This window comes from Cetorhinus maximus, unplaced genomic scaffold, assembly GCF_964194155.1.
Source record: "Cetorhinus maximus unplaced genomic scaffold, sCetMax3.hap1.1 HAP1_SCAFFOLD_860, whole genome shotgun sequence".
Taxonomy (NCBI): domain Eukaryota; kingdom Metazoa; phylum Chordata; class Chondrichthyes; order Lamniformes; family Cetorhinidae; genus Cetorhinus; species Cetorhinus maximus.
Genome location: NW_027596802.1, coordinates 21522 through 93610, shown reverse-complemented (window position 1 = coordinate 93610; position 72089 = coordinate 21522). Strand labels below are relative to the sequence as shown.

The 72089-nt window shown below is 46.2% G+C and overlaps 1 protein-coding gene across 1 annotated transcript; it reads right to left on the bottom strand.

Moving 5' to 3' along the window:
• Window positions 1–14184: 14184 nt before the first annotated feature.
• LOC144674910 (phospholipase A2 inhibitor and Ly6/PLAUR domain-containing protein-like) lies at window positions 14185–28940 on the bottom strand. Its single transcript, XM_078536038.1, has 6 exons — window positions 28762–28940; window positions 27527–27637; window positions 25080–25217; window positions 21840–21983; window positions 16293–16442; window positions 14185–14408 (listed from the first exon to the last, which is right to left on the bottom strand). The coding sequence occupies exons 1-6, from the start codon at window positions 28808–28810 to the stop codon at window positions 14248–14250; spliced, it is 753 nt and encodes a 250-aa protein (XP_078392164.1). The 5' UTR covers window positions 28811–28940; the 3' UTR covers window positions 14185–14247.
• Between the last annotated feature and the right edge of the window lie 43149 nt (window positions 28941–72089).

The following is a 72089-nucleotide window of genomic DNA, read 5'->3' as shown; positions in this document are numbered from 1 at the left end:
TCCTTCGAGAAGTGTAAAACTCCCGGAAGCGACGGCTTGCCGGCGGAGTTGTATTCGGCTCTGTGGGACTTGATCAGCCCAGACCTGCTAGGAGTGTACGAGAGTATGCTCCTGGCCGGTAGTATGTCAGAATCCATGAGGAAAGGCATTATCACCCTCATCTACAAGCACAAGGGAGGAAGGGAGGAAATTAGAAATTGGCGACCCATTTCACTGTTGAATGTGGACTATAAGATTCTGTCCAAGGTCATCGCCATTTGGGTCAAATCTGCTCTGGAATTGGTGATCTACCCTGACCAGACCTGCACTGTGCCAGGCAGGAAGATCTCTGACAGCCTCGCACTGCTCAGGGATACGATTGCCTATGTGCAGGACAGGGGTGTGGATACCTGCCTCATCAGCCTGGATCAGGAGAAGGCCTTTGACAGAATATTGCACACCTACATGGTGGATGTGCTCTCCAAAATGGGGTTTGGGGAGGGAATTTGCAATTGGATCCAACTGCTCTACACTAACATCAGAAGCGCAGTTTCAATCAATGGATGGGAATCAGATAGCTTTCCTATTAAATCTGGAGTCAGGCAGGGCTGCCCTCTCTCGCCTGTTCTTTTCATGTGTTGCATAAAACCCTTTGCTGAGTCCATCAGGAAGCGTCCGGCCATAAGAGGAGTGACGATCCCAGGCAGTGGAGGCACTCAGGTAAAAGCCTCCCTGTACATGGACGATGTCGTCGTCTTCTGCTTGGATCCGCTGTCGGTGCGCAGACTGATCCACATCAGCGACCAGTTTGAACTGGCCTCGGGAGCCAAGGTAAATCATGGGAAGAGCGAGGCCATGTTCTTCGGGAACTGGGCTGACTGATCCTTTGTCCCCTTCATCGTCAGGGCTGACAGCCTGAAGGTGCTGGGGATATGGTTCGGAGGGACCGGGGCATGCGTTAGAAGCTGGAAGGAGCGAGTGTCTATGGTGAAAAGGAAACTGGGCATGTGGGAGCGACGCTCCCTCTCCATTGCGGGTAAGAACCTGGTCATCAGGTGTGAGGCACTCTCGCTGTTGCTGTAAGTGGCGCAGGTCTGGCCCATTCCAGACTCCTGCGCGATGGTGATCACCCGAGCCATCTTTCGCTTTATCTGGAGGTCGAAAATGGATCGTGTCCACAGGGATGCGATGTACAAGCCTCTAGATAAAGGGGGAAAAAACGTGCCCAACATCGCCCTCATACTGATGGCCACCTTTGTGTGTGGCTGCATCAAGCTGTGTGTAGACCCTCAGTACGCAAACACCAAGTGTCACTACGTGCTGAGGTTCTACCTGTCCCCGGTGTTGTGAAGGATGGGTCTGGCCACGCTGCCGCGGAACGCTCCAAGTAGTTGGACCGTGCCGTACCACCTGTCCCTGGTGGAAAAATTTATGCAGAGAAACACCTTTGACCACAAGTCCATCAGGCAGCGTTCAGCACGTAACGTCTTAGAGGCCCTGAGGGAAAAGGAGAGGGTGGACCCTGTGGGATGGTTCCCTGAGCAGACTGTCAAAGTCATTTGGCAGAATGCCTCATCGCCAGAACTTTCCAACAAGCACCAAGATGTAGCTTGGCTGGTGGTGAGAAAGGCCCTCCCCGTCAGATCCTTCCAACACGCCAGGAGTCTCACCCCCTCAGCACATTGCCCTCGAGGTGGCTGTGGTGGGGAAGAGACCGTTGTTCACCTCCTTGTGGATTGTGCCTTTGCAAAGAAGGTCTGGAAAGAGATGCAGTGGTTTCTGTCGAGGTTCATCCCAAGCAGTTCTGTGACACAGGACTCTGTGCTCTACAGGCTGTTCCCAGGGACACACACCGAGACAAACATCAACTGCAGCTGGAGGATCATCAACTTGGTGAAAGACGCTCTTTGGTCTGCCCGAAACTTGTTGGTCTTCCAGTGCAAAGAGTTTCCCCCGACCGAGTGTTGTAGACTGGCACATTCCAAAGTCCAGGACTACGTGCTGAGGGATGCACTAAAGCTTGGGGCAGCCGCCGCAAAGGCGCAATGAGGAAGGTTCGCTGTCTAAGACCTTTCTGCCACAGTGCACCGAGGGACTGGGAACTGTGTACAGCCCCTCGGGCTGTACAGCTATAAATGAATGTCTGAAAATGATTGTAATATTCATTGTTTGTACTGATGCACCTCGTGATACATGTTGTAAAAGTTGAACCTGATTGTACCTTTGTGATGGTCATTTTGAAATGGTTTGGAATGTTCTTGAAGATATTTTATGAATAAAGTATATTTTTGCGAAAAAAAAGTGTGTGATTATGACAGTGTCCAACAGAGGGTAGATTGCTAAAGGTGTGTGTATGTGTGTGTGTGATCATGACATGTCCAACAGAGGGTAGATTGCTAAAGGTGTGTGTGTGTGTGACTATGACAGTGTCCACCAGAGGGTAGATTGCCAAAGGTGTGTGCCTGTGTGTGTTTGTGTGTGTGTGTGAGAGATTATGACAGTGTCCAGCAGAGGGCAGATTGCTAAATGTGTGTGTGTGTGTGTGTGTGTGTGTGATTATGACAGTGTCCACCAGAGGGTAGATTGCTAAAGGTGTGTGTGTGTGCGCGTGTGTGTGTGTGTGTAAGGTTATGACAGTGTCCAGCAGAGGGCAGATTGCTAAAGGTGTGTGTGTGTGTGTGTGTGTGTGATTATGACAGTGTCCAGCAGAGAGTAGATTGCTAAAGGTGTGTGTGTGTGTGTGTGTGTGTGATTATGACAGTGTCCACCAGAGGGTATATTGCTAAAGGTGTGTGTGTGTGTGTGTGTGTGTGAGATTATGACAGTGTCCAGCAGAGGGTAGGTTGCTAAAGGTGTGTGTGTGTGTGAGAGATTATGACAGTGTCCAGCAGAGGGCAGATTGCTAAAGGTGTGCGTGTGTGTGTGTGTGTGTGTGTGTGATTATGACAGTGTCCAGCAGAGGGTAGATTGCTAAAGGTGTGTGTTTGTGTGCGTGATTATGACAGTGTCCAACAGAGGGTAGATTGCTAAATGTGTGTGTGTGTGTGTGTGTGTGTGTGATTATGACAGTGTCCAGTAGAGGGTAGATTGCTAAAGGTGTGTGTGTGTGTAATTATGACAGTGCCCAGCAGAGAGTAGATTGCTAAAGGTTTGTGTGTGTGTGTGTGTGTGTGTGATTATGACAGTGTCCAGTAGAGGGTAGATTGCTAAAGGTGTGTGTGTGTGTGTGTGTGTGTGTGTGTGTGTGTGATTATGACAGTGTCCAGCAGAGGGTAGATTGCTAAAGGTGTGTGTATGTGTGTGTGTGTGATTATGACAGTGCCCAGCAGAGGGTAGATTGCTAAAGGTTTGTGTGTGTGTGTGTGATTATGACAGTGTCCAGTAGAGGGTAGATTGCTAAAGGTGTGTGTGTGTGTGTGTGTGTGTGTGTGTGATTATGACAGTGCCCAGCAGAGGGTAGATTTCTAAAGATGTGTGTGTGTGTCTCTCCATCTCGCCCCATCTCTGTCAATCCTTTTCTAACTCTGTCTCTCCCGTGGAATAGAATTTTACATTCCTTCTGTGCTTGATGTTGGAGTCATCTTCATTTGAGGTGTGCAGTGTTTTGTAGACATTTTCATCCTTAGTAAGCTAGTCAGAAAGTGCAAGATGTTGAGAGAGCACGGGATCATGAGTTAGTGAGAGAAGGCTATACAGTGAGAGAGCATAAGAAGAGGGGGTCGTGAGAGAATATGTGAGGGTGAGACAGTGAGAGAGCACAAAAGGGTGAATTAGTGAGTATGAGCGAGAGGGTCAGTTGGTGGGACAGTGCGAGAGGGTGAGTTAGTGAGAGAGCACAAGAGGGTGAGGTAGTGAGAGAGAGTGAGAGGGTGCGAGAGGGCCAGATAGTGAGGGAGAGTGAGATAGAGAGCACGATGAGGAAGATAGCGAAAGAGCACAAGAGGGAGAGATGGTGAGAGAACACGAGAGGGTGAAGTAGTAAGAAAGTGCAAGATAATGAGAGAGCGCATAAGGGTGAGATAGTGAGAGAGGGTGAGATAGTGAGAGAGGGTTAGATAGTGAGAGAGGACAAGATAGTGAGAGAGGGCCAGATAGTGAGACAAGGCGAAATAGTGAGAGAGTGCATAAGGGTGAGACAGTAAGAGAGGGCAGGATAGTGAGAGAGCGCGAGTGGATGAGATAGTGAGAGAGCAGGTGAGGGCTACAAAGTGAGAGAACACAAGAGGGAGAGATAATGAGAGAACACAAGAGGAGGAAATAGTGGGAGCATGCGAGAGGGTGGAATAGAGAAATAGTGTGAGAGGGTGAGAGACAGTGAGAGAGCACAAGAGGCTGAGATAGTGAGTGTGAGCGAGAGGGTGAGATAGTGAGAAAGTGAGAGAGGGTGAGACAGTGACAGGGTGTGGGTGGGTGAAGTAGTGAGAGAGGCCTAGATAATGAGAGGGTGTGAGGGGGGGAGATAATGAGAGAATGCGAGAGGGTGAGGAGAATGCGAGAGGGTGAGATAGTGAGAGAGCTTAAGAAGACTAGATGGTGAGAGGGCGAGATAGTGAGAGGGTGAGAGAGGGCCAGATAGTGAGGGAGGGTGAGATAGAGAGTGTGCTGAATGAGATAGTGAAAGAGCACAAGAGGGTGAGATGGTTTGAGAGCATGAGATGGTGAGATAGTGAGAGAGGGCTAGATAGGGAGAGAGTGTCAAACTGTGAGAGAGGGCGAGATAGTGAGAGAGGGTGAGGTAGTCAGAGAGGGCGAGATAGTGAGAGAGGGCAAGATAGTGAGGGAAGGCGAGATAGTGAATAAGTGCAAGAGGGTGAGATAGTGAGAGAGCACAAGGAGGTGAGCCAGTAAGAGAGGGGAGGATAGTGAGAGAGGGCGAGATCATGAGAGAGCAGGAGAGGGCTAGATAATGAGAGAGCACAAGAGAAGGAGATAATGAGAGCATGTGAGAGGGTGGAATAGCGAAATAGTGTGAAAGGGTAAGATAGTGAGTGTGAACGAGAGGGTGAGATAGTGAGGGAGGGTGAGACAGTGAGAGAGGGTCAGATAGTGAGAGAGCATGAGAGGGTGAGATAGTGAGAGAGGGTGAGAGGGCAAGATAGTGAGAGGGTGCAAGAGGGCCAGATAGTGAAGGAGAGTGAGAGAGAGTGCGCTGAGTGAGATAATGAAAGAGAACAAGAGGGTGAGATGCTGTGAGGGTATGAGAGTGTGAAGTAGTCAGAAGGTGCAAGATGGTGAGAGAGCACGAGAGGGTGGGATTGCGAGAGAGGGCGAGGTAGTGGGAGAGCGTGAGAGGGTGAGATAGCGAAAGAGGCCTAGATTGCGAGAGAGCATGTGAGGGTGAAATAGTGAGATAGTGAGAGAGTGCAAGACAGTAAGAAAGCATGAGAGGGTGAGATAGAGACAGAGGGCTAGATAGTGAGAGAGGGCGAGACAGTGAGAGAGTGTCAAATGTTGAGAGAGGGCGAGATAGTGAGAGACGGCGAGATAGTGAGAGAGTGTGAAATGTTGAGAGAGGGTGAGATAGTGAGAGAGGGCGAGATAGTGAGAGAGGGCGAGATAGTGAAAGAGTGTGAAATGTTGAGAGAGGGCAAGATAGTGAGAGACGGCAAGATAGTGAGAGAGTGTGAAATGTTGAGAGAGGGTGAGATAGTGAGAGAGGGCGAGATAGTGAGAGAGGGCGAGATAGTGAGAGAGTGTGAAATGTTGAGAGAGGGTGAGATAGTGAGAGAGGGCGAGATAGTGAGAGAGGGCGAGATAGTGAGAGAAGGCAGATAGTGACAGAGTGCAAGAGGATGAGATACTGAGAGAGCATGAGAGAGTGCAAGAGAGAGAGATAGTGAGAGAGCACAAATAGGTGAGACAGTAAGAGAGGGTAGGATAGAGAGAGACCGTGAGAGGGCGAGATAGTGAGAAAGTGCGAGAGGGCGAGATAGTAAGAGGGTGCAAGGTGGTGAGAGAGCATGAGAGGGTGAGAGAGTGAAAGAGCGCTAGATAGTGAGAGAGTGATAGGAAGATATAATGTTAAAGTGAGTGGATAAGATGGTGAGAGAGCAGCATAATGAAAGGGCTAGATAGTGAACAGGCAAGAAGGTGAGATAGTGAGAAAGTGAGATAGTGAAAGGGCAAGATAGTGAGAGCTAGAGGGTGAGATTGCAAGAAAGAGTGAGAAGGTGAAATGAGGGGTGAGATAGCGAGAGGGCAAGACAGTGTGACCGATAGGGCTGAGAGGGTGAGATAGTGAGCGAGAGAGAGGGTGAGATAGTGAGTGAGAGAGAGAGAGAGGGTGAGATAGTGAGTGAGAGAGAGAGGGTGAGATAGTGAGCGAGAGGGAGACAGAGGTTGAGATGGCAAAGGAGCGAGAGGGTGAGATAGCAAGAGAGCATGAGAGGGAGGAGTACTGAGAGTGAGAGAAAGCAAAATGGTAAGAACAAGAGATAGTGAGAGAGAAAGAGAGCACGAGAGGATGAGATAGCAAGAGAGGTGAGAGAGTGAGACACCATGAGATGATGAGTTAGCAAGAGGGTGAGAAAGTGAGATAACGAGAAGTTGGGGGAGAGAGATGGTGAAATAGCAAGAGATCAAGGTAGAGAGAGGGCAAAATAATGGGGGTGGGATAGCAAGGGATCGTGAGGTAGCAAGAGGGCAAGAGAGGGCGAGGTAGCAGGATAATGACATAGCAAGGAGAGATATAGAGATCACAGGAGGGCAAGACGGTGAGATATTAAGAGGGTATGATAGCGAGAGGGTGAGACAGTGAGAGGGTGCGAGAGAGAGAGGGCAAGATAGCAAGATAGTGAGAGGGAGAGTTAGTGAGAAAGCGTGATAGCAAGAGGGCAAGATAGCAAGAGGGTGAGTTAGCAAGATAGTGAGAGGCCGAGATCATGAGAGGGTGAAGTAGGGAGAGGCCAAGATAGGGAGAGGGTGAGATAGGGAGAGGGCGAGGCAGTAAGGGGGCACAAGGGTGACATAGAGAGAGGGCGAGGTGGTGAGATAACGAGATAGTGAGAAGGCGAGAAGTAAGAGAGAGTGAGAGGGTGAGATAAGGAGAGGGCAAGATAGTGACAGGATGAAATAGCAAGATGTTGAGAGAGAGCAAGAGGGTGGAGAGAGAGGGCATGATAGCAAGAGGGCAAGTATGTGAGAGAGAATGAGAGGGTGAGATACTGACATGGTGAGATAGCGCAAGGGCACAAGAGGGTGAGAGAGAGCAAGAGAGACCTAGAGGGTGAGGTAGTGAGATGATGAGATAGTGAGAGGGTGAGATAGGGAGAGGGAAAGGCATCAAGGGGGCACAAGGGTGAGATAGTGAGATGGTGAGATAACAAGATAGTGAGAAGGCGAGAAGGTAAGAGAGAGTGAGAGGGTGAGATAAGGAGAGGGCACGAGATGGCAAGATAGTGACAGGGTGAGAGGGTGGGTTAGCAAGAGGGCAGAGAAAGAGAGAAGGCGAGAGAGTGAAAGGGCATGATAGCAAGAGGGCAACAGTGTATGAGAGGGCGAGATAGGCAGAGGGCAAGATTGTGAGATAGTGTGATGGCCAGATAGTGAGAGTGAGAGAGAATGACAATGCGAGAGGGTGAGAAAGCAAGAGATGGCAAGAGGGTGAGAAAGAAAAAGAGAGCAAGATAGTGAGAGGGTGAGATAGTGAGTTAACGACATCATGAGAGGGTATGAGAGTGAGAGAGAGAGTGACAAAGCGAAATAGCGAGGGGCAAGAGAGAGCAAGAGGGCAAGATAGCAAGATGGAGGAAGGGCAAAATAGCAAGAGAGTGAGGTAGTGAGAGGGCGACATAGTAGGAGAGTGAGATACCAAGAGGGCGAAATAACGAGAGGGTATGAGAGCAAGAGTGATTGATAGCAAGAGAGAGCAAGACGGTGAGATAGTGAGAGGGTGAGATAGTGAGAGAGCAAGATTGAGAGAGAGTGAGAGGGCAAAAGACTGAGAGTGAGAGATAGCAAGAGGCCAAGGTAGCGAGACAGTGTGATAGCGAGAAGGTGAGATAACAAGAGGGCGAGATAGTGAGAAGGCACAAGAGGGAGAGAGAGAGAGTGAGAAGGCAAGATAGCAAGGGGGCGAGAGAGAGAGTGTGCAAGAGGGCGAGATAGCGAGAGGTTGAGATTGTGACAGGGAGAGATTGTGAGAGGTTGAGACAGAGAGAGCGAGAGGAGGGCAAGAGGGGGAGATAGTGAGAGGGTGAGACATAGAGAGAGGGTAGTAGGTGAGATAGCGAGAAGAAGAGATAGTGAGAGTGCATGAGAGACAGAGAGAGGGTGAGATTGTGAGTGGATGAGATAGTGAGAGCGAATGAGAGAGTCAGATAGCAGAGCATGAGGGCAACATAATAAGAGGGCGAGATAATGGAAGGGTGAAATAGTGAAAGATGAGAGGGCAGGATAGTGAGAGGGCAGGATAGTGGGAGGGCAGGATAGTGAGAGGGTGAGATAGTGAGAGGGCGAGATAGTGAGAGGGCAGGATAGTAATAGAGTAATTTAGTGAGAGGGCGAGATAGCGAGTGGGTGAGATAGCATGAGATGGTGCGATAGTGAGAGTAAGATAGCGAGAGAGAACAAAAGGGTGAGGGCGCGAGAGGGTGAGATAACAGGAGGTCAAGAGATAGCGAGAAGGCACGATAGCAAGGGGACGAGAGAGAGAGCGCAAGAGGGTGACAGAGTGCGAGAGGGTGAGATGGCGAGATAGCGGCATAGCAATAAGGGGAGACAGTGAGAGAGCAAGATACTGAGATAGGGAGAGGGGAAGATAGTGAGATAGCAAGAGGGAAAGTTAGCGAGAGGGCGTGATAGCAAGAGATCACGAGATAGCGAAAGGCTGAGAGAGCATGAGAGGGTGAGATAGTGGGAGAGCAAGATTGCATGAGAGGGCGGGATAGCAAGAAGGCCAGATCGCGAGAGGTTGAGAGAGCATGAGTGTGAGATAGCGAGAGAGCGAGATAGCGAGAGACTACAATGGGACGAGATAACAAGAGCATGAGAGGGTGAGGGTGCGAAGGGGCAAAATAGTGAGGGATCACACATTAGCAACAGGGTGAGATAGTGAGATACCGAGATAGCGAGAGGGGAAGATAGTGAGAAGTTGAGATAGCATGAGGGCAAGTTAGCGAGAGGGTGAGATAGTGAGAAAGCAAGATCGCGAGAGGTTGAGAGACCGTGAGTGTGAGATAACAGGAGACTGAGATAGTGAGTGACAACAGTGGGGCGAAATAGCGAGAGCATGAGATGATAAGGGTGCAAAGGGGCGAAATAGTGAGAGATCACGCATTAGGAACAGGGTGAGATAGTGAGAGTGAGATACCGAGATAGCGAGAGGGGAAGATAGCGAGAGATTGAGATAGCATGAGCGCAAAATAGCAAGAGGGTGAGATGGTGAATGCACAAATAGTGAGAAGGCAAGTAAACAAGTGGGCAAGACAGTAAGAGGGCAAGATCATGAGGTAACGAGAGGGGGAGATAGCAAATTGGTGTGATAGCGAGAGGATGAGATAGTAAGTGAGAGAGCGAGATAGCAAGAGGGTGAGATGGCGAGATAGTGAGAGGCTGAGATGGTGAGAGGGTGAGAGAGCAAGATGGTGAGATAGTGGGGGGGCAAGAGAGAGTAACAAGGTGAGAAGGCAAGAGAAAACAAGAGGGTAAGATAGCTAGAGGGCAAAATAGTGAGAAAATGAGATGGAGAGAGGGAGAGAGTGAGATAGTGAGATAGTGAGGGGGCAAGGTGGTGAGATGGCATGATAGCAAGAGGGTGAGGTGGCAAAAAGGCAAAAGGGCGAGATAATAAGGTGGCCAGATAGTGAGAAGGTGAGAGGACAAAACAGTTAGAGGATGAGACAGCGAGAGGGTGAGAAAGCGAGAGAGAGCAAGAGGGCTAGAGAAAGAGAAGGCAAGATAGTGAGGGGGGCGAGATAGCAAGATGGTGAGAGAAGACAGAGGGAGCGCGTTATATTGAGAGAGGATGAGAGCTTCAGTGAGTTTCAAGGGGAGGCAGTGGCGTGCTGGTGTTAGTAATTCAGAAACCCAGGAAATACTCTGGGGGTCCCAGGTTCAAATCCCACGTCAGCAGATGGTGAAATTTTAATTAAATAAAAAACCTGGAATTGTGGTCTAATGGTGACCATGAAACCATTGCCAATTGTCATAAAAACCCTGGTTCACGATTGCCCTTTGAGGAAGGAAACCTGCCGTAATTACCTGGTCTGGCCTACAAGCGACTCCACTTCCACAGCAATGAGGTTGACTCTGAACTACCCTCTGAAATGGCCTAGCAAGCCTCTCAGTTATATTAAGCCACTATGAAGTCTAAAAGGAGTGACACTCGATGGACCAACCGTGATCAACCTAGACACCGGAAACGACAATGGCAAACCCAGCCCTGTCGACCCTGCAAAGTTCTCCTTACTAACATGTACGGGCTTGTAACAAAGTTGGGAGAGCTGTCGTATTCAGGGAATCATACCTTATAGACAATATCTCCGGGATCGCCATCCCTGGGTATGTCCTGTCCCACCAGCAGGCCAGACCCAGCAGTGGTGGCGGCACTGTGGCATGCAGCCGAGAGGAAGTTGCCCTGGGACTCCTCAACATCGACTCTGGAACCCAAGAGGTCACATGGCATCAGGTCAAACATGGGCAAGGAAACATTCTGCTGATTATCACATACTGTGCCCCTCAGCTGTAGAATCAGTGCTCCTCCTAGTTGAACATCGCTTGGAGGAAGCATTGAGGGTGGCAAGAATGTACTCTTGGTGGGATACCTCAATGTCAATCACCAAGAGTGGCTCGGAAGCACAACCACAGACCGGGCTGGCCGGGTCCTAAATAGCACAGCTGTTAGACTGGGTCTGCAGCAGGCGGTGAGGGAACCAACAAGAACGATAAACATACTTGACTTCATCCTCACAAACCTGTGTACCACAAATGTATCAGTCCATGACAGTGTCGGTATAAGTGAACACCGCACAGTTCTTGAGGAGACGAAGTCCCTCCTTCACATTGAGGATACCCTCCATCGTGTTGTGTGGCACTACCACCATGCTAATTGCGATAAATTTCATACAGATCTAGTAACTGAAGGCTGGGTAACTGTGAGGCGCTGTGGGCCATCAGCAGTAGCAGAATTGTACTCAACCACAACCTGTAGCCTCGTGGCCCGATATAATCCCCCACCCTACCATTACCACCAAGCCAGGGGATCAATGCTGGTTCAATGAAGAGTACAGGAGGGCATGCCAGGAGCAGCACCAGGCATATTAACAAAATGAGGTGTTAATCTGGTGAAGCTACAACACAGGACTACTTGTGTACCAAACAGCATGAGCAGTAAGTGATAAGACAGAGCTAAGCGATTCCACAAACAACGGATCAGATGTAAGCTCTGCAGTGAATGGTGGTGAAAAATTAAACAATTCATTGCAGAAGGAGGCTTCACAAACATCCCCATCCTCAATGATGGAGGAGCCCAGCACATCAGTGCAAAAACCTTTAGCCAGAAGTGCCGAGTAGATAATCCATCTCAGCCTCCTCCAAAGGTCCTCAGCATCACAGATGCCAGCATTCAGCCAATTCGGTTCACTCCATGTGATATCAAGAAACGGCTGAAGGCACTGGATACTGCAAAGGCTATGGGCCCTGACTAGAAAGCGGCAATAGTATTAAAGACTTGTGCTCCAGAATTTTTCGCGACCCTAGCCAATCTTTCCCAGTACAGCTACAACACTGGCATCTACCCAGCAATGTGAAAAATTGCCCAGGTATGTCCTGTACGGTAAAAACCAGGACAAATCCAACCCGGGAAATTACCATTCCATCAGTCTATTCTCGATCATCAGTAAAGTGTTCAAAGGGGTAATCAACAGTGCTATCAAGTGACACTTACTCAGCAATAACCTGTTCATTGATGCTCAGTTTGTGTTCCATCAGGCCACTCAGTTCCTGACTTAATTACAGTCTTTGTTCAAACATGGACAAAAGAGCTGAACTCCAGTGGTGAGGTGGGAGTGACTGCCCTTGACATCAAGGCAGCATTTAACAGAGTGTGGGATCAAGGAGCCCGAGCAAAACTGGAGTCAATGGGAATCAGGGGGAAAATTCTCTCGGGTTGGAGTCATACCTAGCTCAAAGGAAGATGGTTGTGGTGGTTGGAGGTCAATCATCTCTGGTCCAGGACATCACTGCAGGAGTTCCTCAGGGTAATGTCCTAGGCCCAACCATTCTCAGCTGCTTCATTAATGCCCTTCTTTCCATCATAAGGTCAGAAGTGGGGATGTTCGCTGAGGATTGCATAATGTTCAGCATCATGCAAGACTCCTCAGATACTGAAGCAGTCCATGTCCACTATAGCAAGACCTGGACAACATGCAGGCTTGGCTAACAAGTAGCAAGTAACATTCGCAACACACAAGTGCCAGGCAATGACCATCTCCAACAAGAGGGAATCTAACCATCGCCCTTTGACATTTAATACCATTACTGAATCCCCCACTATCAAAATCCTGGAGGTTACCATTGGCCAGAAACTGAACTGGACTAGCCATGGTGTGGCTACAAGAGCATGTCACAGGTTCGGAATCCTGCAACAATTAACTCACCTCCTGACTCCCCAAAGCCTGTCCACCATCTACAAGGCATGAGTCAGGAGTGTGATGCGATACTCTTCACTTGCCTGGATGAGTGCAATTCCAACACTCAAGGAACTTGACACATCCAAGGCAAAGCAGCCTGCCTGATTGGCACCACATCCACAAACATTTACTCCTCCCCCACTACAAATGCACAGTGATAGCAGTGTGTACCATCTACAAGATGCACTGCAGGAATTCACCAAGGCTCCTTAGGCGGTACATTCCAAACTCATCGAGAAGGACAAGGGCAGCAGATAGATGGGAACACCACCACCTGGAAGTTCCCCTCCAAGCCACTCACTATCCTGACGTGGAAATATATCAGCCGTTCCTTCATTGTCGCTGGGTCAAAACCCTGGAACTCCCTCCCTAACAGCACTGTGGGTGTATTCGGACTCGAAACGTTAACTGTGCTCCTCTCTACAGATGCTGCCAGACCTGCTGAGTTTTTCCAGGCATTTTTTGTTTTTGTTTTGTATTTCCAGCATCCGCAGTTTTTTGCTTTTATCTTAGCTTCCCAGCAGCGTCTGTCCAGATTTCTGATGATTTTGAAAACGCCACACCCCCCTCACCCCGCCCCCAACCACCCCACCAAAAAAAAACCTCCTCTTCATCCTCCCCTCTCCAACACCAGGGGCTGCAAGCCTTGGCTGGATAAACCAACCAAACTCCAGCATCACTGGGCATTGAGAGTCCAAACAGGAAAATTGGAGCTCATGGTAACCCCTCTGAGTGAATGTGAGGATGTAACCCTCTGAATTGCAACAGAATACCACGTGACGATAAAATTCCATTTTGGGACAACTTTATTCAGATAAAGCCAGGAAGAAAGAAAATAAAAAAATACACACTTAGACACGTCCAGGCAGCTGTTCACAGAAACATGCCAGCTATATACTTTCCATGTGGAATTTCGATGGCAGACAGCACTCTTTTTCTCGTAGTTTTCGATTTGATTGCCCAGTCTACAGCTTCCTTTCTCTTATACCTTGCTCCACTGTCTTCCTTGATTGGTTGTGCTCTGCTGCCCCTAAAAAAAAACACACTCGAAGGTGCCTCTACTATGCTGAGCTGTGCCTCAGTTCATAGCACCCTCGCCTTTGAATCAGAAGGTTGTGGGTTCATGTCCCACTCCCGGAAAACCAAGAACTATGAATGTACTCGAAAGAGTTACATGCGATCTGTTGATAACTCGAAAGAGTTACTATGCTGACAAGCCTCCTGCTGGGGCTCCCCTGAAGTGACCAAGTAGAACTGCCTATGCACGGTTCAGTGCACAGTCATGGGGCTCTTGCACAATCATAGGTGTATTCACCTGAACAGCCTGCCCAAGAGCAGAGAGATATCATCCAGCTCCTGCCGCTCCACTTAGCTCCCAACTCTAAACTGGACCGAGCCTGTTTTTAAAGTTCTGGTTAATGTTCCTGCAGATTGGACGATCTAGATAAATACGCGAGAACCTCACCCCTTTATTCATATACAGACAAAGAAAGAACAGAATTCCTGCATTCAGCCGGTGACAGGCTTCACGCGAAAGAGCCAGGACCGGGTACACCTCAGCAAATTGGTCACACCGTCTGCCCAACCTCAGCAAGTGCCTGGAGCTGGGACAGACTGGACTCGGCGTCAGTCGACCCTTTCAATCTGAACTCCCCCCGCTGTTGCTAGACGCATCGTTGCTCTCCCCGCTCCCTGGTGTCGTGGTGGTGGTGGTCGGGGTGGTGGTCGGAGCATTGGAGCTCATTGCGGTTGTAGGGAGAGTTTGACCTTGAGTCGACGTCATACCCACGGTGCTGGTACCTAATTCGCCAATTTCAGAAGTGGGAGGGGAATAAACAAAACAATTTTGATGAAGAATGTCATTGAGATCCCGAACGCAAGCCTGCTCTTTTATTTAAATTCGATACTGGTTCATACAGGGACGTACAAGTAAAGTCGATCCACTTTACTCTCAAAGCCAAGTCACAGTATACAGGTCGAAAACAAAACGGTGCAAATCGACCTCTCGTTTCAATTCCCTCTTTTTTTTTTGTTTCATTATTTGGAGAACTCACTTGGCGTTAAAACATGCTGCATGAGAATTTGGGAGCTTTCCACCAAGGGCAGTGGATATGGGACTAGGAATTAAGGATATTGCAAATACACTGGAAAGGGGACAAAATGCATTTACATGATCAAGTAAAATGAAAATAAAAGTTGTTTTTTTTTATTTCGGCCAGGGAATTTTAAGCCCTCTAACTAAATTGTTTAGCTGATAGAATTCGAAGAAATATAATGCAAAAGTAAACTAGCCAGGAATATAAAAATCATTTTAAGAGTTTTTATAAGTGCCTAAACACGTTGCTACCTTAGGAGCAGAGACAGGACACATCGGAGAATGTAGAAATGGCAGCGATGTGGGCGTTTGAAGACAGTGAACATTTTTTTTGTTGTTGAACGTTTGTAAGACCAGCATTCGCTGTCCATCCCTAACGGAGCGTGAACGTGAAATTTATTTGGTGAATCCAAATTCCACTAGCTGCCATACTGGGATTTGAACCCATGTTCTGCTCAGAAGATTAGCCTGGGCCTCTGGATTACAAATCCAATGCCATTGGCGCTACATCAATATCTCCCCCCTAAATAATTTAAATAGCAGCAGAGATATGCCCCGTCCTATAAGGATCTAACAAGGTGTAGCTGAAGAGGTGGCGGACGCACGCGTTGTGAATTTCCAAAATTCGCTAGATTCTGGACTTGGTTTGGATGATAGCGTGTGTAAGAACACCAATGAAGTAAAGGTGGAGACCGGAAACAGGGAATTGGAGGCCAGTTGAACCGACATAAATCGTCGGAAAAAGGCTAGAATCCTTTATGAAGGAAATGTTAACGGCGAACTTTAGGATTTCATGACATGTTCGGGGAGCGAGAGAGAAAGGGGGAGGGGTGGTGTGGGGTGAGCGAGCCAGCGTGGTTTTCCAAATTTGACAATTTGACAAATTTAGTAGAGCGCTTTTGTGATATTAACAGCAGGTTAGACGATGGGAGCCAATAGATGGTGTACCTTTTAGATTTCCCAGAGGTATTCGGTAAGATGCCGCATAAAAAAGTGACTGCACAAGACAAGGGCTCATAGGGTTGGTAATAGCACATTGGCACAGATGGAGCACTCGTTACCAAACAGAAATCAGAGAGTATTGGAAAATGGAACGTCAAGTCTCTCTCAACAAAGGCATTTGGACGTTTCACTCCTTTTAAATCTATTCCGCTTTGCTATCCTTGCTGCCAAAGTAAATAACCTCACTCTTCCCAACTTTACACGTCATCTTCCATCTCGTTCACCACTTGATTAAGATGGTTATATCTCCTTGCACCATCTTTATGTCTTCCCCACATTTTCCATTTGACTAGTGTAGTGCTGCAAACATCAGTACTGGGGCCTCAGATATTTAAATAAAATTAATCACGTAGACAATGAGACCAAGAGTAATGTATCCAGGTTTGCTGATGATGCAAAGCTAAGTGTGAATGTGAGAGAGACTTTATCCTACGCGCATAAAGAACACAGAATGTTCAGTCTGCAGGACTTCCCGACTTTGCTGAGAATGGAGTTCAGCAACTCCAAGGCACAGCCTGCCCTCAAGGTTTCTTATGATACACAGGACCTGGCACTGGCACTCTCTACTGCAGTTATCTCACAATTACCTGTAGCATTTCCGACGTTATTGCACAGGTTGTCGGTGCAGCACAGAGGCATTGAATCCAGTCGTATTAAAAATTCTTCAAAATTGATTGAGTGATTACAGACATTCTCAGTAACACATCCCTTGGTGAAAAAAGCCATTCCTGACGGTGCTGTAGACAGACAGAAAGTAGTTTACATTCAATAGAATGGACGGCCATGAGAAATCATTTCATTATTCAGATGCAGACTAAATGGCATGTGTGAGTTAATTGACCTTTTTATGCCCATCCAAAGGTTGAATGAATACTTTTTGTTTTAGTCCAACTTTATATTCTTCCCATTCATTCTGAGCGAAATAAAACACTCAGCCTTTCTCCCTGATCCGCAAGTAACCCTGGCCTTGTTTATTCCGCGAGTTCTTTGAATTTGCCAGTAGCTTAACCACTATAACGCCATACCCATCGCTGCATAAAGGGGCGCACGGAGAGGAGATTACGCCGGAGTGGGACGTAGGCAGATGTGCAGTTGCGAATTTGCTGAAGAAGACAGATTTTTGTTGAAGCCTTTCGCCCTGCACTCATCAGGACAGTTCGCAAGAATACCAATGTAACGGAAAACAACAAATTTATACTGTATGAGAAGAGAATGCTGAATGTTTGGCAAGTAGACTCTGATTGGCGTTGCCATTGGAGAAGGCATTGTGGCAGCGCCTCTACCGATCAGACTCAGCTTGCCAACCAATCGGCACTCTCTTCTCATATACTATAAATGAGTTGTTTTCCTCTACGTTTGCAATCTTGCGAATTGTCCTGATGAGTGCAAGATGAAATGCTTCAACAAAATGTCTCTTTTTCAGGCAGTGTTCAAGGTGCGAATTTGGTTCACGTATTAAGTTGTGGTGAGTTTTTATTTAGTTCCCTGAAGCTTATGCTTAGGTTAAAAGTCAGGGTCTGACATAGAGCTTTCAACCTTCAAGTGAGTTAGGTGGCCTTGTTAAACAGGGAGCTGTCCAGTAGTGGCAGTTTTCTGACAAGTAGTCGAAAGTGCTTGGTTAAATGGGCGTTAACTATTGTAGGACGACACCAAGCTAACTCGTGACTCATCAGGGGCTCTATATAAGCAGGCATGTTTTTCAAAGAACACGGAATGAGGGGACGGATGGAGAGGAGACTACATTGGAGTGAGACATATGCAGGGTGCACGGTTGAGAAATTAGTTCACATGCGAACTCGGTGCAGAGAGGGAAAGAGGTGCTCCTTGGTCTACATTTTTTCAGCCTCCAATGGTTGGTGAGTTTTCTTCCCTTTTCTCCAAACTCGGTGAGAGAAACTTTCCATTGATTTACCTGTTTTAATGATTTGCTAATTTATTAATTAAATAACTAAGGTTGGACCTAAATGCCATGGCTGGTGGTGTAACGTCAGCACAGCATATGGGAATCTGTAGACTGCACTGCAATCCCAGACAACGATATCTGCAGCGAGTGTCTGCAGTTTAGGCAACTTCAGTTCAGAGTTGTTGTTTTGGAGTCTGAATTGCCGATATTGTATGGCAAGCAGGGAAGGGGAGAGTTGCCTGGACACTTTGTGCCCGGAGACAGTCATACCTCTTAGGTCAGGCAGAACTTTAGTGTTGGTCAATAGGCAAGGTCAGGAGGGTGTGACTGCATGTCAAGCAGGTATGGGAACCAGCATACAGTGATGGAAGAGTCTCAGCCCCTGACTTTGTCTAATAGGTATGAGGTATTTGCTACCTGTGTTGATGAGAAGAAGGACTACAGGATGGATGAGTGGACTGGCCACTTATGGTTACAATGGCGAAATATGACACTCAAGTGGGAGAATGAAAAGGAATGTGGTCGTGAGAAGCGACAGTACATTCAGAAGGATAGATACAACTCTCTGCAGCTGTAACCGGGAGCTCCGATTGTTCTGTTCCCTGGGAGAGTAGCAGAGGGAGGATCCAGTAGTCCTGGGCCACGTGGGAACCAACGAATTCGGTAAAACTAGGAATGGTGCTCGGCTGACAGGATTTCAGGAGTTAGGGTTCAAGCTAAAATGCAGTTCATGAAAGTTAATCATGTCTGGATCGTTACCTGAGCCATGCACCAACCGGAACTGGGTCTAGAGCATTGGAGAATGTGTAGTGTGGAAACAAGGTTGGGGCGGCAGGGTTGGGGACAGCGGCGGGTGTGTGGGGCAGGGTAGTGTTCGGCTGAGAGGAGGTTTATGAATCCAAAGAGTGGGTTAGTCCAGTTTAGTGATATGGGTAAAGACAGGAAGAATGAGGCAGGGAGGGGCAGAGAATAGGATTACTGCTGGGATTGGAAGTAAAATAATAAGACACACATTTTTTATATATATATATATATATATACATATATATATATATATATATCTGAATGCAGGAAGCATCTGCAGTAAGATAGATGAACAAATAGAAGTAAATGATTTAAATATGATTGACATTACCAGACATGGTTACAACGTGTCAAAGTTTGGAAATGAATATTCCGGGATACCCAATAATTTGGAAAAACAGAAAGAATGGCAAAGAAGGAGGAGTAGCCGTGATAGTAAAGGATGATGCCAGGTCATGGGTGAGAAAGGATCTGGGCCCAGAAGATAATGAAATAGAATCAATATGGGTGCATATTATGAATCACCAGAGTCAGAAACATTGCTGGGAGTCGTTTATAGGTTGTCTAAATGTTTTATACCATTAGCTTGATCATTCAACAAGAAATGATTGCAGCTTGTAACATATGAGATCTAATAATACTGGGAGGACTTCAATATTCACAAAGACTGGGGCATTACAATTGGCAAGAGTGGTCTAAAAGATGAGTTTGTAGAATGCTTTTTGTGCATGCTTCATGGAGCAATACGTTGTGGAACCGACTAGAGTTAAAGCTAACTTGGATCTAGTATTGTGTCATGAAACATTGTTAATTAGTAACCTCGTAGTAAAGGTTCCATTGGAAAATAGTGATCATAATATCTTTGAAACCCATGCCAAGTTTGGAGTTCACATGCTCCATTCACAAAGAAGAACCTTAAACTTAACCGAAGTCAATTTCATAGGTATGAGGGGAAATTGGCTAAGGTTATTTGGATAAATAGACTAAACGGCATGAAGTTAAATGAACGGTGGGGCAAAATAAAGAAACAAAATGTTCAACAAAAATACATTACATTGGAAAACAAAAGCTCAGTAGGAAATACCGATCCGTGCCTCACTCAGGGAGTTAAACATAGCATTACGTTAATTACAATGTTGGGGGTAAAATGAAAACTTTAGCAAACCTGAAGATTAGGTGTGTCTAAGAAACCAGCAAAGTGCCAGCAAAAAGTTGATAAAATGGGGAAAAATATATAATGCGAGAGTAAAAAAGCCAGAAGTGTCAATGCAGATTGTAAGAGTGTTCATGAGTATACAAAAAAGGAAGAGAGCGACTAAAGTAAATGTTGGTCTCTTAGAAGCAGAGACAGGAAAAACTATCATGGGGAGTGAAGAAATGGCAGAGGCATTGAACAAACATTTGCTGTCTGTCTTCACAGAGAAGACACAAGTTTAAGTTCTTTAAGTTCTTAGCAAGTTCTTAGGTGCTAAAAAGAGCGAGAACATTAAAGAATCTAATATCAGCAGAGAAACAAGTATTGGAGAAACTTAAGGTATTAACAACTGACCAATCCCCGGGACCTGATAGCCTATATCCTAGGGTTCTAAAACGAGATTGCTGCAGAGATAGTGGATGTGTTGTCTATGATTTTCCAGAGCTCCTTAGATCCGGAAAAGGCCCCATTTTGTTCGAAGCTGGCAAATGTTAAACTGCTTTTCAAGAAAGTAGGGAGAGGAAAAGCAGTGAACTACATGCCAATTGGCCTAACATTGATTATTGGGGTAATGGTGGAATCGAAGGAAGTCTTAGCCATGCACTTAGAAAAGCATAGTATGGTTAGAACAAGTCAACATGATTTTAATAAAGGTTAAACCTGTCTGACAAATTGATTATCGTTTTTGAGAATGTAACTAGAAGCATAGACAAAGGAGAACCAGTAGATTTAAATACATGGATTTCCAGAAGGCATTTGATAAAGTACTGCTGTAAAGGTTAATTCGGCAAGATAAGAGCTCATGCATCTGGGAGTAATGTATTAGCATTGGATAAAGGATTGGTTAATGGATAGAATGTCGAGAGTGGGCTTCATCTGGTCTTTTTCAAGTGGCAGGCATTGAATGGTGGAGTGCTGCAAAGATCAGTGTTGGATCCGCAGCTGCTTACCATCTATATTAACGAAATAGATGAAGTGACAGAGAGTAATGCATCTAAGTTTAGCTGATGGTGCCAAGCTAGTTGGAAATGTAGGCTCAGGCAGGGCACAGAGAAGCTGCAAAGACATATAGGCAGGTTAAGCGAGTGGGAAACAAGATGGTGGATGAAATGTAATGTAAGGAAGTGTGAAGTTATTCACTTCGGTCGTAAGAATAGAAAAGCAGAATATGTTTTAACAGTTGTGGAACTTGCAAATGTTGATGTTGAAAGAGACTTAGGTATTCGTGTACAAGGAATGCAACAATTTAGCATGCAGGTGCAGCCAGCAATTTGGAAGTTAAATAGCATGCTGGCCTTTATTGCAAGAGAATTGGAGTACAGGAATAAACCTGTTTAGCAACAATTATCCAGGATTTTGGTGCCACCTCATCTGGAATACAGTTTTGATCCCCATATTTAGTAAAGGAAAACCTTGCATTGGAGCCCGTACAGCAAAGGTTCGGTAGATTTGTCCTTGGGATGAAGGGGTTGTGCTATGATGAGAGGTTGAGTGAATTAGGCTTATATTCTCTGGAGTTTAGTAAACTTAGAAGTGATCTCAGTGAAACCTCCAAAACCTTGAAAGGGCTTGATAGGGTACCCAATGTGAGATTGATTCCACTGATTGGAACATGAAACAAGGGGGCACAGTTTCAGGATAAGGGACTGAGATAAGGAAAAAATTACATCACCCAAACGGTGGATCTTTGGAATTCTCTAAGCCAGAGGGTTGTGGATGTTCCACCATTGAAAACGTTTAAGGCTGGGATAGACAGAGTTTTGGTGTCTCCAGGGAATTAATGGATATGGGGAGCGGGCAGGAAAATGGAGTTGTACCCCAAGATCAGCCATTAATGGTGGAACAGTCTCGATGGGCCGCATGGTCTACCCCTGCTTTCTGTTTCTTGCGTTCTTAAGTGCTAGCCCATCAGGATGTCGAGGGCCGTTGCAAGGACCTACCCTTCTCACGCAGGGGAGGCTTTCAGGGAAAGGGGAGTCCGCAACAGACAGGGGAAAAGTAAGATAGATCGAATGGACACTTCCAGAGCTGTTTCATTCTGTGGTCCTCTGCACCTGAACAGAACTCTGTTCAATTTGACAGTGGAACAGAGAAATTGCCTGATTCATGTTGATTTTTTGTTGTTTTAGTTCCACAAAAGATGAAGAGGTGTGGGGGGGCGAGGGGCAGACCACAGTTTAGAAGAAGGCAAAAATCGAGCATCAGGCAATAGAATGGAAAAGTTGAACGTACAGATGTTCTGTGTGCCTGTTGCATTGATGCACCGATTCTGTTGGCCCACGCACTTCACTCTCTGTTGACCGCTAATGCAGGATTGAGCGTCAGTGCCCACACATCCGAAGCACTCCAACCCATTCTCAGTCACGTTGGTCATGTCTGAAATGAGAAGCAGAAGAAAGTTCCCATTGGCTGAAACTTGGCTTCAATTTCCTCGCCCTATCTCCGGACTCGGTCCTCCTCGGGGTGCTGGACAGTGGCGGGATTCCCGAGGCCCTTCCATCCAGTGAAGCAGCATCGGAGAGACTCCCCTGTTTCCCTTTCATGCGGCACTAGCTCACGGGTAGGTGGGATAAGTCGGGGAGGTAGGGGTATGCGGGGGGCGGGGTGGGGGGTGTTGGAGGTATGTGGGGAGGTGGGGGTATTTGGGGAGGTGGGGGTATGCGGGAAAGTGGGGGTAATCGGAGAGGTGGGGATATGTGGGGAAGTGAGGGTATGCGGGGAGGTGGGGGTATGTGGGGAGGTGTGGGTATGCGGGGAGGTGGGGACAGTCGGGGAGGTGGGGGTATTTGGGGAGGTGGGGGTATGTGGGGAGGTGGGGGTCTGCGGGGAGGTGGGGGTAATCGGGGAGGTGGGGGTATGTGGGGAGTTGGGGGTCTGCGGGGAGGTGGGGGTATGTGGGGAAGTGGGGGTATGCGGGGAGGTGGGAGGAATGGGGAGGTGAGGGTATGTGGGGAGGTTGGGGTAGGCAGGGGGTGGGGGTATGCGGAGAGGTGGGGGAAATCGGGCTGGGTGGGGTTAGTCAGGAGGTGGGTGTATGCGGGGAGGTGTGAGTATTGGGGAGGTGGGGGTATGTGGGGAGGTGGGGGTAATCGGGCAGGTGGGGGTAGTCAGGAGGTGGGTGTATGCGTGGAGGTGTGAGTAATGGGGAGGTAGGAGTATGTGGGCAGGTGGGGGTATTTGGGGAGGTGGGAGTAATGGGGAGGTGGGGGGTATGCAGGAAGGTGGGGGTATGCAGAGAGATGGGAGTAATCGGGGAGGTGGGGCTATGCGGGCAGGTGGGTGTATGCGGGGATGTGGGGGTAATCGGGCAGGTGGGGGTAGTCGGGGAGGTGGGGGTATGCAGCAGGTGGGAGTATGCGGGGAGCTGGGGGTGTGCGGAGGGGGGTGGGGGTAGTCAGGGAGGTGGGTGTATGCGGGGAGGTGGGGGTATGCGGGGAGGTGGGGGTAATCGGGGAGGTGTGGGTAATGGGGGAGGTTGGGGTAATCGTGGAGGTAGGAGTATGCAGGGATGTGGGGGTTGTCGGGGAGGGGGGTATGCGGGGAGGTGGGGGTATACGGGGAGTTGGGTGTATGCGGGGAGGTGGGAGTATGCGGGGAGGTGGGGGTATGTGGGGAGGTGGGGGTAATCGGGGAGGTGGGGGTAATTGGGGAGGTGGGGGTATGCGGCGGGTGGGAGTATGCGGGGAGCTGGGGGTGTGCGGGGGGGAGGGGGTATGTGGCAGGTAGTAGTATGCGGGGAGCTGAAGGTGTGCGGGCAGGGTGGGAGTAGTCGGGGAGGTGGGGGTTGTTGGGGGGAGTGGGAGTATGTGGGGAGCTGGGGGTATGGGGGGAGATGGAGGTATGCGGGGGTTGGGAGTATGCGGGGAGGTGGGGGTATGTGGGGAGGTATGGTTATGTGGGGAGGTGGGGGTAAGTGGGGGGTGGGGGTAGTCGGGGAGGTGGGGGTAGTCAGGGGGGTGGGGGTATGCGGGGATGTGGGGTATGCGGGGAGGTGGGGGTAGTCGGGGAGGTGGGGGAATGTGGGGGGTGGGGCTATGCGGGGGTTTGGGGTATAGTCGGGAAAGTGGGGGTCTGCGGGAGGTGGGGGTCTGTGGGGGGTGGGGGTATGCGGGGATGTGGGGTATGCGGGGAGGTGGGGGTAGTCGGGGAGGTGGGGGAATGTGGGGGGTGGGGGTATGCGGGGGTTTGGGGTATAGTCGGGAAAGTGGGGGTCTGCGGGAGGTGGGGGTCTGTGGGGGGTGGGGGTATGCAGGGAGGTGGGGTATGCAGGGTGTTGGGGTTATGCGGGGAGGTGGGGGTCTGCGGGGAGGTGTCGGTATACAGGAGGTGGAGGTAAGCGGGGAGTTGGGGGTATGCGGGTAGGTGGGGGTATGCGGGGAGGTGGGGGTATGCAGGAGGTGGGTTTATGCGTGGGGGTGGGGGTAATCGGGGAGGTTGGGGTCAGCTGGAGGTCGGTTGGTTAGCCGGGATGTCCGAAGGGTAGTTGGGGTGAAGTCGGGAGTGTTAGTCGGGGAGTGTGGACGAGAACGGAAGTTGGGATGGTAGCCGGGAGTGGGTAGTGTGGGAGGTCTGGGGTAATTGGGTGGAGGGGGAGTTGGGGGGGCGGGGTTTGGTGGTCAGTGGTGTGGTCGTCAGGTCAGTGGAAGGGGAGGGGGTGAGGTGCCATTGGCGAGGGTGGGGGCTGGTGGGGGGGAGCTGGGTGGTAAGATGCGGTGGGGGGGTGGTTGTTGGGGGTGGGGAAATGTTGGGTGGTCAGCCATGAGAGGCGTCACGAGGCCATGAGAGCAGCTGGGGGTAGGTGCTGGGTGGAGTTAGTTGGCGAGTTGGGGAGCGTAGCTGGTGGGTTGGAGCGCATTCAGGGGCAGGGGTGTAGTCACGGGGTCTGGTGGGGGTAATGTAGGGTCCTGGGTGTTGTCCATTAGCGGCGGGAGGTGGGTCGAGGGGGGTCAGGAGTGTAGTTACCCAAGGGTTAGCAAGTGAGTTTAATTCTTTTAGCTTTTCCTGAGTGACCACTCTGGTACTGAGCTCAGAAACATCAGAGCATCGGATGGTTCCCACTACATGGTGACTGCCCATCGGAAGCTTGAATTTCCCATTCAATTCCCGTCCAGTCCTTGCGTGTGGGGAGTTCCGGAGGGGCGGGAGGGGGTGGTCTCCCAGCACATCCGAGGGGGCGCCTCCCGGTTAGAACCCACCCCTCCCCAAGGGATCGGAAGACATGGACAAATATCTCCCAAAGAGTTCCACAATTGGCTATTCGGACAGGCCGGCCACAGACTTGAGCCGGGAAGTAGGTTTCAAGGGGGTGAGGTTCGGGAGGGGAGGCGGGGGCCGGGCCTTTGTAGCGGGTGGGAGAGGCTGGAACCAGCCCCTAAAGGCGCAGCGACGAAAAGCGGGTGTGCGCGGGACGCCCACCCATTCAGCACATTTATCGGGCGCCCCACTGGTGATATCAGAGCACTGAAACGTTACCTGCAGTGGTCTGTGTGTTACAACGGTCAGTTCCGCAGAATTTGTTGTCCCTGGAGAAAAAAATGATTCCATTGCTGAAAGAAAATGCTGGGCTGTTCCGCTCACATCCTTGCGTGATCTGCGAGATGGTAAAGAGGCCTAGAAAGGAACGAGAGGTTGGAGTTCAAACTGGATAAACTTTTCGTCCCTCTTTGGTCTCCCTGTCGACGTGATGGTGTCGAGAAAGCATCTTGGGGCTCAGGATCAAAAGGAACCAGGAGGCCTCCCTGCCTGGCTCATTCCCACCTCCTCTCCCCCAGCGTTCCCCAAAACCCCCTCCACCCGCACCAGGACATCAGGGGTCAGACTTCAGCTCAATGACAGGCTACTGTTTACGATGGTCAAAAAGCAAAACGCCTCAAAACGCCTATGGAAATTCTTGAAACTGTCTCAAACTTTCGAAAACTTTTTCACATTTGTACAAGTTTTGAAAGGTCCGCCATTAAGTTTGAAAGGGGCAGAGTCCAATCCCAAACAAAAATCTTAAACAGAACTAATCACACAGGCATGAGCGAGAGCTGGCTAAGTTTGAATCGGCAACTCAACTAAAAGCTTTAGTGATAAAAATGAATAGCAATAACCATTTCAAAATGTTCAGCAAGGACTCATTTTATTTAGTAGCAAAACCCAAAAGAAAAATTCCTATGTGGCTTATCAAGGCAGTTAAGGATAGTGTTTAATTAACAAGCAAGGCCGCTAATATTGCAAGGAATAAGGATAGGCCCGGAAAAACTTAGCAGGTCTGGCAGCATCAGCGGAGAAGAGCACAGTTGATGTTTCGAGTCCTCGTGACCCTTCAACAGTTCTGTTTGAAGGGTCATGAGGACTCGAAACTTCAACTGTGCTCTTCTCCGCCGATGCTGCCAGACCTGCTGAGTTTTTCCAGGTATTTCTGTTTCTGTTTTTGTTTTGGATTTCCAGCATCCGCAGTTTTTTGTTTTTATTTTTGTTTTTATATTTATAGGAATAGGCCCACTGATTTAGAGTGGCTTAGAAACCAAAAAGGGTGACCAATAGATTGGTAAATATTAAAAAACAAGGTATGAGAGTAAATTGGCAGCGAATATAACAACAGATTCTGAGGGCTTTTTCAGATAAGAAAAAAAGGGGGAGAGTAGCTAAAGTCAACATAGGTCTTTCAGGGGCAGAGACAGGAGATATTATTATAGATACATAGAAAGTAGAAGCAGGAGTAGGCCATTCGGCCCATCGACTCTGCTCCGCCATTCAATCATGGCTGATAAGTTTCTCAACCCCATTCTCCTGCCTTCTCTCCGTAACCTTTGATCCCTTTACCAATCAAGAACCTATTTATCTTGGTCTTAAATACGCTCAATGACCTGGCCTCCACAGCCTTCAGTGGCAATGAATTCCATAGATTCACCACTCTCTGGCTAAAGAAGTTTCTCCTCATCTCTGTTCTAAAAGGTCTTCCCTTTACTCTGAGGATGTGCCCTCGGGTCCTAGTCTCTCCTACTAATGGAAGCATCTTCCCCACGTCCACTCTTTCCAGGCCTTTCAGTGTTCCGTAAGTTTCAATCAGATCCCCCCTCATCCCTCTAAACTCCATCGAGTATAGACCCAGAGTCCTCAAACGTTCCTCATATGTTAAGCCTTTCATTCCTGGGATCATTCTCGTGAACCTCCTCTGGACCCTCTCCAGGGCCAGCACATCCTTCCTGAGCTACGGGGCCCAAAATTGCTCACAATATTCTAAATGTGGTCCGACCAGAGCCTTATAAAGCCTCAGCAGCACATCCCGGCTTTTATATTCTCGTCCTCTAGAAGTCCAGTTCACACTTGGAGCAGACCAAGTTTGTTTTCCCTATAGTGCTACCAGGCACCAAGCAGGCAGCGGTGCGCAGCTGCTGCATAAGCTGTGCAGGGAATTGGAGAACTCATAACTACAGACTTTGCTCCCAGGTCCCACGGCTTCCTTGTCATTCGTTAGCTTCAGGAAACCCAAGATCTTTGGGTCAATGTACAGACCGGAGGCCTCCAAAAACGTACCGCCCACTGTCTATAACGCCCCCCCCCAAAAAAACCTTTCATTGTTCTCCGCGATGGCTGCCAGTAACGGGTTATGTTGGGCATCGTACAGTGCTGAAATGCTGCAGCACCGAAATAGGTCACTCAGCCTATTGCATCTGTGCCAACTCGTTGAAGGAATTACTCAATGAGATCCACTGGCACTAACACCCTGCCCCACCTCTCCCCGCCCCCAACACACACAAACACACACACACACACACACACAGCATCTCCCCTTTCAATTATTTAGCCAATTCCCTTTTGAAACTTATTATTTCATCACTTTCTTTCTGACCCCAGCAACAACTCTCCCTCCAATCACAATTTCCATACAATATTCCACTGTTTTTTTTTCTGTTTCTGAAAAGTAGCATTACCGATCGATCGTCTGATCGAAGCTGTCTGGCATCTGGTGACCGAAGGCAGACAATTTGTCGGTGCGGGGTTGCAGGTGGCTCCAAAGCACAGGTTGCAGATCAGGGATCGTGCTGTGGGAAAACAAAAAGGTGTGGGGACACTTCAGTGACCTCCCGACTTCCAATCTGCGAAGCTAAGTTCATGGCTGTTAACCTTACTGGCCGGTTCTTTCCTTTTAACCGCGTTGGTCTTAAGCTTTCGTCACACAGGCTCACGTCAGCTATTGAATATAGTCGATCAATATGTTATTCATTAATCTCAATTGATAGAGAAAGATGATATAGAATTAGCAATGGATCGGTTTGATCCATATTGTTTTGACTGATGGTCGAATACCATTCAAAAATAAAGAAAAATTAAAAAGCAGGTGTATGTTATATAATCGCAGGTATAGAATTGCACACAGTGTATGGCAAAGAAACAAGACTATTCAGCTCCCTGTTCCCGGGCGGCTCCATTTACCTACAGGAACCTTCTATCACCAGCCAACCCTATCAGTAGATCTTTCTATTGATTTCTCCCTCATAGGATTTTTTTTATTTTTTAAATCTAGCTTCCCCCTTAAGCACAGATGAGATGAAGTTTTGAGAAGGTTTGAATTTTGAGCAGGTTTGAGTTTGAGGCCCAAACGCCAGCGTAGATCAGTCGTGCCGAATCCACTGCTTTCGCGCCGTGAGGAGTTCCTGGCAGAGAACATAAACTCTCGGTGCTCCGGCTGGCATCGCTGACGTCTACTCTCTACTCTCTCCAGCCAACCCTCTGCGCCCCCACCCCTCCCCCCACCCTCAGAAACCAGAGGCTGAAATATCATTCTGCTGGTGCTGCTGCCAGAATGAATATGGGACTGCACACTGCCGGATTCGACTTAAAGACCGAACAGTTGACCCTGAATAGAATACTGCGCCATTTCCCGCCCTGGGCAGGGAGGTGTCAGCTGTGGCTCAGTTCATAGCACCCTCGCCTTTGAATCAAAGAGTTGTGGGTTCATGTCCCACTCCTGGAAAACCAAGAACTGTGATTGTACTCGAAAGAAGTTGCAATCTGTGACTGTTGGTAACTCGAAAGAGTTTCCCGCCCTGGGCGATGTTTAGGTATATGGTAGGCCCCTATAATACATTAAAGATAACTATGGTTTCGTCCATCAGTCTCAGCATCATACACATGCGGAGAACTGATTGAAAAAGAACAGTCTCACCTTGAGTGATACAGGTGCAGAGGATGGCGACAACATACAACAGCTTCATTTTCCTGCCTTGATGCACTTTGCACAGACTATTCACTGCTCTCTGGATGCAAGCTGCCTTCTTCCCCTGGCTGAGATCAGGACTTTGAAACCACCGTCGAAGCGAACAGAATTAGCCCGTCACGCAGTACTGCCAATGTTACTCCGGTATATACTTGTAGGCTGGAGTGACATGTGGGGTGGCGCAAACCTCAAAACTCCCTGAACACACCTATCAAATTAGGGGTTAAGGCAAACCACCTGAGTCACAGTCATTTAAATTCCTTGACATTTTTGGGATGTAGGTGGTACTGGTAAGGCTGCAGTAACTCTTTCGAGTTATCAACAGTCACAGGTTGTAACTCTTTCGAGTATATTCACAGTTCTTAGTTTCCGGGAGTGGGACATGAACCCACAACCTTCTGATTCAAAGGCGAGGGTGCTATGAACTGATCCATGGGGATGAAATGATGGCCTGTGCAAGTGTAAAGCAATATCCAAGCTGATAGCGCAAAACTAACAAAAACAAAAGAAAAAAAATGTATTTAAAAAAAAATAATAATAAAACGGCGGCTTGTTCCACACACTGTCAGGTATTCCTTTCCATTCGTTACATCCAGGTGGACTATTAAAGGATGTGGGGCTGATCAGGAGAGAGGGGCTGGACCTAATTGTATGCGGGGCGATCAGGGGAGTGGGTTGCAACTGGATGGAATATTAGGGGGAGGTGAGATTGAGGCACGCGGGGAAGGATTAGACGAAATGGAATGTAACTGGTAACCCAGTGGACACTCGAATGCCGGGAGATCTTATTTGGGTTCCGCAGTTTGAATGATCATGTGCTTTTACGAGTTCTCCATTTTAGGATTCGTTATTATTTTGTATTTTAAGTAACTGTCGATGTTCTGATTCTCTACTTTTCGACTCATGGGTGCCCGATATTTCATCAGCAAGGTCTTCCCTGTTTAATCCCTCGCTAGTTCGTGTCTATTGCCCTATTTCTCCCCCTCCTTATCATATTACGGTAATACTAAAGAGAGCAGCGTTTGAACAGGACTTGGAGTGAAGGCTAGTGGGGTACTAAATGGAACGGGACGTGAGGGGCAGTGATGGGTTGAAGTGTGGAGCAGTAAAGTGTATTGGCAACAGGGATGGGATTAAACTGTGTACTGCATGGGTAGTCAGCAGAAGGGTGGGATCATATTGAGTGGGATAGTGAAAGGGAGGACGATTAATCATGAGAGTGGGATTAGACGTGGGTGGATGCTAAAACGTGTAAGGCGAGTGCAGGAGGGTGAGATGAGAAGGAAGGTGGGGGGATTGAACAGGAGAGTGGGATTGGGTTTAGGTGCTGAGGCAGCACCTTCCAAACCCACGACCGCTACCATCTAGAAGGACAAGGGCTACCATCTAGAAGGACAAGGGCAGCAGCAGACACATGGGAATGCCATCACCTAGAAGTTCCCCTCCAAGACAGTCTCTGTCCTGACGTGGAAATATATCACCGTTCCTTCACTGTCGCTGGGTCAAAATCCTGAAACTCCCTCCCTAACTGCACCGTGGGTGTACCTACAACACAGGGACTGCAGCGGTTCAAGAAGGCAGCTCACCACCACCTTCTCAAGGGCAACTAGGAATGGGCAATAAATGCTGGCCCAGCCAGTGAAACCCACATCCCATGAAAAGATAACAAAAATGACTGACTGTAATATTGAAGAATCTGGCGCGATGAGTTTAAGTTCGATGAGACAAATTGGAGCGAGGAATCATATAGTTAGTTAGCAGGTGTGTGGGAGCAGAAGGCACCGTGTACTAAATGGCCTGGGAGTGATTAGACTGGGCGGAAGATTCAATCGCACGGGGAGTGAACTGGGCAGTTTGATAATACTGCCTGGTCTATTCCAAGTTCAAGGGGGTAGTTCAACGTTGGGTGGGATATAAAATTGTCTCGGAATAACCAGGATATTGGGCTTAAGGTGAGTAGGCTATGAGGGTTAACGGGGTGTGTGGATAGTGGTAACACACTGAATGGGGTATTAAATGGAAAGGGGGCAGATTAGAAGGGCGAGAAAGGCTGGATTTCTCAAAGAAAAAAGGAACACAGTCCTTTTGATTCAATCATTCTGTGTTTGTGTACGTCTGCCTGTGCGTTTGTCCGTGAGTGTGTTAGTTGAGAAGAGGAAATGTTCACCTCCTTCGTTGTTAGGTTCGTTCTGGTTCCAGCTGGCTTTACCCTGAGAGTTAGCAGCTACGTAACATTTAAAAGAACGACGTGAGTTTGAACCCTCAGTATGGGAATCTGCAACCTCCAGCAACAACATCAATTCGTTTTCAGTTTATCATCCCTACCTTGCTCAAGAACACTCTAAAGTCCCGAGATCAGATTTTGGATCCCGCAGAGTATGATTCAGAATTGCATGACTTTTAATTGTCGTGTTCTCTATTTGGATAGCAATCATTAAGTCATATTTTAAATAATAGTGGAGGGTTTGATTCCCCTCCTTTTCATTCATCGATGCCTTATATTTAATTATCGCTGTCTTCGCCGATTGATTCATCGCTATTTCATATTGATGGGTCAGCTTCCTCAATCCTTAATATTCCACAGTATCTAAATCATAATTCCATCATTGTTAATAGTCTAACTGCTGGTATATCCCCGTGGCAAACGTTCAATGTACGTGTAGATAAAAGCAAAATGCTGCGGATGTTGGAAATCTGAAACAAAAACAAAAATAAAAATAGCTGGTAAAACTCAGCAGGTCTGACAGCATCTGTGGAGAGGGATACAGTTAACGTTTCGAGTCCATATGACTCTTCATCAGAAGATGAAGACTGATAAAGAGTCATACGGACTCGAAACGTTAACTGTATCCCTCTCCGCAGATGCTGTCAGACCTGCCGAGTTTTCCCGGCTATTTTTTATTTTTGTTTTTGTTTCAATGTGCGTGTGTATTTTTTTATTGATTGGGAAATCCTAAATTTACACAGGGAAGCGTTTACGTGTTTGTATCTATGTATCTAAGCTTGTGAATGTGTATCTATCTGTCTCTGACTGGGCTTCTCTCTCTCTCTCTGTATGTGTGTCTTTGCATGTTTCTGTGCGTGTTTTCCTGGACATGCACATGTCAGCCGGGTTGCCTTTATTTACCTGTGTTTGTGTTTGCCTGTCGGTTTCAGTATTTCTCTGTGTTTGTCTGTTCAATGCTGGATTTGAGGAGAAGATATGGAAGAACACACTCTAATCGGTTAATAAAGATCTTTCGCCTTAAAGAACTCAGATGAATCTAGATCAATATCCTCCACAATACATCAATCAGTCCTATCTTGATATTTGTGAGGGCGAAGAGCCTGGGTTCAAAAAAACTGCTCGCGTTTGGTTATTGCAAAGGGATTGAACTACACGAGTAAGGAAACCTTGCTGTAGTTATACATGCCCTTGGTTAGAAAAGGGATACCGAGAAGAAACGTAAAACGGCTGCCTTGTGTATGTAAAGTGTCAGTGACGCCCTGAGTGAAAAATGAGAAAAAACAGAGAGACAGACACACACATGGAGTGGTCATGTGGAAGAGAGTGGCAGAACGATCTTTAGAATTCTAAAAGACAGTTGCTAACGTGAATATACATATTCAAACGTTGACTGATGATTTAGCATCAGTAGGAATTTGGTGAATATAGTCCCAAATTCTACCACCTTTAACGTGTAGAAATGTTTCCTAACTTCACTCCTGCAGATCTGCCTCTAATCTGTAGACTGTTCTCCCGACAGCCTTCGAACAAGCCATGAATTCACGTCTAAGGTTTGATAAGCCTCCCCTTGTTCCTAAGTTCTGATACAAAGATTTTGAATAACATAGATGCAAGACAGGTTAAAGCTTTCTGCGTGTTATATAAAGGGAAATGGTAGAAGGGTGTGCTTAAGGTTAATGGGAATAACATTGGAGATACCCAAGAAGCTAGAATTAGAGGAACGCAAATATCTCGGGAGGTGGTGTGTTTGGCATAGATTTCAGAGATAGGGAGCGATGAGACTGTGACGAACTTGAAGGGAGGGTGAGCACTCGAACAATTGACGCGGTTCTTAAATCAGTGGATCAGTGAACACAGGGGTAATGGATTTACACGACTTGGATGTGAGCAGCAGAGTTTTGAATGGTATTCACTCTACGGAGGGTAGAATGTGGGAGGCTTGCCATGTTTAAGTTGGAATAGTCAAACCTAGAGGTATGAAAGACTAAGATGAGGGTCTCAGTAGTAGATAAGTTGGGACCGGAAGGGAGTCCAGTGATGTTACGGGGGTGGACACATGTGATCCTGGTGATGGCGCCAAAATTAGGTTATAAGTTCAGCTCGGGGTCCAATGTGGTGCTAAGTTTGCGAAGAGCCTGGTTCAGCCTTAGGCAGTTACCATGGAGCGGGATAGCGTCGGTGCCTCATGAACAGAGTTTATCACGGGGACCGAAGACAATGGCTTTGATCTACCGAATATTTAATTGGAGGAAATTTCTGCTCATCCAGTACTCGCTGTCATGCAGACAAAAAAAGGAGATTAGGGAGAGAATGGGAGGGTCGAGGGAGCTGATGGTGAGGTCGAGATGGATGTCATCTGTGCCCACGTGGAAACGGATGCTGTTTTCAGAAGATGTCGACAAGGAGAAGTTTGCAGATGTGAAATAGGAGGGCTTGGGGGCAAGGATAATTCCTTGGGGGGTCAGCGGAGGTGACAGGACAGGCACAGGAAGAGAAGCTGTTACAGGTGATCTTCTGAATGCGATCGGATAGATAAGAATGGGACCAGCCTCCTGCAGTTCGGCCAAGCTGGGTGAGGATGGAGAAGCGTTGGAAGAGGATGGTGTGTTTGGGTTTCATAGCAGCAGACAGAAATTAATTATCCCATCTGGGCGGGAGGGTGGAGGGCTCTTTAATTACATACCTATTCTTTGTTATTGTTTTTAGAAATCTCAGAACTCAAATTTCACGGCATGGGATTTCAAATTTTGTTTATTTTTGTATCATTAGCTCAGGCCTTCAGGTTATAACAGGCAGAGAGGGTTCGTCTTCCTAATGCTGTTGCCTGACTGTCTCGGGTTTTGTGTATTGTTCCCTTTGCCTGCGATATTTTGTCTAAAGAATTTGAAGTTAGTAAGATATTGGTAAAACATGTCATTCGCTCAGGAAATGAAACTCTAAACAACTACAATTCTGTCAATCTGCAAGTGACCTATAGAATTCTCACCTTAATCAACACAGTCCTGAACTTTCATTCATCTAGGCCATTGCCTATATCAGAAAGGGTAACAGTATTTCAGAATGCGGTGGTGTATGAATGGAAGCAGCTTTTGATTCATTTCGCATAACAATTGTTAACAAATGTCAGGATGGGATGTACCTGACAGATTCCAAACTCACAAATGAATCTTTAATATATAATAAACTGGCGCAGAAATGTGATTTGTTCTTTGAAACACTCAGGGTGAAACATTTCAACGTAGTATCCAATCTTATTAGACAGAAATCAGAATAGAAAAACGAGAGAGGGAGAGAGAGAGGGAATGTTCGCTCCTGTATGTTGCACGGTGCCCACATTGACACTGGGCCATTTCCTTAATTCCGCCTACTGAAACTTCATTCCAAAACGTCCTTCGTATTAACGTAAATCTGTGATGTGTGTGTGTGTGTGTGTGTGTCAATTTCATCAGTCATCCTAAACCCCCCTGAAATCCGCTGTTCATCACGTGACTCTTTCTGCCTTTGAAGTCATATCGTGTAAACCCAAGCCGAAGCAATTCATCATCAGTAAGCATGATGTTGTAGATTTCAATTTAAGTTTTTGGGCCTCTGGGTGACGTGGAAGTGCAGAGGAAATTGGGGGTAAAAACAACAGTTCCGGCGGAAATGTGCATAAATGGTTACAGGAGCCTTGAAGTTAATGGCAAGATATCTATAATTTTAAAAATAGAGATGTGATGAAGACTATAAAAGTCATCATAGTTAGTCCAAAGTTGGATGAGGAACATGTTTCCTAATCAGAGTAATTGTGCATCGATTGATATGGGCTATTACATATTTACACATGGTATCCATGGAGAGGTTGTAAACTGAATTCGAAATTGGCTGTGTGGGAGAAGACAGAGAGTGGTAGTGGATGATTGCTTCTCAGACTGGAGGCCTGTGACTAGTGGTGTACCTCAGGGAACTGTGCTGGGACCATTGTTGTTTGTTGTCTATATCAATGATCTGGATGATAATGTGGTAAATTGGATCAGCAAGTTTGCTGATGACACTAAGATTGGAGGCGTTGTGGACAGCGAGGAAGGCTTTCAAAGCTTGCAGAGGGATCTGGACCAACTGGAAAAATGGGACAGAAAATGGCAGATGGAATTTAATGCAGAAAAGTGTGAGGTGTTGCATTTTGGAAAGACAAACCAAGGTAGGGCATACACAGTAAATGGTAGGGCACTGAGGAGTGTGGAGGATCAAAGGGATCTGGGAGTTCAGATACATAATTCCCTGAAAGTGGCGTCACAGGTAGACAGTGTTGTAAAGAAAGCTTTTGGCATACTGGCCTTCATAAATCAAAGTATTGAGTATAGGAGTTGGGATGTTATGGTGAGGTTGTATAAGACATTGGTGAGGCCAACTTTGGAGTATTGTGTGCAGTTCTGGTCGCCTAACTACAGGAAGGATATCAGTAAGATTGGAAGAGTGCAGAGAAGATTTAATAGGATGTTGCCGGGTCTTTAGGAGTTGAGTTACAGGGAAAGATTAAACAGGTTAGGACTTTATTCCTTGGAGCGTAGAAGAATGAGGGGAGATTTGATAGAAGTTTACAAAATTGTAAGGGGTATAGACAGAGTAAATGCGAGTAGGCTCTTTCCACTTAGATTAGGAGGGATAAACACGAGAGGACATGGCTTTAGGGTGAAAGGGGAAAGGTTTAGGGGGAACATTAGGGGGAACTTCTTCACTCAGAGAGAGTGGTGAGAGTGTGGAACGAGCTACCATCTGACGTGGTAAATGCGGGCTCACTCTGAAGTTTTAAAAATAAATTGGATAGATACATGGATTGGAGAGGTCTGGAGGGTTATGGACGAGGTGCAGGTCAATGGGACTAGCGGAATAATATTTCGGCACAGACTAGAAGGGCCGAATGGCCTGTTTTTCTGTGCTGTAGTGTTCTATGGTTCTATGGTATGGTTCTATGAAGAAGTGCAAATAGCAAAAAAAGAAACCTTCAGATTGAGAAAGGTCTTATTGGCGCATGCAATGTGTTGAAATTATTTGGACAAAAAAAAATGTTGCAACTCATGACACAATGGGACAAAGGTGAAGAATCGGACGGAGGTTAAATTTGAACTTTACAGCCGGCTGAAAGCCGAGACAACCTATCAGTCCACATTCTAACAATTGCCAGTATTTCATTCCCTTTGTTCATTCCTTTCATTGGTTCTTGCTTTTTAAAGGTCTGTATGGATATATTGAACGATATGGGAAGGAGGGTTGCCAGGGGAGTCCTTATTTTAACAATATCCCACTGAGTTGGCTCCATTGGGCTACACTATCAAACACGCACCGGACCACAAAGCACTGGCACTGAAAATTTCGGGGAAAAATAATATCGGGGGAAAAAAAAAACAGCAGTCAAAATACATTGCTGCATCGTTAATTTGTTAATGACAATTGATCGTTTACCATCATCATAATTTAAGTACCAGAAGTGGGCTTTGCACAAACAAGTGAAATACTAATTAAATACCAATCATATGGCCTATTGGAATGTTCATTGTAATATCTATTTGAAAGGAGTTCTACGGAGCAGCAAGTTACACACTTCGACGCATCGAAATACCGAATATAATTCCATTAAAATTCAAGCAAATGCCCAACAAAAATAAATTTAAACATGCATTAAATATTAATTAAAATGCACGTGAATCTCCATTGATTCTTCTTTGAATCAGTCGAGAGATTCTTGTGCAACTAAATGCGCATTAAAACCCTCATTAAATGTCATCTGTAACGCCCAACATATAAATAGTGTTCGAACAGGAAATAGAACGCGTTAATTATTCTAGAAATTCCTATCTCATTAGCATTACCAAATGCCACCAAAACCCATGCCTTGTAGGGATTATTTTGTTCTCGCTGGAAGGTACAAATCACATTTTGTAGCTAGCGGTTAACATAAAATCGAAATTTACTCTCTGACATTGTCTTGAGGGCAGTAGACACGCAGCTTCTCGTGGTTCGAACCTATTCCTGATTTCACTGTCAAAAATCATCTATGTCCCAATAAAGATCACACCGCTTTCTCCATTTTTCACATTTTAGCATCTTGAATTTCAGTGTTCGTCACATCAGGCTAACGGAGAGGTGAGGCATGCCGTGCCAATGGATGTTTTCGAAATTTGATTACTTATTTAGCACGGTCGCGGCTATATGTTGCTAACATATCTTACAGTTGCGCTTAATATAGTCAACTGTAACTGAACATTATGCTATTGCGTTACCAACACCAGCCAAGAACTCTCTCTTTCTCCCTCTCTCTTAGAAACGTACGCCGTACAATTGTGTTTGAGGAAAATGTTTGGGATCTTTGGCAGTGCTACCCCTGTCCACACAAAAGCTAAACACGGCATATGTTGGAAATCTGAAATTTTAAAAAAAACCAGAAAATGCTGAAAATACACAGCGAGTCGCTGAGACCTGAGACGTTCACCCTGCTATTCGGCGTCAAGTGGATGTCTCACGATGCGATGCGCCGGCTGCAAATGGATATTGACTGAAACAACGCTGGCGCATTTGAATTCTTTCTACATGTTGACGGGATGTGTGCTTGGTCCAAGGACTCATCTGATTTCATATTTCCGAGTGAAATGCACACGCCCTCTGCCTCTGGCCCACGAAGAGTATGGCCATTGCCTCAATCTTTCTTTTCTCCTCCTTTCAAAAATTGTAAGTTTATGAAGCGCCCATTTCTGACAGCCGCTGGTCTACTTTCACTCACGCTCATTCCCTGGAATTCCATTCCTACGACCCCCGCTACAAATAATGCTTTCATCTTAGTTCCCTACTCCATTTTGAAGCTCTTATTTGTCATAGCTCTCCATTTACTGCACCATGCAGACATATCTATCTCCTGAAATGGTCGCCGTTCCCTTCCCCAAAGTATAGAATAGCAGTGCTGAGGTCTCTCGGCTGCATGTGGAAGCATATGGACTCGTAATGTGTTCCAATCAGGAAAGTGGCCCGGCGCAATGTTCCCTCTAAAGTGAATGCACGTACAGCCGAGCAGCAATCCTGACGGCAACACTCAGCCCATTGAGACCTGTCTCCTTTAATCACAGAATCACACGGAGCAGAAAAGGCCCTTCGGCCCATCGAGTCTGCCCCGACACGTGAGAAACACCTGACCTACCTACCTAACCCCATTTACCAGCACTTGGCCCATAGCCTTGAGTTTTATGACAAGTGTCATGTGCTCATCCAGGTACTTTTTAACGGGTGTGAGGCAGCCCGTCTCCACCACCCTCCCAGGCAGCGCATTCCAGACCTCTGGGTAAACCAGATTTTTCCTCACATCCCCCCTAAACCTGCTGCCCCCTCACTTTGAACTTATGCCCCCTTGTGACTGACCCTTCAACTAAGGGGAACAGCTGCTCCCTATCCGCCCTGTCCATGCCCCTCATAATCTTGTACACCTCGATCAGGTCGCCCCTCAGTCTTCTCTGCTCCAACGAAAACAACCCAAGTCTATCCCACCTCTCTTCATAACTTAAATGTTTCATCCCAGGTAACATCCTGGTGAATCTCCTCTGCACCCCCTCCAGTGAAACCACATCCTTCCTATAATGTGGCGACCAGAACTGCACACAGTACTCCAGCTGTGGCCTCACCAAGGTTCTATACAACTCCAACATGACCTCCCTACTTTTGTAATCTATGCCTCGATTGATAAAGTAAAGTGGCCCATATGCCTTTTTCACCACCCCACTAACATGCCCCTCCGCCCTCAGAGATCTATGGACACACATGCCAAGGTCCCTTTGTTCCTCAGAACTTCCTAGTGTCATGCCGTTCATTGAATACTTCCTTGTCAAATTATTCCTTCCAAAGTGTATCACCTCACACTTTTCAGGGTTAAATTCCATCTGTCACTTATCTGCCCATTTAACCATCCCGTCTATATCTTCCTGTAGCCCAAGACACTCAACCTCACTGTTAACCACCCGGCCAATCTTTGTGTCATCCGCAAACTTACTAAACCTACCCCCTACATAATCATCTATGTCGTTTAGATAAATAATTGGTGACCGAGCACAGATCCCTGTGGTATGCCACTGGACACTGGCTTCCAATCACTAAAGCATCCTTCTGTCATCACCCTCTGTCTCCTACAACGAAGCCAATTTTGAATCCACATTATCAAATTACCCTGTATCCCATGTGCATTTGCCTTCTTTATAAGTCTCCCATGTGGGACATTGTCAAAGGCTTTGCTGAAATCCATATAAACTACATCAACTGCACTACCCTCATCTACACACCTGGTCACCTCCTCAAAAAATTCAATCAAATTTGTTAGGCATGACCTCCCTCTGACAAAGCCATGCTGACTATCCCTGATCAAACCTTGCCTCTCCAAATGGAGATAGATTCTCTCCTTCAGAATTTTCTCCAATAGTTTCTCGACCACTGACGTGAGACTCATTGGTCTGCAGTTCCCTGGCTTATCTCTACAACCCTTCTTAAATAGCGGAACCACATTTGCTGTTCTCCAGTCCTCTGGCACCTCCCTCTTGGCCAGAGAGGAATTAAAAATTTGGGTCAGAGCCCCTGCGATCTGCTCCCATGCCTCCCTCAGTAGTCTGGAACACAAATCATCTGGATCTGGAGATTTGTCCGCTTTTAAACCTGCCAACACCTCCAATACCTTGTCACTCCTGATATCAATTTGCTCAAGAACCTCACAGTCTCTCTCCCTGAGTTCGATACCTTCATCGTCATTCTCTTGGGTGAAGACGGATGTGAAGTATTCATTCAACACTCTCGCGATGTCCTCTGGCTCCACCCATAGATTGCCCCCTTGGTCCCTTATGGACCCTACTCTTTCCCTGGTTACCCTCTTCCCATTGATATACTTATAGAATATCTTGGGATTTTCCCTACTTATACCTGCCAGAACTTTCTCATATCGGCTCTTTGCTCTCCTAATTGCTTTCTTAAGCTCCACCCTGCACTGTCTGGACTCCACTTATGCATCTGCTGATTTGCTTCCCTTGTACCTGCTAAAAGCCTCTCTTTTCCTTCTCATCGTAACCTGAATATCTCTGGTCATCCATGGTTCTCTGGGCTTGTTACTCCTTCCTATCACCCTAGAGGGAACATGTTGAGCCTGTACCCTCCCCATTTCCTTTTGGAACTCCCCCCACTGCTCCTCTAATATATTGCGTGAATGCAGCCTTCCATAAAACTGACCTCCCTGAGGCACACCCCATATCTTCCAGCATTTTCTCCCTGGTGAACAGCTATCTGTTTATTTACGGCCCCTCCCCCATCAAACGAATGCTCCCTCTACCCCAGGTGGTATCCCCCCTCCCCTCCCCCACATATATATCTCCTTCCATGTACCAGTCGATGTATATCTTGCCCCTTGTGTCAGTCACTTTCCTGGGTCTGAGTATGTCTAGTCAAAATCTTTAATTGACTTTAATTTCTCTCCCGATAAGCTGCTGTAATTCGGTAAAATGGCTCCTCCTACACCAAACGCCAACTGGTTCTATATCCCCTTCACCTTTAACTCATGTTCAGCCAAATATAGGGATGAACATACAGCAGATGGTGACTGAAATTCTGACCCTTCACATACAGGGTGATCCAAGTCCCAGACAATTCCCTCACTGCAGGAAGGTATTTCACTGTCCGGCCTATCAGTAAACAGGAAACAAAACCTGAGCTTAGTGACACTTTCCCTGAACAGAGAACAACCAATTACAAATATCTGTTGGTGGAGGAAGACGAAAAGGCAAATCGCCCCTTCGAGCCTATCCCGCCCAGGTTAGAACATGGCTGATCTGCCCGTCGATTTCACTTACCCACAGGACAGAGGCAGCGACAGTCATGGAGCAGGTGTGTCAAAAGGGAAAGAAACACTGGGCTAGGTTTTGACTTGTTGCCATAATGCAAAGCGAGTGCGTGCCAATCGGCCACCAGTTTCACACCTCTCCCCTGCTTTCACCCCAACTGATTTAAAACTCGCCAGAGATGGCAATTAGGAAGACCCTAGTTCATTGTCACCCGTAGAACACCATGACAAGGAGCCCAATTCTCTAAAGGGAGGTAGAAGGACAGAAACCAGCGATTTCCAGCCATCTTCGATAACTAAGTGAGCGATAAAGAAACAGCGAGGAGAGGGGAAACAACAGAAGCAGGTAGAGTGGGCCAGGAACCAGTGGAAGAAACTGACAGCAGAGATACATAGAGAGTAGGACAGATGGAGAGAAATAAATGCAGGGAAAAAAATGTCGAGTAAAAGAGAGAATCCTGCGGTGATGCAGATATAAAGAATGATCCAGTGAGGGGGGTAGTTGTGCAGAGGCAGAAAGATGTCGAGTGGTCAGAAATACCAAGTGAAGTGTGGATACAGAAATGAATAGAGTGGCGTAAACGGGCTACAGAGATAAAGTTGCAGGGAGAGAGTGAGAGGGATGCAGAGAAAGAAAAACTGAGAAACATAGTGAGACACAGAGACAGAGATATAATGAGAGGTCTGCATCTATATATGGAGAAAATTGCCCAGGGTGGATAACGATAGATAAAGAGAGACAGGAATCATTGGAGATAGTGAAACAGACAGAGGGACACTGTGAGATTCACATGGGGAGAATGATGGGCTAAAAGAGATGGAAAAAGAGGGAAGCAGTGAGATAAAGATGCCGAGTGTTCTGGAAAGCGATTAAAAAAAAAGGAACTTGTAAACATTTAGGGAGGGGGAGATATGCATGATATTGAGAGAATCCGTTTTAAAGAAGGATGTGGGGACGCAGATGTATGGACCTGGAGGGAGAGGCAGTGAAAAAGTTGCAGGAAAAGATGGAGAGATTGAAATATATGGAATGATATTGATTGTTTTGGAACGATTCAAGCCAACCTATTTGCGCCTGAGGCCTTTTCTCTTCCCTTTCCTGCTGTAAGAATTCCACAGACAGCTGGAAAACAAGCCCTTTCCTCTGTGTGTAAAAATGGGAGGAAGGAATGCAACATCCATGCGAAATAATATGTTCACCTCTGGTTGAAGCTCTTGACTAAGCATTTGCGCATGTCAGAATGTTTTCTCTCTTCCACCGTCAATCTGCAGCTTGCAAAAATACTCTCCTGGGAAAAGGCCGGGACAATAAAAAGTGGGTGACAGCAAAGTCTTTTTGGTAGTAAAAGACATGGAAAGAGGCCAGGGAGATCTTCACCTCTCCCTGCTTATCTCACCGAGTTGAAACGTTGTTTTCAGGAACACTATTTCTTTATTTATATGTTGGTTTGTTAATTTGTTTACTTAGTTAGCTGATCTGAGAACATTTTACTTCATGCTCATTGCTGAGGATGGTTGCTGAAATTTCCAGCCACTTAACAGAGGTACATAATACCCAGTCTATTCAGAATCTGCTCAATTCTCTCCTTAGGCGTTACAAAGTTGCTCACCCATTAGCATTATCCCTGGTTCTATGTTTCCCATCATCCCCTTTGATCATTCGGATAATAAATGTGTAAGGGATGGTGGGGTGATTTTTCTCCAGAGATTTTGAGCTGGGCTGTCATTAAAAGGTGCGTGTGTCTCAATCTGTTTCCATGGCATCTTCCAATAATTTCACTCTGTATCCTCCCTCATGTTTTAGTAATGTTGTGAAAGACAATTATTGGTCAGCTTTACTTCTCCCCCCTGTACCCCCACCTCGCGTGCCCCCTCCCGGTCCCTTGCCACCATTCCTGCTCTTGTGCCCACTCAGTCAATGATTGTTCTTTGACCATTGAGCGTTACAGTGAATGCTTCACTTCTGAAACTGGATGCAATCAACTCCCTCTGCCGCTCTCTATCTCTCTCTCTCCCACTTTCTTTGTTTTTCTGACTCATTCTATGCTCCTTTCTAACCTATCCATCTCTGCCCCTCTATCGTTTGCTCTCTCTATTCCCATGTCTCTCCTTCTATATAATTCTGTTTTAATATATAACTCTGAGAAGGCTCCGTCCCACCCTCAAAACTAACTACATAACATATTGTGATTTTTTTTTCTAATTACCAATAGTCTAGAGGAACGGAATGGGCTATAGACATAGACGTGGAAGCGGGTGAGAAACGAAGTTAGAATCGGGATAGACAGCGAGAGAAACTGAATTTTGAATGATAGCTACAGTTTTAATGTAGGGATGGCCAGAGGGGAAATTACACCAAGCAAGGCCCCCGAAACAGCAATATTATACTGGTGAGATATCCCCTCGGTTTCCAGAGAGCTCTTCTGTCCCTCTTTGAAATAGGGACAAGCTGCCCACTCCTTCGGGGCCCCCTTTCTAATCACTAATGTTGGTAGAGGGGCACATTCGGTCAAAATAATTTGAAAAGTCAAAGCGAGAACATTATTGAACAAAATATCTCATTCAGAGGCCCATGGATCCCTCACTGAGTCTCACAGATAACCCCAAAGCAACATGTTTTTATTTATTAAAGTTTTAATGCACAGGAGACAATGCAGGGGAAAGAGAGAGAGAGAGAAACCCAAACCCAGAACCTGAGTATAACTAATTAACCCAACTCCTATATAGGATTTAAAAAAAAAATAAATCCTTCTGGAAGCTGCTTTCTCAAAAGCTTTGCTCTGGGCGTTGCCTGTACATTAGAGAGACCCAGATCCCGTGTCTCTCCCCCCGCCTCTCTGTTCCCTGCCTCTCCCTGCTTCCCACATTCTCTACTTTTCTTCTCTCCGTATCCACGAAGCTTTCAGTCTGGGAGCAAGAAGGGGAGAAAAACTGAGAAATCCAGTGTCGGAACCTTAATGAAATAAATGCAAACATTTGCTGTATTCATTGTTCCAATCCGCTTACTGCCTGAAACGGAAGCGTTGATGACAAGCATTTGCGGCGTTTCACGTTCAGGGCTTTTAAAAACACCCCGAGGGTGTTAAATTAGTCATGGATTTTTTTTTTTTTGGAAATGAAGCCATTTCTCCTGCCAACGCAAATTGGCCGCTTGCGCGGGCGCACTGGTCCCTGCAGCCGTCACTCTGTTGTGCCCAAGGCTGCCAGCAAGCTTTATAAAAAATACAACACTGTGTCTCCTGCCACCCACATCCCATGGGAAAGAGCTGATTCCTTCCCCCGGCTCTGGAAGCAGGCCCGCTCCCCCATTTATTGCAATAAAACAGAGGGACGTCCCTGTCTCCTCCGGAACCAGCGACGGTGTCCGAGTCCAGTCAAAGTTTGTGTTCCTTTCCTTATCCACACCTTGGGGGGGCGGGTGGTGAGAGCCTGCAACTCAATAAACAGGGTGGAGAAACACTAGAGCTGCGCATGCGCCGCGTTGGCAGCAAACGACAGCCCCTTTCAGTGATGTTCGCTCAGGGATAAATAAGTGCAGGACACCAGAGAGGTGGACATTATGTTAGAATAAAACTCTCAAACTCTGATCCAATTCACAGGGCCGACGCAGGGGCCGGCTGTCCAGGCCAAGATCGTAGAACCGTAGAACCATAGAACACTACAGCACAGAAAAACAGGCCATTCGGCCCTTCTAGTCTGTGCCGAAATATTATTCCGCTAGTCCCATCGACCTGCACCCAGTCCATAACCCTCCAGACCTCTCCCATCCATGTACCTATCCAATTTATTCTTAAAACTTAAGAGTGAGCCCGCATCTTATTGAAACGTACAAGGTTCTGAGGGGGCTTGACAGGGTAGGCGTCGAGAAGATGTTTCCACTAGTGGGGGAATCTCGAACTAGGGGACGTAGTTACAGAATAAGGGACCACTCATTTAAAACTGAGACGCGAAGGAATTTCTTCTCGCAGAGGGGAGTGAATGTCTGGAATTTTCTACCCCCGAGAGTTGTGGAGGCTCGATCACTGAAAGTATTTAAAGAGGGGTAGACAATTGTCTTTAAATAACGTGCAATTAAGGGCTATGAGGAGCTGGCACGGAAAAGGAGTTGAGGCCAGGGGCAGATCAGACATGATCTTACTGGATGGCCAGGGCCGAATAGCCTACTTACTCCTGCTCCTATTTCTTATGTCCTTAAGACCAATTCAAACGGGCAATCACACGAAAATGCAAACATACGAATTAAGAGCAGGAGCAGGCCACTCGGCCCCTCAAGCCATCCCCCACCATTCAATAAGATCATGGCTGATCTGACCCTAACCTCAGCTCCACCTTGCTTATCAAGAATCTATGCAGCTCTGCTTTAAATACGTTCCAAGAGTCTGCTTCCACTGTGCGTATGCTTTATAATTATTCATAAATCATTACATAAACGAAAAAAAAGGCTGAGGAGAGAGATAGAGAGACAGAAAAAGCTGGACAGAGCAAGAGATATCCCCACCTCAGGTCGTCAGTAAAATTAAATAAAATGGCTGCTCCACATCTCACTTAGTCTTCAAATTCATGACACTGCTCAAATCAGAAGCATTATTCGCAAGTTATTGTAAGAATTTGCACAAACTCAGGGCTCGTCTTTTAGCTCAATGCAATTTTATTTTACATTATGCTCATATCCCTTGAATGTTTTAATATCTAGAAATCTGTCAATTTCAGCACTGAACACAGTGAATGGCTGAGCCTTCACAGTCCTCTGGGGTAGAGATTGTAGAGCTCCCTCACACGGGGAGTGGTTGAAGCCAACGGTATATAGTAGATGCATTCAAATAGACCGTTTGCAAACATGTGAAGAGTGCCCCACAAGCCATCACCGTGTTTAATGTCTACTCGAACTTGCTGCCATTTAAAAAAAAATCTAGATCTTCTACCAAAACCTCCTATATCATTTTCCTTTACATGTTTGCAAACGTTCTAGTTCTGTGTCGCTTATCATGTGAAATCCTATGAAATGGCCTGTTCCTCTCAGTCAGATGGGAATATGGAAAGTCACAGAGAAAGAGAAACATAGTTATCGTTGCTGCTGCATTATTCAATCAACCTCCAAATTCATCTCATGCCTAAAAGGTGCCAGCATTTTTTTTTAATGGAAATTGTAACACACTTTTAATCATTTTCACACTCAGGCACTTGAGCAGCAGTCGCGAGGGAAGCGTTCAGTTTAGGAAAATGAATTCATTGTTGAAAAGTGCGAGGCGCTGAAGAAAATGTGAGCACAGCAAGATCCCACAAGCAACGATGCCTTTGTAGTCAGCTGCCTTTAACTTTTTTCAAAGTTTATTCAAAGTTTGAATAGCGAAAGAGAGAAAAATGGACGGGGATTGATTTGGAGATAGCTCCTCCACGCCCGCCCAGCCCCCACCCCAGGTCCTCAGAATGCTGAATCGATCTGACAAATTCATTTCACCAGCACACTGCTCAAGGATAGCTTCACTACCCATAAACGATTTTAAAGCGTTCTGGCCGTGTCATTTATGCAAGCGATTCGCACACACGAAGTTCCCGCAAACAGCCTTAGCAAATATTCAGGTAAAACTGTTTCAGCGATGTTGTCTAGAGGCGCCCATTGACCAGAGAGAGGAACAATCTCAAATCATGAGGTTAACGTTTAAATAAAAAAGAAGCTGGAGAGAGAGAGAGAGAGAGAGAGACAGAGAGAGAGAGAGAGAGAGAGAGAGGCGCTGGGAGAGAAGGAAAGAGAATGAGAGAGCGAGAGAGAGAGAGGTGGGAAGGGAGAGATAAAGCCTTGAGACATCCAGAGAAATCCCGCGTCAGACACTCTTAATAAAATGAATTCAGATAACTGCTCCACATCGCATTTAACACCCAAATTAATTATACTGCCGAAAGCACAAACATTCTTCAGGAATTATAACAAGTTGCACGAGCAGATACATTTAGTTTCACGCCCCCTCGAGAGCTTTACAGTCAATTAATGCTTAGCACATGCTCAATGTTGCAATGCAGGAAACATTACAAGCAATTGACACTGAACAAGACTCTGCATGCATCATAGCACCCTCGCCTTTGAATCAGTGGGTTGTGGGTTCATGTCCCACTCCCGGAAACCAAGAACTGTGATTGTACTCGAAAGAGTTGCAATCTGTGACTGTTGATAACTCGAAAGAGTTTAACCTGATCAATCCCATATGGGACTGATTCCTTCCTCATCCTAAAATCTACTGCAAGTGCCGAATACCACGTCCCTCCCACTCCACTCCATGTTTATTCCGAGACTGGGGGGATATCCCTTCAGTTCCAAGAAACTGATGAAATCTCTCTTGAAGCAACGAAGAGGCTGTTGATTGCTTCGGAATCTTGAAAATCCCCTTCCCCAAGATTTAGTTTTACAAATCAGGCCTCCCCAAGGATGGAACCCGGGGTTGCTGCCTCCTCCCTGTTCTGCATACGCTCAGCTTTCTGTCCGCCCAGCCTGTGCCTACGTGCGAGGAAAGGATTGGCAGCCTGCGTTACTTCTGTGTTGAAAACAAAGAGCGGCCGAGGAATGACCCAAATCGAGGTCTGTCAAGTTACAGAAAGGTTTGACGGGGCTGGTGTGGAGATAATATTCACTCTTCTGGAGAAGAGCATAACAAGAGGACATCAGTGCAGGACAGTCATCCAATAGGGAACGAAGAATAAGCCTACCCGCCTGAAGGGTGTAAGAGTAGGAACGCAGGGAAGAGGAGCAAAGTCCTTCGTGACCTCAAGCCTGCTCAGCATCTTTTATCGCTGGCAAGACCAGCATTTGTTGCCCACCCTTTCATGGCCTTTGAACTAAGTGGCCCAGTAGGCCCTTTGAGAGGGCAGTTAACTGTCAGTCACATTTCCCGGGGTCTAGAGTCACATGGAGGCCAGGCCGGGTAAGGTAGGCAGATTTCATTTCCTACAGTACATTCGTGAATCAGATGGTTTTTTTATTCCCTTTTTACGACAATCCCTGATGTCTTCATGGGCACCATTATTAATGGAGAGCTTTCAATTCCACAATTCATTCATTGAATTTTAATTTCCACCAGCTGCCATGGAGAGATTGGTGCCCATCTCCACAGAGCCTGGTATTCTGGATTTCTACTTCTCTGATGAACATACGAACAAGGAGCAGGAATAGGCCTAGCGGCCCATGGAGCCTGCTCCGCCATTTAATAAGATCATGGCTGATCTGATAATAACTTCAAACCTGCATCCGGCCTACCCCTGGATAACCTATCACTTCCTTGCTTACTAAGGATCGATCCACCTCTGCCTTAAAAAAAATATTCAAAGACTCTGCTTCCACCGCCTTTTCTGGAACAGAGTTTCACAGGCTCTCAACCATCTGGGAGAAAATATTTCACCTCATCCCCGTTTTAAATGGGCGACACCTTAAATTTAAACAGTGACCCCTAGTTCTAGATTCTAGGAAACATCCTCTCCACATCCACCTTGTCAAGACCACTCAGGATCTTATATGTTTCAATCGCGTCGCCTCTTACTCTTCCAAATTCCAGCTGATGCAAGCCTAACCTGTCCTATCTTTCCTCATAAGACAACCCGCCCATTCCAGGCATTCGCCTGGTAAACCTTCTCTGAATTGCTCCCAACGCATTTACACCCTTCCTTAAATAAGGTGACCAATACTATACATAGTGCTGCAGGTGTGGTCTCACTAGTGCCCTCTGTAAATGAAGCATAACCTCCATACTTTCGTCTTCAATTCCCCTCACTATAAAGGATAACATTCTATTAGCTTTCTTAATTACTTTCTGTGCCTGCATACTAGCCTTTTGCGATTTTTGCACTAAGATACCCAGATCCCTCTGCATCTCAGAGCTCTGTAATCTCTCACCATCTAGATTATATGATACGACCACTATGCCGCTGCCTCCATCTGTGGCTGATGGCTGGCCTTCATGGCTGACCCTCTACCTCAATGCCATTTTGTTCACCCTGTCCCCATGTCACTTGATGCCGTTAATATTTTTAAATCTATCGATAGCTGTTTTGAATATACCCAGTGGCTGAGCCGCGACAGTACACTGAGGTGGGGAATGTGGAACTTGCTACCACAGGGAATGGCTGAAGCGAACAGTATAGATGCATTGAAGGGGGAAGTGTGCAAACATGTCAGGGAGAAGGATATGAAGGTTGCTATGGAAGATTTGGGTGAAAACGGATGGCAACAATTTCGCTGGAGCATAAACACGATCATTGATTGGTGGGGCAGAATGGCCTGCTTCTGCCTCGAATATCTAATGAAATTGCCTGTCTCTTCTCAGTCAGATGGAAATATGGACAGCCACAGATAAACAAAGAGAAGTCCTTAAACAGAAGCTCAGTGAACTGAATTGGGCGGAACAAACAAGGCACGGGAATATACTGTGAACCGTAGGACCCTGGGAAGTACCGAGGGTCAGAGGGACCTTGGTGTGCATGTGCACCGGTCCCTTAAGGTAGCGGGCCAGGTAGATGAGGTAGTTAAGAAGGCATATGGGTTACTTGCCTTTATTAGCCGTGGCATAGAATATAAGAGCAGGGAGGTTAGGCTGGAACTATATAAAATGCTGGTTAGGCCTCAGCTACAGTATCGTGTGCAGTTCTGGAATCCACATCATAGGAAGGATGTCATTGCACTAGAGAGAGTGCAGAGGATATTTACCAGGATGTTGCCTGGGCTGGAGAGTTTTAGTTATGAGGAGAGATTGGACAGACTGGGGTTATTTTCCCTGAAGAAGAGGAAATTGAGGGAGGACATGATTGAGGTGTATAAAATTATGAGGGACATAGATAGGGTAGATAGGAAGGAACTTTTCCCCTTGGTGGAGGGATCAGTAACCAGGGGCCTTGGATTTAAGGTAAGGGACAAGAAGTTTAGAGGGGATGTGAGGAAGAATTTTTTCACCCAGAGGGTGATGGGAATCTGGAACTCACTGCCTGAAAGGGTGGTAGAGGCAGAAACCCTCATAACATTTAAGAAGTATTTGGATGTGCACTTGAGATGCCATGGCATACAAGGCTATGGGCCTAGTGCTGGAAAATGGGATTAGAATAGTTAGGTACTTGTTTGACCTGCTCAGACTGGATGGGCCGAAGGGCCTTTTCCTGTGCTATAGACCTCTTTGACTCTATGACTCTATTGAATTAAAATGGCTGCCGGAAATTTCACTTCACCTTCAAATGTATCACATGCTTAAAACGCACAAATGTTGTGTGGGAATTATAACAAACTGCTAAACATTTTCACACGAAAGATTTTTTTAAAAACACTGCTGAGGGAATATTAAATAAGGGAATGGTCATATTTCAAGGCTTAATTCATTGTTGAAGATTACAAAACGCTGAAGGGAATGCGAGCACAGCAAGATCCCACAAGCAACAATGCCTTCATTGTCAGCTGTGGTCTAACATTTCTATGTTTATTGAAAGCATAAATAGTGTGTGAGAGAGAGAGAGAGAGAGAGGCGAGTCAAGCTAGAATAAAACTTCAGACATCTAGGGATCTCGACCTTCAAATCGACTGGAACCTGAATTGGAGTGGCTGCTCCACAACTCGCTTACCCCGCAAATTCATTACACTGCCGAACACACAGGCACTAGTCGGGAATTATCACACACATTTACACAAGCTGGCGAATTTATTTTCATGTCCTATCTGGTGCTTTACAGTCAACTATTTAATTTTTCCCTGTGTTTACTGTTGCAATGCAGGAAGCAGTGCAGGCAACTCGCAGACAAGATCCTACACGCAGAACCGTGATCACACCTGTATGGGGCACGGGTCGCATTCCTTCCTCATACTCAAGCCTTCTGTAAAAACCCCCAGCCCCGACTTCTGTCCAAATCTGGGGGCATCGCTTTAGTGCACGGCAAGCCCTATATTCACTCTTCAAACACTGAAGGAGCGGCTGATTCCTGTGGGGTTTCGAATATCATTTCAAATTGTCAGTCAGGTCTGTAACTGAGGGGGTTTATCCAGAGGCTTTGAGCTGTGAGAACCCCACACCCTGTGTCTGCTTTCCACTGCCTCTCTGCTTTGCTATTTCGACTTGATTCCAGGTCCGTGTGAACACATATCAGGAAAGCACTGATAGGCTGTGCCGGATCCCTCTTGAGATTTGAGCACAGCATTATCCCTCAAGCAATAATGCTGTGTTCGACATTTTTTAAAATTAATTCAAAGTTTCATTAAGAGAGCAAAATTCAGAATGCTTAAATAAAATGCGAACTCTGTGTTTCATTTAACCATCAAACTTATCGCAGAAATAATTTTACAGCCCATAAATTATTTTAGTGGATATTTTAGCCTTTGTTATTTATGGGATGTTACAGGCGATTTGCAAAGCAAATTACCTGAAACAGACATGCGAAAATGTGATGGTGTCTGTGCGGTACACCTTGACCAAAATATCAGAGAGAGAGATAAACATTAGTACAGGGTTAAACTCTGAAGAACTGCCCTATTTATGGGATGTTACAGGCGATTTGCAAACAGCAAATTACCTGAAACAGACATGCGAAAATGTGATGGTGTCTGAGCGGTACACCTTGACCAAAATATCAGAGAGAGAGATAAACATTAGTACAGGGTTAAACTCTAAAGAACTGCCCGAAGGCAAGAACAGGCACCGGTTAAACAGTCAGTCGCCTCCACAGCTCAGAACAAGCTCATAAACAAAGCTGGAAGAAGCAAGTGGGAACTGGGGTCCACTCCTTAAAGCGTCGAAGAAAAGGCATGACTTCAAGTTTGGTGCAATAAAAACACTGCCTCGGACTAGTGGGGCAGAATGGCCTGCTTTTGTATAGACGATGGAACTACGGCATCCCCTGTTTCTCTCAAGCAGATAGAAATAAGCAGAGCCACAGGGAAACAGTGGGACATTCACAAACAGAGCTTCAAAGTATACTGAATTAAAACGGGCTGCAGACATTGCATTTATAGCCTCCGAATTCATCACGTACCTAAGAAAAGCTCGAGAAGGATAACACACTGTTAAGCAGTTCCACAGTTAGCACTTTGAGGTCAAGCCTAATGGAGGGCTTAAGTTGGGCAATGACCACGTTTCAACACTTAATTGTTAAAATGTGAGAAACGCCCGAGGAAATTTGAGCACAGCAAGGTCCCATAAGAAACGATGTGGTTTTTTTTTGTCAGCCCTGTTTAGCAATATTTGAAGTTTATTCAAAGTTTAAACACACACACACACGCACACAGACACACACACAATGATAGAGAAAGAAAATGGACAAAGACGGATTTGCAGAAATATCCCGCTCCGAAAAACCCAGAGCAGTGCATTAAAATAGTAGATGTGTGTCTGATTTAATTATCAAGTGTATCATACTGTTCAGGAATAGCTTTCCTGCGCATAATTTCTTTTTAAAGCACCGCTCATTGTAGTTACGTGTTACAGGTAATTTGCACACAATGATTTCCCACAACCAGCCATGAGAAAATATTCAGCTTAAATGTATTCAGCGATGTTGCCTGTGGCTTGGTGGGGAGGGGGTATACGTTGTGCCGAATATCAGACAGGGGGAGGAACATTCCCTGCAGTATTAAACTCTTAAGAAAAAAAACTGACCCAACTCCAAGACTCTGGACCAGGGGCGCCCCTGACAAGAGCGGGGCTCAGTCAAGCAGATCCATCCCACCCACAGCTCACACCGAAGCTCACAGCTGGAGCTTGGAGGGAAGGAGTGGGGAATGGGGAATTGCTTAACAGCAAATCACATTCCCCACCTCGTCGCATTTTATTTAGGGGAATGGAAAAAGTAAAAGAGATGCCTGATGGAGAGCGAAAGAGGGGGGAGGGAGAGAGATGCGAGGCGTGGGATGTCAATTACCGGGGTGTCACAATCCGGTTAGGGATTGAAGAGAAATCCGAATACCTCGTTTTAACCAACAGCACTACGCCACACGGTTTCAAACCCGAGGCAGCCGGAGATGGCCACCCTCGGGGTCGTCAGCAAAATGAATTCAGATGGCTGGTGGGCGTCTCATTTAGCCCTCGAATTCATTACACTGCCGGATACACCAAGCGTTTGTCGGGCACTCTAACACGAATTTACTCACGTTGAACGCTTTTGAACAGGCCTCATCGAGTGCTTCACTGTCAACTAATTTACAGTGTGGATGCTGTTGCAATGTCGGAAGCAGTGCAGTCAACTTGCTCGCAAACAGCAACATGGACACATCTGGTACGGGACAAGGGACTGGTCCCTCTCTCATACTCAAGCCTTCTGCGACACCGCAAGCCCTCTTTTTGTTCCAAGTATCTGTGCACGGAAAGTCCTATACTCACTTTGTAAACACGGAAGGGAGCGGTTGATTCCTTTGCGGTTTCAAATGTCACCCTCGCCTGAGTTGTAATTGCCGATTAGCTCTGTGACTGAGGGCTTCTCTCCAGAGGCTTTGAGCTGTGCGGAACCCCGCATCCTGTGCCTCTTCCCACTGCCTCTTCGCTTTGCCATTTCGTCCCGTTTCCACGCCCGCTCTACTGTCCGTCTCCCCTGCCTGTGAACACACATCAGAGATGTCAGGCTGTGTCTGTTCTCTCTTGAAATTTGAGCAGTGCAATAAACCCCAATCAATAATGACTTCATAGTGAGCTGCGTTTGACATTTTTAAGTTAATTCAACATTTCAGCAGAGATCGGGTGACCCCCTTTTAACATTCCGATTACTTAAATAAAATGAGAACTCTGTGCCTCATTCAACCATCAGATTTATCGCAGTGCCCAGAAATAACTTTACTGCCCATTAGTTATTTTCGTGCACATGTTATGTCTGGAGTGTTGCCGGCAATTTTCACACAGCATGTACCTCAAGCAGCCATGCGGAAATATTCAGGGAAAACAAAACTGAATGACTTTGCCTCAGCGGTATACATTGACCCAAATATCATGAGAGAGAGAGAGGAACATCAATGTAGGTTTAAACGCTGAGGAACTGAGCCCCTCACAGGCTCTACACAGGACTTCAGTCAAGCAATCAGTCACCTCGACCCAGTTCACAGTGAGAGCTGGAAGGAACAAATGGGAAATGGGGTCCACTCCTTCACCCATCCTTCCCCACTCAAAATAACAACAAATGACAATTCTGTCTGTTGCATTTTTGAAGCCCTAATCATTTAAAAGAGGGGGGGAAAAAGGGAGATTGGAGACAGAGAGCAAAACCTGACAGAGCTAAAGATATCTTCCCTCAGATCCTCAGTAAAATAAATTCAAATCGCTGCTACACATCCGATTTCACCTGCAGATTCATTCCACTGCCTAAAACACAAACAACAGTCATGAAACATGATAAGAAATTACACGAGTTGAGGACTTAATTTCGAGTTCTCCTGAGCACTTTACAGTCGGTTAACTCATACAGTGTGTTCAACGTTAACAGCGCAGGAACCACTGCAGGCAACTTGCACACAGCAAGACCCTAAAAGCAGGAACGTGATCACATCCATATGGGATATTGAACTGATCACTTTCTCATCCCCGAAGCTGCTGCAAACCCCATATCCCCATGCTTACTGTGAGACTGGGCTATCCCCTCAGCTCCCAGGAAGTGCTATACTCCAATTTTAAACATGGAAGAAGCTGTTGATTCATTCAGAGATTTAAAAATCATGGTTCAAAATTTATTTTGGAAAATCATGCCTTCTGCAAGAACGCAACTGAGGGTCTTCCTCCAGAGGCTGGGAGCTGAGAAGTGACTGGACACTGGGAAACTCTCACATTCTGCGTCTCTCTTCTCTGCCCTCTGTTTTGCGGCCTCCACCTGCTTTCACATGCGCCCAGCTTTCTGTCTCCCCTTGCTTGTGCATAGATATGAGGAAAGGCTTTACAGGCCGTGTCTCTACTCTCTTGAAAAATAAGAAGACAAAGTAATGCCCTAATAGCGATCTTTCCTTTTGTGAACTTTTTTCCCCCCCAGAATTGAGATCGAGACAAAGTCTTCGCTTCTGTACAGACTAATTAGAAGAATTCCAATAGGGAATTCAGAAGAAACTTCTGCCCCCCAACAATGGTCACGGATGTCTAAATATCTAGCACATGGAGTTGCTGTAGCGCATAGTATAGATGTATTCAAAGGGGAACATGCTAACACATAAGGGATATGATGAAAGATTTCTGCAAAAAGACAAGGCATCAAGCTCGATGGAACATAAACACTGCCTTAGACTGTTGAGGCGGGATGGGCTGCTTCTGTGACCTATACCCTATGTCACCCTACGAAATGCCCCGTTTCTCTCAATCAGATAAAAATACACAAAGCCACAGAGAAACAGAGAAGAATCTACAATCAGAACCCCAGTGCACTGAATTAAAACAGTTGCTGTGCATTGCATTAAACCTCCAAATTCATCGCAAGCCTATAATGCGCAAGCATTACTCGAGAAGGTTAATACACTAAAAATAAATCCCACTTAGCGCTTTGACAGCAATGCTAACCGAGTGTTAAGGTGAGCAATAACGTCGTTTCAACACTTAATTGTTAAAAAGTATGAAACGCCGAAGGAAATTCGAGCTCAGCAAGACCCCACAAGTAACAACGCGTTCAATATCAGCTGTGTTTAGCATTTTTAAAAACTTTATTCAGATTTAAAACACACACTGAGACAGAGAGAGGGAGAGAGAGAGAGATGGGTTAAAAACACGATTTACAAGAATATCCCACTTTGAACCACAGAATACTGCATTAAAAAGGCAGATGTGTGACTCATGTAATCACCCATGTATCGCATTGGCCAGGAATACCATAACTGCTCTTCATTATTTTTTAAAACACACTCGTTGTTATCAATGAAATGCTGCAGGCACTTTGCACACGGCAATTTCCCACTAACAGCCATGGGACAACATTAGGGTTCAACTTATTCATTGGAGTCGAGGCTGGTGGGGCGGGTATGCACAGTCCAGAATATCAGAGAGGGAGAAAAGTTACATGTAATATTAAAACGTTAAAAAAAAAACTGACCCAAGTCACTGGCTCTACTCAGGGACCCCGTGACGAGGAAATAGTCCCGGCCAAACCAGATTAAGTCCCTCCACAGCTCACAGTCGGAGCTGGGATGAACGATTGGGAAATGGGTTCCACTTCTTCGCCCATCCTCCGGCATTCAAAATAACACCACCTTATATTATCACATTCCTGCATTTCATGTAAAGACACGTAAAAATAGGAGCGAAGAAGAATGCTGAACAGAGAGAGAGAGAGAGAGAGAGGGGGTGGGGTGGTGGTGAGGGGAATAGTGGGGGCAGGCGGAGTGGGGTGGATGGCGAGAGGGATGTGGTCGTGGGGTGCGGGATGAGGTTTGGGCATGCCACACTAAAACCCTCAGGCCACTTTCAGATCCTCCGCGTTATGTATTCAGCTCGCTGCTCGACACCCCATGTATCCCTCAAATTCAAACACCGCCTCAAACACAGACATCAGCCGGAAATTATAACCCGAATTTATGCCAGTTGAGGGTTTTATTTTCACGGCGCACCGAATACTTTACAGTCAAATTTTCTTTTTTCACAGTGTGGTGACCGTTGCAATGCAAGAAGCAGGTCCAGGCAGCTCGCACACAACAAAGATCCTACACGCAGGAACGTGAGCACATCGGTATGTGGCACGGGACAGATTCCTCCCTCATACTCCAAGCCTTCTGCAAAAACCCCCAGCCCCGAATTTTGTCCGAGTCTGGGGGCATCACTTATAGGACGGAAAGTCCGATACTCACCCTTCAAACACTGAAGAAGCGGTTGATTCCTGTGGGATTTCGAATATCACCGTGTCGGGGTTTGTAATTGTCAATCAGGTCTGTAACAGAGTGGGTTTACCCAGAGGCTTTGACCTGTGCAGTGACTGCACACTTGAGAACCCCACACCCTGTGTCTATTTCCACCGCCCCACTGTTATATCGCCTCTTGTTTTCACGTCCACTCTACTGTCTGCTCCTCTGTGTGTGTGCATGCGTGACAGGAACGGACTGACAGGCGGTATCTGTTCTGTCTTGAAACTTGAGCGCTGCAATGTCCCTCAAGCAATAATGCCTTGCCGTCAGCTGCACTTAACATTTTTTTCCCCCAGTTAATTCTACGTTTAAAGAGAGGGGGTGGAGTAGGGGGTGGGTAGGGGTGGTGGTTGTGGGGTGGGTGCGGCGGCGGGGTGAGAGTGCTGGAGTGAAACTCCCCAGGCAGGTAGGAATAACCCCCTCAGGTACTCAGTAAAATGAATTCAAATGGCTGCTCCTCATCCCATTTCACTCTCAAAAACATTACACTGCCGTGAATAAAAAACACTCACTCGTGAGGAATTATCGCAAAAAGTTACACTAACTGAGGGCTTTAGTTTCAGGCCTTCCCGAGTGATTGACAGACATTTAACCTTTACAGTGTGGTCAAGGATGACCATAAGACCATAAGACATAGGAGCAGAAATTAGGCCATTCGGCCCAGCGAGTCTGCTCCGCCATTCAATCATGGCTGATAAGTTTCTCAACCCCATTCTCCCGCCTTCTCCCCGTTTCCTTTGATCCCCTTACCAATCAAGAACCTATCTATCTCGGTCTTAAATACACTCAATATCCTGGCCTCCACAGCCTTCTGTGGCAATAAATTCCATAGATTCACCACTCTCTGGCTAAAGAAGTTTCGCCTCATCTCTGTTCTAAAAGGTTTTCCCTTTACTCTGGGGCTGTACCCTCGGGTCCTAATCTCTCCTACTAATGGAAACATCTTCCCCACGTCCACTCTATCCAGGCCTTTCAGTATTCTGTAAGCTTCAATCAGATCCCCCCTCATCCTTCTAAACTCCATCGAGTATAGACCCAGAGTCCTCAAACGTTCCTCATATGTTAAGACTTTCATTCCTGGGATCTTTCTCGTGAACCTCCTCCGGACCCTCTCCAGGGCCAGCACATCCTTCCTGAGATATGGAGCCCAAAATTGCTCACAATATTCTAAATGTTGTCTGACCAGAGCCTTATAAAGCCTCAGCAGCACATCCCTGCTTTTAGATTCTAATCCCCTCGAAATAAATGCCAACATTGCATTTGCCTTCCTAACTACCGACTCAACCTGCAAGTTAACCTTAAGAGAATCCTGGACTAGGACTCCCAAGTCGCTTTGCACTCCAGATTTCTGAATTCTCTCCCCATTTAGAAAATAGTCTATGCCTCTATTCTTCCTACCAAAGTGCATGACCTCACACTTCCCCATGTTGTATTCCATCTGCCACTTCTTTGCCCATTCTCCTAACTTGTCCAAATCCTTCTGCAGCCTGCCTGCCTCCTCAATACTACCTGTCCCTCCACCTATCTTTGTATCATCTGCAAACTTAGCCAAGATGCCCTCAGTTCCTTCATCTAGATCATTAATGTATAAAGTGAAAAGTTGTGGTCCCAACACTGACCCCTGCGGAACTCCACTAGTCACCGGCCGCCATCCTGAGTAGGACCCCCTTATCCCCACTCTCTGCCTCCTGCCAGACAGCCAATCTTCTATCCATGCTAGTACACTGCCTCTAACACCATGGGCTCTTATCTTACTGAGCAGCCTCCTGTGCGGCACCTTGTCAAAGGCCTTCTGGAAGTCCAAGTAGATAACATCCATTGGCTCTCCTTTGTCTAACCTACTCATTACCTCCTCAAAGAATTCTAACAGATTTGTCAGGCATGACCTCCCCTTGATGAAACCATGCTGACTTTGCCCGATTTTACCATGCACTTCCAAGTATTCTGAAATCTCATCCTTAATAATGGACTCTAAAATCTTACCAACGACCGAGGTCAGGCTAATCGGCCTGCAATTTCCCGTCTTTTGCCTCACTCCCTTCTTAAACAGGGGATGCATTGCAGTAAATTCTGCAGGTAGTTTGCACACTTGAATATTCTGCCAGCTGAACTTGAGCACGTCCACATGGGACATGGGGCATATTTTTTCATCATCCTCACACCTACTGCACATCTCTAGCCTCCATGTTTATTCCGAGGCTGGTGGTATCTCTTCAGTTCTCAACAAGTGCTAAAATCTCTCTTCAAACACCGAATAATCTGTTGATTCTTTTGTATTTTAAAGAATCCCCGTCCCAGGAAATGAGGCCTTCTGCAAGGATGTAACTGGGAGTTTTTTTGCCAGAGACTGGGATTTGAGCAGTGGAGACCAGGGACATCATCTGCCTCTTTTCTCTGTCACTCTGTTCTGCTGCTTACGCACACAGTCTACTTTCTGTCTCACCTGGGTGCGAATAAATATCAGGAAAGGATTGACAGCCTGCCCCTTCTCTCTTGAAATAAAAAAGCAGGGATGTGACCAAATAAAGGTCTTTCAAATTATGAAATATTTTGCCAGTGTGGATATTAGCCATGACCTCTCTTCTTGTTGGGAATAGCATAAACTGAGGCCATCAAGGAAGGATTGTCACCGAAAAATCCAATAGGCAATAAGAACAGTCTTCGCCCAACGAGGGTTATGAATCTGGAACCGACAACGTACTGGGTGGTTGAGGTGAATATTAGAAATGAATTCAAGGCAAAAATATGCAAACGTCTAACGGAGAAGGATTTGGGCGGTTACGATGAACGATTTCGATGTTAAAAATCGCAGCTGGACCGAGTAGAGCACCAAAACCACCATGCACTAATAGGATGGAATGGCCTGCTTCTGTATCACACATCCTGTGCAATACTGCATGACCCCCCTGTCCCTCTCATTAAACAGAGAGAAATCCACAGCAAGCACAAAAGTGAACTGAATTAAAATAGCTGGCGCTTGCTTCCTTTAACCCCCAAAGTCATCAGATGCATTAATCAGCAACTACAGAAAAAAAAGTTATATATTTTCAGACTGACGGCTTGAGCAGCAATCCCAAGGCAGTGTTAAGTTTGGCAGCGACCAGGTGACAAAATGTAATGCCTTGTTGAAATATATGAAGCTTCCTTGAGCATCGAAAGACACCACGTGCAACAATGTGTTCACACTCAGCTGTGTTTGGACTTTTCAAACAATCACGGAAAGTTTAAGTGGAGAAGATAGAGAAGGATGCATAAAGAATTGGTGGAACCCACCCCATCCTTCCACCCAATTCTTCCCCCGCCCCCACCCCTCCCCCTCACCTCACCTCACCTCACCTGGTCAGAACCTCAGAACACTGCATCAAAATGGAGGAAGGGTGCTTCATGTAACATCAAACTTATAGTGCTCTCCAGTTATCGCTTTAATGTTCGCACATTATTTTTTAAAGCACCCTCATCGTTATGTATCGATCGCTGCAGGGAAATTGCCACAAGCAGCCTTGCGAAAATATTTGGATCCAACGTTTTCAGTTATGTTGCTTGAGGGGTGCCCATTGTCCAGAATATCAGAGAGAGGAACATTGCTGCTGCGGTAAAATCCCAAACGCGCTCTCAATCGCAGGCTCTACACAGGGGCCCGCTGACAAGAGACCCCACCCCCACCCCCCAGTAAAACAGCCAATTCCCTCCACAGCTCACACCAAAGCCCGCCGACAGGGCTGGGAGCGGAAAGTAGGAAATGGGATCCGCTCCTTCACCCATCCTCCGCCACTGAGAATGGCAACAGATTAGAGCGAAGGAATGGTGACATGGTTCGAACTCAGGAATGGTGCGTGACTTGATGGGGAACTTTCTGGTTCCCATGCATCTGCTGCCCTTGTCCTTCTAGCTGGTCGAGGTCGCATGTTTGGAAGGCGCTGCCGAGTTGTTGCATCGCATCTTGTAGATGGTGCGCACTGCTGCCACTGTGCTTCGGTGGTGGTGATGGTGGTGGGTGGGGTGGGTGGGGGGAGGGGGGGAGGGGAATGTTGAAGGTGGTGGATGGGGTAACAATCAAGTGGGCTGCTTGGTCCTGTGTGGTGTCGAGCTTCTTGAGTGTTGCCAAGAAGGCAGGGAGGTGTCCAAATAGAGGTCTTCCAAATTATGAACTATTCTGCCAGTGAGAATATAAGAGAACGACTCCTCCTTCCTCTAGAGAAGAACATAAATGAGACCTCAGATATAGTTATCAGGAGGTAAATATAGTCCCAGTCCTTCAGGGAATAACACTAATGAAATTGAAAATGTCAAACGCCACTACGACTCTCTCCCTTCCATTCCTAATCCCCCCTCTCTCTCTCGCTGTCTCTTTCCCACTCTCTCTCTCTCCATACCTGTTTGTTCATTCTCTTGCTCGCCCTTCTCTTTCCAAACCTTTATTTCCTTTCAATCTTGAATTTAATCATGGATTCTGCAATGCTTCCGTTTCACTATTTAAAATATCGACGTATTACAATGTGCAATTAAAAAAAATAAAGGTATAAATATAAAATAAAAGGGTTTGGGTAGGAATGAGGGAGGAACATGGAAAGAAATGAACGAGTTGAATGAATACTTCACATCCGTCTTCACCCAAGAGAATGAGGATGAAGGTATCGAACTCGGGGGGAGAGACTGCGAGGTTCTTAAGCAAATTGATATAGGAAGTGACAAGGTATTGGAGGTGTTGGCAGGCTTAAAAGTGGACAAATCTCCAGGTCCGAATGATTTGTGTCCCAGACTGCTGAGGGAGGCAAGGCAAGAGATCGTAGGGGCTCTGACCCAATTTTTTAATTCCTCTCTGGCCATGGGGGAGGTGGCAGAGGACTGGAGAACAGCTAATGTGGTTCCGCTATTTAAAAACGGTTGTAGGGATAAGCCAGGGAACTGCAGACCATTGAGTTCACGTCAGTGGTCGAGAAACTATTGGAGAAAATTCTGAAGGAGAGAATCTATCTCCATTCGAAGAGGCAAGGTTTGATCAAGGATAGTCAGCATGGCTTTGTCAGAGGGAGGTCATGCCTAATAAATTTGATTGAATTTTTTGAGGAGGTGACCAGGTGCGTAGATGAGGGTAGTGTAGTTGATGTAGTTTATATTGATTTCAGCAAAACCTTTGACAATGTCCCACATGGGAGACTTATAAAGAAGGCAAATGGACATGGGACATGGGGTAATTTGAAAATGTGGATTCAAAATTGGCTTAGTTGTAGGAGACAGGGAGTGGTAACAGAAGGATGCTTTAATGACTGGAAGCCAGTGTCCAGTGTCGTACCACAGGGACCTGTGCTGGGTCCCCTATTATTCGTCATTGATATAAATGACACAGATGACTATGTGGGGGGTAGGATTAGTAACTTTGCAGATGACACAAAGATTGGCCGGGTGGTTAACAGTAAGGTTGAGTGTCTTGGGCTACAGGAAGATATGATCGGGATGGTCAAATGGGCATATAAGTGGCAGATGGAATTTATCCCTGAAAAGTGTGGAAGGAGTCATTTGACAAGGAAGTATTTAATGAACGGCATGACACTAGGAAGTTCTGAGGAACAAAGGGACATTGGTGTGTGTGTCCATAGATCTCTGAAGGCAGAGGGGCATGTGAGTGGGGTGATGAAAAAGGCATATGGACTCTTGCCTTTATCAATCGAGGCATAGATTACAAAAGTAGGTAGGTCATGTTGGAGTTGTATAGAACCTTGGTGAGGCCACAGCTGGAGTACTGTGTGCAGCTCTGGTCGCCACATTATAGGAGGGATGTGATTGCACTGGAGGGGGTGCAGAGGAGATTCACCAGGATGTTGCCTGGGATGAAACATTTAAGTTAAGAGGAGAGGTTGGATAGACTTGGGTTGTTTTCGTTGGAGCAGAGAAGACTGAGGGGCGACCTGATCGAGGTGTACAAGATTATGAGGGGCATGGACAGGGTGGATAGGGATCAGCACTTCCCCTTAGTTGAAGGGTCAGTCACGAGGGAACATAAGTTCAAGCTGGGGGGCAGGTGGTTTAGGGAGGATGTGAGGAAAAACCTTTTTACCCAGAGGGTGGTGACGGTCTGGAATGCGCTGCCTGGGAGGGTGGTGGAGGCGGGTTGCCTCACACCCTTTAAAAAGTACCTGGATGAGCACTTGGCACGTCATAACATTCAAGGCTATGGGCCAAGTGCTGGTAAATAGGATTAGGTAGATAGGTCAGGTGTTTCTCACGTGTCCGTGCAGACACGATGGGCCGAAGGGCCTCTTCTGCACTGGAATCTGCGATTCTGTGATTCTGTGAAATAAAGTGAAAGGTGTAGAAGAAGAAACAAATCCCAATCAGGAACATTATAAACAGAACTTTGAGGCGCAGCCTTTGCTGCAATGCATGGAGTGCTGCAACCAATTTATGCACGGACAGATCCCAAAATAGCAACGTGATGATAGCCAGATATCCCCTGATTCCCCATAATGTTCTAAAGTCCTGTTAAATGGGGAAGAGATGCTCATTCCTCTGTAATTTTTCTTTCAATAAGCGGCCCTGGATTTATTTTTCAATATCAGATCTTCTGGCAGGATGTGATTGACGGGGATTTTCTTCTAAGCTTTGCAGCTGGCACTTCAGTACTCACTGGAGAACCTGTAGACCCTGTTTCTCCGTAGCCCAACTTCAGTTTCCCTGTATACCTTCTTTCCATCGCTTTCCCATTTCTCTCTCTCTGTTTCTCTCTCTCTCTCACGTTATATTAAACATATATAGCCTTGAATGTTATAATGTGCCAAGTGCTCAACCCGGTACATGTGAGGTAACCCGCCTCCACCACCCTCCCAGACAGCGCATTCCAGACCGTCACCACCCTCTGGGTAAAAAAGATTTCCCTCACATCCCCACTAAACCTCCAGCCCCTTCACTTTGAACTTATGTCCCCTCGTGACTGACCCTTCAACTAGGGGGAAGAGCTGCTCCCTATCCACCCTGTCCATGCCCCTCATAATCTTGTACACCTCGATCAGGTCGCCTCTCAGTCTTCTCTGCTCCAACGAAAACAACCCAAGTCTATCCAACCTCTCTTCATAACTTAAATGTTTCATCCCAGGCAACATCCTGGTGAATCTCCTCTGCACCCCCTCCAGTGCAATCACATCCTTCCTATAATGTGGCGACCAGAACTGCACACAGCACTCCAGCTGTGGCCTCACCAAGGTTCTATACAACCGTTCGATTCATCAGATTGCCCGAATGACATGCATAATTCTCGGATTATAACTATTTTTCAAAAAAAAATTGATTCACGTTTCCAACTTTAGTTTCTATTTGGACTGGTGTTCCGTTCGTCAGGCACCGCGGTTAACGTGTTTCTGCACAATTACAATGGCCGAGTTATTTACACGCTAATCTTTAAACAACTTGCAAACTCCGGTGCCTGCTACAGATATTGGTAAACCTGAGGCACGATAAATCAGAGTCTCAGAGGCGAAGTTAGGTCTCAGGGTTAGAAGCAGATCCAACACATGTTAACCAATTAGTTACCGTCTTGATAAAAGCCTCATCCGCTCCCCTAGGGAGGAAACTCCTGTTCATGGATTCCTCATTCCAAAATTCCCCTCTTTGGATCTTTATGCTGCAGTTTTTATCATAAAACGCCCTCAAAAGAGAGGGGAAAATATAATTATCAGAGGAAGCAGGAGCATTTTTAAAGGGAAAATACATCTCCTTTCGCAGTCACTCGGCATCAAGGACCATTTGCTCCCATTCCAGTTTGATGGGTTGTGAGCAGATATTCAAAACCCGAACACATTGGACCGTGATGGGAAGGCGGGGCTCGAGGATGATTGACATGTTGGACAGCCAATGGTGGGGGTTTAGGGGCGGGGCAGTAGAAGGCAGGAAGACATGTCATGACACCTCCTGGAACCTGTCAAGCCAGATTCGACCCCCCTATTCAGACGCCCAATTATTGAAAGCAGCAGTTGCGAACCACGGACTTTTGCTCCGGCGGCACTTCTGCCTCGATTCGTCCATTCAGTTTGGGCCGAGGAATCTAACAGTTGAATCTGGTTTCTCATGCAAAAAGGGTTCACAATTTTATGGAGGAAATGTGTCAAAAAACTGTTTCCAGTCGGACACCCTGCATTGTGAAACTGCGTACTATTTTTTTTTGCAGAGAGAGAGGGTGTGTGGATGAATCAATAGACATAGGGGTATTGATGAATGAATAGGGTCATAATTAGATTTAGCACCTTGCATCCACATAAATTTAAGGGGTTTACAGTCTACTACAAGTAGTTGTTCACCAAGGACTAACTAAATTCTAAGCCTTCAGCCACATTAAAGAAAAGGAGGAGTGAACAATGTACACAGCACAGGAGGTAAAACACGCTTTAACATGAAGACCAGAGCAGATGATTAAACAAAAAAACTGAAGTTGAAATCCGACACTGGGCTGGTGTGAATTCCAATTCAATTTTCCTTCAAAAGAAGGGTAAATCTCGAGTCAAGAAAAACAAACTCCAGGTCGGAATGATTCATTCGTATCTGTTCTTGCAACGCCCACGCGTCTCTCGCTTTCTCTGTAATTATTAATGATTTAAGATTGCGGGATAAACGCCACATATCCAAGTTTGTCAATGACACAGATGCAGCATTGTAAGCAGTTGCGAATGGACTCAGAAAAACACAAAGACGCATTAAAACTTAATTGAGTGGGTAGACCTGGAAAATGGATTTAAATGTAGGGCGATGTGACCTAGGACCTCCACTCTTTAGCTTTTCACCGTTTATGAAGTGCTCAACTTTATTCTTGTAAACCACAAAGAAATTTGGGGCACGCAGTTCATTTTAGTGCAGCATCAATCTACCAGACAGTTGGACTCCAAGGGCCAATGACGGGGAGCGACGACAGAAGCCTTGCTGTATCCCTAAAATTTAGAAGGATTATGTGTGATTGTATCAAAATTGACATGATATCAAGGGGAATGGATAGGATAGTTAAAATGAACTTTTTCAGCTGGTTGGGGAGTCTAAGACCAGGTGACATAGTCTAAAAATTACAGCCAGAGCTTTCTGGAGTAACATTTGGAAAGATTTCCATAGGCAAAAGTTAGGCTATTAGTTTGGAGCTGCTATTCTCAAATAGAAATTGGTGCAAATTCAATTGCTGCTGTTTAAAATGGAGTTCGACTTTATTGAATGCCTTTTGTAAATTCAATTATTGTTCAGCCATTCTCTGTCCTTTTCTCAAAGTGTTTGAATGTGTGTGTGTATGTGTGTGTGAGCGCGTGTTTGATTCTATGTTTAGCTCTATGCGTGCGCGTTCACATGTGCGTGTGTGTTTCTGCCTGAGTGTGCGTGAGTATGTATGTGTGTGCATGCGTATATGTACGTCTGTGTGTGGTGCGTGTGTGTGTGTGCCTGTTTGTGCAGTAGATGTGTGTGTGTGTGTACGTGTGTGCGCATGAGGTGTGTGCGTGTCTGTATGCATGTGGTGTGTTTGTATGTGTGTATGAGTGCGTGTAAATGTGTGTGTATGTGCACACATGTCTGTATGTTTTGCGTCGGTGTGTGTGTCTGTGCATGTGTGTATGCGTGTGGTGTGTTTGTATGTACCTGTGTGTTTGTGTGTATTTGTGTGTGTGTGTTTGTCTCTGTGTGATATGTATGTGTGTGCGCGGTGGTTGTATTTGTGTGTGTGCGTGTATGTGTGCTGCATGTGTGAGTGTCTGTGTGGATAATGTGCGTATATGTGTGTATGCATGTGGTGTGTGGTGTGTTTGTATGTGTGTATGTGTATATGTGTCATGCCTGCATGTGTGTGTGTGTTTGTGTGTGTGTCTGTGTGTGTGTGTATGCGTGTGGTGTTTATATGTATGTGTGTGTGTGTGTATGCGTGTGGTGTTTATATGTATGTGTGAGTGTGTATATTTGTGTGTGTGTGTGTTTGTATGTGCTTTGCCTGCGTGTGTGTGTGTGCATGTAGCGTGTTTGTGTGTGTGGTTGTTTGTATGTGTGTGTGTGTGGTGGTTGTATTTGTGTGTGTGCGTGTATGTGTGCTGCATGTGTGAGTGTATGTGTGGATAATGTGCGTATATGTGTGTATGCATGTGGTGTGTGGTGTGTTTGTATGTGTGTGTGTGTGTATGTGTCGTGCCTGCATGTGTGTGTGTGTTTGTGTGTGTGTGTCTGTGTGCGTGTGTATGCGTGTGGTGTTTATATGTATGTGTGTGTATATCTGTGTGTGTGTGTTTGTATGTGCTTTGCCTGCGTGTGTGTGTGTGTGTGTGTGTGTGCATGTAGTGTGTTTGTGTGTGTGGTTGTTTGTATGTGTGTGTGTATTTCTCCCACAGGCTCTGTAATGCATCACCAGCGTCTCCTCTCTGCCTGTCTCACCTTCACCCTGCTTGTAACGTGTCCTGGCAACTTCTTGCTCTCTACCAGTCACTATTTCTCTGCTACTCCGCATCTCTGCCCCCTTCACTCTATCCCTATCTCCCAGCAAGTAGACTATCATTAAGGGTCGCCTTATATCACAAGGTATTTGAACAACCTTTATGTGCCTGTCACAGCATAAATTGACGATGTTTCACGGCTGTATTCATACAGTATAGGCAGCAAACTATACCAGCTGCTGGGGTGCTGCAAGTGCTTTTACATTGAGCATGCGTGGTACCTTCATGCTGCAATAACATGTTAGAATATATATTCAGAAAAAGAAAATGCTATTCAGAAGTGTCAAAGTTTCATTGACACCATTCAGACCAAAGACTAAAACGTTCCACAAAGCAAAGCTCACAAATTAACCACGGGTTTCCTTTTCTGAGTCTGTTCTGACAGAGTCTGTTTTGATTCTCTGATGTGTAGCATAACCTCGAAGTTGTGCTTTGACCTGAGCCCGCAACCCTGTCATTCTGAGATAAGAGCCCAAACTGGCTCCAATGTTGCATTGACAATTATAGTCCTGTGTATGCCCTTTATTCTTTTTCATAAAGAGTCTTTTACGATACCAACTAATCCCAAAGAACAAAATCCTGGGAACGTTGGCGCTGTCCTTCCATTCTATCTCTCTCTATCACCCGCCCTCCCTTTTTCTGTCTTCCTGGCCGGCTACATCTATGTCTCTCTCTTGCTCTCTCTCTCTCCCTCTCTCTTTCTTGCTCTCTCTACCTCTTTCCCTGTCTTCCACTTTGTAAACCTCTCCGTCGCCTCTGTTGCCTTATCTGTCGCTGTTTTCCTCTCTCTCTCGGTCTCCCTCTCTGACTCTGGCTCCCTCTCTCCATCTTTCCTTTGCTCTGCCCCTCTCTCTCTCTCTCTCTCTCTCTCCCTCCTTCCTTCCCCCTCTCTCTTCCTCTTTTTGCCCCTCTCCCCCTTCTCTGCCCGTGTCACCCCATTCTTAGAGCCTATCCCCCTCTCTGTCCCCCCTTTCCTTTCTATCACTCCATTTTTCTCTCTCTCTCTCACTTACTCCCTATTTCCAGTCTCTCTGCCTCTGCCTATCTCCATCTCTCTATCTTGCTGTCTCCTTTTCTACGCCTCTCTGTACCTACTTCTCTCGCTCTGTATTTCCATCGCACTCTGTCACTGTCACCGTTGCTCTCCCTCTCTGCCTTTCTCTGCCAATCTCCATTGCTTGTGTCTCTGTCTCTCTCACCCTATCTCTTTCCTCAAGTCTGTTGTACCACTCTCTGTCCCTTTCAATGTCTCACTCTCTCCCTCTTTCTTTCCCTTTCTCTCTCCCTGTGTCTTTCACTATTATTCTAATCCTATTCTGTCTCTATGGGTCCCTTTGCCTCTCTGTATCTACCTGTCTCCCTATTTCTCCACCCCTCTCTTTCCTCTGCTCCCCTGTGAGTCTGCCTCTTTCACTCCAGGTGTGTGTTTGTGCCAATCCCTGTCCCTCTATCTATATCTCTCTCTGCCTCTCTATTTCTCTTTCTCTATCCCTCTCTCTGACCCATCTAACCCAGCCATATCATCTTTTCTCTATCCATCTCTCTTGCCGTACTATTTCTGTCCCTCCCACCCTTTCCCTTCCCCACTCAGAATCTCTGCCATCCCTTTCTATCCATCCTTGTCACTCTGTCACCCGCTGCCTCCCCCTGGCTTTCTCTCCAAATCTTTATCCTTGTTTCAGTTGTTCTCCGCCTCTTTCTCTCTGGTTCTACTCCATCTATCTCTTCAGCTCTCCATCCCTCTCTCTCTCTCTATCCATCACCAGCTCTCTGCCTTTCACCCTCCCTGATTCCCCCTGTCTCTCTACTTTTCTGCTTCTTTCCCTATATTTCTCCCTATCCATCAGTTTCCCACCCTGTCTCCTTCACTACCGCCTACTCTGTCTCCCTCTGTTACCCTGTCTGTCTGTCTGTCTATCTATCTATCTATCTATCTATCTATCTATCTATCTATCTATCTATCTATCTATCTATCTATCTATCTATCTATCTATCTATCTATCTATCTATCTATCTATCTATCTATCTATCTATCTATCTATCTATCTATCTATCTATCTATCTATCTATCTATCTATCTATCTATCTATCTATCTATCTATCTATCTATCTATCTATCTATCTATCTATCTATCTATCTATCTACCTAATTATCTACCTAGCTATCTACCTCCCTATCTACCAACCTATCTCTCTCTCTCCCTCTCTCTCTGTTCCTCTTTTTATTTGTCTGCCTGCCCTTTCTCCATCTTCCTCTGTCTTTCAATTTTGCCCTTTGCCCCTCTCCCTGTCTAGGTTTGTACCTCTCCGTCCAGATCTTTCCCCGACCCTCTCCCTCCCTCTTTACCTTTCTCTGTTAACTCTACCTCCCTCCTGACCCCATTCCTCTCCCTGTCACTCTCTGTCTACCGGTCTCCCTACCTCTTTATGTGTCCCTCTCCCTGTTCCTATATGCCTCAGTCTATCATTCTCTATCTCTCCCTCTCTCCCTTTAATATTTCTTTCCTCGTTTCTCCCATTGTAATGCTGCCTGTTTCGAAATTTCCAATGATCTATTAAAGAGGCCTCGGGCTCACCTGGACCAGGGCATTTAAAGATATCTCAATCGACTGGACTTATAGGGTATATTATCAAATATACGCACTATCTGCGCGCATAAGTCCAACAGTCAGGGTGGAACCAACTTCTGCTATCACCCGAGATTATTGAGACCTGGAAACGATTTATAGAAAGAGAGAGAAAAAGATTCCCTTTAATAATTCATTCAAAGTACACTGTAGCATCTTAAAAAAAAGTACCATCTTATTTATTAATCGAAAATAATCATAATATTAATCACAGTGTTAATTTTAACATCCAGTAACTGCTTTGCAAAATTAAATAACATTCTCACTAACGATCAGCCACATCGCCTCTAGAAATGCTGATTGTCATGTCGATTCGATAGGAAATTAATTAACTAAAAATATACCAATTTAGTTTTTATCCAACTAGCGAAAACGTTTCCAATATACATCAAGGGGATGCCCAATAAAATCAAGTCTGAATGTAGCATGATTATTGATGAAAACATACATTAACTTGGCATTAATTCTTCCTTGAATCACTTAAGAGATAAACATTTTTTGCCACTAAATGCTGATCAAATACTAGTTAAACGGAATTTGAGTTGTCCAATATTCAAATCGTACTGGAACAGCAAATAAAGGTATTGGCCATTCACGAAATTCATGTCTCATCAGCATTAATATCTGTGAACAAAATTACGTGTATTGTTTAACATCACAAGGTGCTCCCATGCTCTTCGGGGAGCATTTTGAAGCCTAACACGACACAAAGCCACACGAGGAAATATTAGGTCAGATGACGGCCAGTTTGGTGAAATGAATATGTTTTAAGGAACGTCATAAAGGAGTAAAGCAAGCAAGAGTTGCAGAGAGGTGGAGAGAGCCAATTCTTGAGTCTAGGCAACTGAGCTGTTTGTCATGAGTAAAATCGGGGTGCCCAACGGGCCAGAATTAGAGGGGCTGGCCTCAACTTTGCACGAACTAAGTTTTGTGGAATGTAGCATGTGGGCGACCAGCCAGGAAGAGTCAAATGTAGCGGTGATTAAGGCTTGGATGAGAGGTTCAGTCGCAGATGAGCTGAGGCTGGGTGGAATCGGGTAAGTTGACCGAGGCGGTCTTAGTCCTCAATTATGAACGTTCGGGTTTCTGCAAATCTTCTCCCTTGTCCCCTCTCGAATTCCTTTGCTAAGCACAATTCAAAAATATTTAGCTTTTTAGTAGCCATTACGAGATTGGAGACGACAACCGCAGTTAGTTTGGGGACTGTTGTCGATTGATATGTAGTTCAATCAACTGGCCTTATGGTTAATGCCATTGGAGCCGTGGCAAACAACTATTCCTGAAAATGTCTTAACTATTTAAAGAGACAACTCTTCAAACGTGCTGAAATTCAACCATATCACGCTTCATTTGCTCCAGTGCTGACTTATCTTTGACATATATCATGGAATTGACTTAATATGATTTTTTTTTGCCGTAAATATAGAATCCTTAACACAATGGGAATTTTTTCTCTCTCTCTCTCTCCCTCGCTCTCTTTCTCCCCCACCCCACCGTCTCACACTCTCTTTTTCTTTTCCCCTTTCCCACTTTATCTGTGTCACGATCTTTCTCTTATTCCACCCCCCTCCCTCTATCGCCGTCTCTCTCTCTTTCTCTTTCCTTCTTTGTATCTATATCTCTCTCTGTCTCTCTGTCTCTTTTTCCCCCTGTCCCTCCTTCTGTCGCTCTCTCTCTCTCTCCCTTTCTCTCTCTTCATCTCGGTGTCTCTCTGTCCTTTTGCTCTACCTCCATCTATGTTTCCTTCCCTGTCTCTCTCTCTTTCTTTCTCCAGCTCTACCGCCACCTCCCCCCACCCCAACACACGCACACACACACACACACACACTCACTCATACACACACACACTCACTCATACACACACACACTCACTCATACACACGCACAAGCATACACCACATAAATAGTTACGTTGACAAACATAGTTCATTGAAATCTGTGGGTGGAGAATTCTGCCCTAACTTGGCGTCAGCTTTGACATGATGGTCACACATATTTAACGCTTTGCCAACGAACATGGGACGAACACCGAAGACATCCGTCTCCATCTTGTTTTCCTCCTGTGACCACCCAAAGAAAATATCTCCGGTCTGTTCTGATTTTTCCAGATATTTCAGCTCTCGCAACATCATCGTGAATCTAATTTTCTACCGGGAAATATCTCCCGTCTAAAGTAAATAGTCCCAAGCCATTTAGTCGGAGAGTTTAACACTTGCTGGAAGAGGAAAACATATTTTTGATTGAACATGTAAATGTATTTTGTTCCATTTCCAGTATCTTTTATTATATCCTTCAATCCCAGTCCTATCCACAGACCCAGAAGCTTGTTTGTGAAAGAACA

Bases quoted from the DNA above. Each gene is read 5' to 3' on its own strand.
- LOC144674910 (XM_078536038.1), bottom strand. From the start codon at position 28,810: ATGAAGCTGTTGTATGTTGTCGCCATCCTCTGCACCTGTATCACTCAA. The intron at 21,984-25,079 runs GTAACGTTTCAG...TTCTCATTTCAG, and splicing joins TAACACACAGACCACTGCAG to ACATGACCAACGTGACTGAG. The intron at 14,409-16,292 runs GTAATTGTGAGA...TTGGCGAATTAG, and splicing joins TAACGTCGGAAATGCTACAG to GTACCAGCACCGTGGGTATG.